The sequence below is a fragment of the Epinephelus lanceolatus genome, chromosome 16 (genome assembly GCF_041903045.1).
Source record: "Epinephelus lanceolatus isolate andai-2023 chromosome 16, ASM4190304v1, whole genome shotgun sequence".
Lineage (NCBI taxonomy): Eukaryota > Metazoa > Chordata > Actinopteri > Perciformes > Serranidae > Epinephelus > Epinephelus lanceolatus.
The window spans coordinates 27015656-27076603 of NC_135749.1; the positions used below are offsets into that span (position 1 = coordinate 27015656).

The 60948-nt window shown below is 41.4% G+C and overlaps 3 protein-coding genes across 3 annotated transcripts; 1 reads left to right on the forward strand and 2 right to left on the reverse strand.

The window, feature by feature from the left end:
* Positions 1-49360: 49360 nt before the first annotated feature.
* cdca8 (cell division cycle associated 8) lies at positions 49361-54443 on the reverse strand. Its single transcript, XM_033636306.2, has 11 exons — positions 54311-54443; positions 53927-54019; positions 52524-52652; positions 52278-52318; positions 52054-52129; positions 51774-51841; positions 51537-51619; positions 51351-51449; positions 50669-50798; positions 50316-50402; positions 49361-50067 (listed from the first exon to the last, which is right to left on the reverse strand). The coding sequence occupies exons 2-11, from the start codon at positions 54015-54017 to the stop codon at positions 50032-50034; spliced, it is 840 nt and encodes a 279-aa protein (XP_033492197.1). The 5' UTR covers positions 54018-54019; positions 54311-54443; the 3' UTR covers positions 49361-50031.
* A 29-nt stretch (positions 54444-54472) lies between these two features.
* On the forward strand, positions 54473-57978 carry airim (AFG2 interacting ribosome maturation factor). The gene is made up of 4 exons (XM_033636307.2): positions 54473-54969; positions 56043-56222; positions 56299-56417; positions 56943-57978. Exons 1-4 carry the CDS (start codon positions 54698-54700, stop codon positions 56981-56983), a joined length of 612 nt encoding a protein of 203 aa, XP_033492198.2. The 5' UTR covers positions 54473-54697; the 3' UTR covers positions 56984-57978.
* A 168-nt stretch (positions 57979-58146) lies between these two features.
* cldn35 (claudin 35) lies at positions 58147-60472 on the reverse strand. The gene has a single exon (XM_033636630.2). The coding sequence runs from the start codon at positions 59265-59267 to the stop codon at positions 58578-58580; it is 690 nt and encodes a 229-aa protein (XP_033492521.1). The 5' UTR covers positions 59268-60472; the 3' UTR covers positions 58147-58577.
* Between the last annotated feature and the right edge of the window lie 476 nt (positions 60473-60948).

Here is a 60948-nt window from a genome sequence, read left to right on the forward strand (position 1 = left end):
CAGGGAGTAGATACAGAGACGGGGCTGTGTCATGTATGCAGCGGAGCACACTGGGGCAACCCATGGGAGCACATACAGAGCCTGCGTACACACTCACATACTATAGGTACCTGTACGAAGAGCATATATCTGCCATTATTGTGTCCTACAGCAGTGGTTCCCAATGACGACCCCTGACTAAGTGATATATTTAATGGATATTTTATATTACTAGTCCATACCCATTGAGTGCACAGTTGCCCACGTACAGTTTCACATGGTGTGTGTTTGGGATACAGGTCATAGGAAATTGCAGATTAAATAGTCAACTGAACCCATTAAGAAGAGCAATGTATTCAGACAGAGTTTTTGAAAAACGTGGGACAGACAGAATGACACACTGACAGTTTCCATGATTATGTACAGCATACCATACCATGACTTAGTCATACCAAAAATTAGGAAAAAAAACAAAAACATTCGGCCACAGGGGGAGCCACAGAGATCGGTCGCATTTTAGCCATTTTTAAGCATTTTTCTGTTGTTAAAGCGCCACCCAGTTGCCGATTAGAGTTAAATTTCTCCAGTCACTTTGAGGCGTCCTGTTTTCAAAAAATTCAAAATGGCGGAAAATCTATATAACTGGAAGTTATGGGTTCTTGAGGCAAATTTGTTCCTCATGAGGAGAGGCATCTCTGTGCAAAGTTTCATGTCTCTACGACATACAGGGCATGAGATATGCCCATTCAAAGTTTGCAATTTGGCCAATTGATGTAATATTGCTTCATTTGCATCCTCCCATGACCCTCTACGACTGTGCCAAATTTCACATGGATTGACCAAGTCAGTGAGAAGAAAAACGTGGAACAGACACACAGACAGAGTTTTCGTCATTATATAGTAAGATAGTTAATAAGGAAATGTTAAAAATTGGTGCCTTTATTCTTCAGGTCAGTGTTCAATTCAAGAATGCTGGCAATAATTTGCTTTCATTTTTTAATTCAACAAGCAACATGTTGTATTTTAGCAGTATACTGGAGACAGCAGAAAGGCAGAACTGAGTACACTTTAATATCTATTTATCTGCATATCTATCCCAAGTATTATTGGGATATTCTACAATAGTGTCACAATATCGTATATTTTCCTCATACTGTGCAGCCCTACATCATAGCTGTCACAACTGAACCTGAATCTGAACCCAAATGCACAACTCAGAGACAGATTAAAGTGCAAATAAACAATCTTTAATTTCAAAGTAACAAAGGAAAATCGCTCATACAGAGGAAAATCTAAAACCAAATCAGAATAACAAAAAATCACTCTTGCGAGGAAAACAACAAGGGTCGAGGAAAAGGCTAGATAAAGTATCAAATTAACATAAAACTAGACAATGGCAAAAGCTGAGCAAAGTATCAAAAGAATACATAACCTGATAAATCATAAATGGGACATGGAGGACCTCAGACTTGACGAGACAAGACGAACTGGCACAGGACAAAGGGAAACACAGACTATATGTACTCACACACACAAGGTAATGGGAAACAGGTGGAAACAATCAGGGCAGGGCAGACAATCAGACCGGTGGGAACACACGAGAGGAAGGGGCAAGTTACCTGAAACGAGAGGAGAGTTGGATGTCAAAATAAAACAGGAAGCCACGAGACAACATAGACACAAGACAGAACTAAAAATAACTAACTTAACTTCTTGGACATGACAATAGCCCTCTTTCTCTCCACATTTCCTGTCTGGTTCTAAAGTTTAATGTGCACATAAATGCAGCACATAAGACAGAAAGTTGTTGAGTTGATCTGCAACAGCAGTGACAGGGCCTTTCCAGGGGGATACTTTGTGTGTTTACCTGCAGTAAAACTCAAGGATAAGTGTTTGGGATTATTTCTGTACAATTTAAGACTTTTGGGAAGCAGTGGAAGGTTCAAGGTTCTTGCTTATAATGAACCTTGTTTGCCAAATCTCTGTAATAGAAATCTATTACAAAAATGAACTGTGTAACTTCCCAGATCCAAAAGTGACATCTTCAAATGGTACACACAGCTGAGATGCAGACGCTGACAGACACTTGTATACCAACAGGAACTCCACAACAACCCACATACACTCACCATGGCCTCACACACACACCAAGGGGACAAGAAAAACAAAAAATATATCACAGAAGAAGTAAAATGTCTCTCCCCTTGGAGGTGGGTTGCTGTTAGATATGATCAAAAGCCCTTTCCTCAGGACTGTACATCCTCGCTTCAAAACTTCCCACTGAAAAAGTGTGGACTTTTTGAACTCTGACCTCCTGTTTCTCTAAGGAAACCATCCAGAACATTCTCTGTGAAATGAAGTTTCTCTTTAGTGCCATTCTCCCCGCAGCAAGAGGAGAAGAGAGGGGTGAGCGGAAGGAGAGGACAGCGCAGCACTTTGTTGGACCCCATGGATGTCGCCTTCAAACGCCTTATACCCATCGAGGCAAAAGTGCCGAGAAACATGAGAGACTTTTATTTTTAACACAGCCTTCCCTAATCTAATTACCTCAGCAATTAGACTGTGCTGTCATGAAAATGAACTTGCAGAAGGCAGTGCGTGAGTTGTGACATGCTCTGTTTGCCTTGGCCAGCCCGAAGACGGAAAAAGCGCTTCTGAGAGTTGGCATAAAATTTCATCAGTTTTTCTGCCTTTGGCAAGTGTGTGGCCAGTGCCTGTGTCCGTGCCAGTGTGTGTGTGTGTTAAGAAAGGATACTGTGCATATACATAAATCTGTGTCTCTGTATGTGTACGTCTTCTCTCTGGCTGTGTATCTCAGCTTCACAGCTAGGCAAAATCTCCATTAGGAGATCATGTGATCTGAAACAAGGCTTTCAGGAACACATCCATACCACCTTGGTGGTGTGAGTCACGTGTTTGGACACCAGCCTGAGCTTGTTGGCAAAAGGTAGAGTCACACACAGACGGCGAGATGAGAGGCAGCACACGGCTTGGTTTAAGTACAGACGGGCATGGACAAACAAGGCAGAGCAGGGTGAGGAGACAGAAGAGGGAAGAGAGAAAAGAGAGAGGCGTGAAGACAAGGGTATATAGTTGGCTGACAGGTGCCAATGAGAGGGAGAGGAAATAATTCATACTTTACATCACTTGTCTGTATTTAGAACTCTGTTTGTGTGCGTGTGTGTGTGTGTGTGTGTGTGTGTGTGTGTGCATCAGCTCATCTCTTTACTGCCCAGTCTCCCGGAACACTCCGTCTCACTACAAAGTCAAACCAAACCTGATTTATTATGTATTTCCCTTGACGGGACATTATGACTGCTGATTAGCATGCACTGGTGGGTGGAGGTCTAGATCACACACATTTATTGTACACACACACACACTCAGATACACAAAGGCATACACACGAGACAGCATGACCAATTTGTTGTTTGGTTGATAATATCATTTTGCCAGCACATTGCTCGGTGTACTCCTTGACAAAGCATTTGTTTATGTCATGCCTTCACACACAAATGGCATCAGAACTACAATACATGTAATAATAATACACAACAATACGCACACATTATGTATTGAAACAAAACATGAGAAATGCACACAATAGGCAAAGACATCACTATTGTCAGTTGCATCTGCGCCAGTTCTTGTACATCTGTTGTTCCTGGTGAATAAAGTGTTCCTGATTCTTATGACTCTCATCACTCACGAATACGCAGGCGCGTCTCTGACATCTAAACCCACTGCCACCGACCACACGCACACACACACGCACACACATACACACACACGTACGCACACACAAAAGTCTGTTTTCTGTCTCCAGTGGTAATTTTCAAGCTGTCAGTCAGAGCAGAGGAACCTTGAGATTAATGGAGACAGAGGAAAAACTGTGTGTGTGTGTGTGTGTGTGTGTGTGTGTGTGTGTGTGTTTGGCCATGGCAGCTTCTAAATTGCAGTTGATTGATCGACTGACTGTAATTGATAAACGTCTGACAGCACATTTGATTGAATGCAATTTCATAGTGATATTATTGACGTTACAAAACGTGAAGTACAACATGCAGTTTCTAGAGCTGTCATGTGTATATCCTAGATTTGAAACGCTAATGATGCTGCCATAGAAATAAATTAAGAGTAGACCAGGCATTGCCATTCAAATCAACATAGCAGGATGGTCAGAGTGGCGGCCATTTTCATGTGTACCGTTGCCATTTCAACCACTGTAGCAGACTAACTTCCACACAAACTTCCATATAAAAAAAACAACTTGTGACAAGTCTTGGACCAATTTGCCATTAAAAACCATAGAAGCAGTGGAGTAACAACATTATGTTTTCAAATAAGCAGTCTTCTACCACTAAAACTTTGCTGTAACTGTTATTTCCCTGATTCTTTTGTTGCCATGAAATTCATGTTTCTCAAAACATTATGCACTGTAGCTACATCCGAAGGAGAATGAGAGCTGCTGCGCAATGGACAGCTGAGAGCCAGAGAGACCACAGGGATAAGCAGTATTTAGAGCCAGTACTTTTACACCTAACTCTGTGAGTTAAGGGTTTATTTGGACCAAACCAGAGATGGTGAGTGCTGGAACAGCAGACTAACTAACTAGATGACTAGCAAGAGACAGTATTGGTGAGTTGTAGTTTGTTTCTGTCAAGTTTGAATGAAGTGTGTTTTATCGTGACTTTACAAGGTAGTTAAGCTAACATAAGTCTTGGTTTGGTGAAAGAGACAAACTTGGCTTGGTGTACGGTTGTATTTTTCTGTTTAAGGAAAATAAGGGACTAGGCCAAAACCGCGTTATGGAACTAGTCAGTGTGACAAGACTGGTCTCACTCCGAAGTCATCAAAATCTGGTGCTTGGGCAGTGACTTCTGGCGTCAGAAACCAATGAAAAAAGGCATCTTTTAACGTCGGCATGATACGTGGCCGGTTGCCGTTATAGTTTAAAGGAACTATATGTAAGAAATCTAAAGCAAATAGTCGTAAAATCCTCCTAATATGTCACAGTGGCTATGGAATAATGTTCATATAACACGCTGATCTCACCGACAACAATAGTACAGCCAGAATATCCGCGTTTAAAAAATAATTTACGGTCTGCAAATCATGTTTATGTTTTGAATTTGTGTTTTGGCCTGTTGCGCCACCCACCGCTGTCTACCAGTCACGCAATCAGTAGAGTCTCAGCATCAGTTACAGTTACGACTGAGCTACAATGGCTGACGTGTGACTAAACCCAAACGACCTCGTTATGATTACCAAAAATGCCAAGACAAAACTCGAGGCAAAGCGAGGGTCTATATAGGAGATGCTTTTGAACGGCAGAGACGGTTGAAAGCGGAGAAGAGTTTGAAATCGGATGTCGAAGTGGCTACTCTTCTCCTCGACAGGTAAGCTTTAGCCAAAGTTGGCTAACTAGCATCATAGCTAGACGGGGATGGACATTTCAAATACTTTCAACTGTTATTCATTTTCGATCATACATTGTAGCACATGTGCAGGTGGGTCATCGACCCGACTGATTTTTTTGAGAAACAAACGTTAGCAGCACGGCAAGCAGCATTAGCAGTGTCCCAGTACATAGCATTAGCAGCCGGCTCCTCCTCCGCTGTATCCCGGCAGCAGCAACAGAGAAGCCGGACTTGCTCGAACGGTCCGCTGGAAAACTGAAGATCAAGGACGCGGCCCTGCCATGGCAGCCGCCCGTGGGCAAACAAATCACCCCCAATTTCCACCAGATGCGTGTTGGTTGCATCTGCGCTCTGGCACGGCAGCGGAGCCGATAGGTTTCAATTCTAGTCAATGTGTGTGTTTCCACTGGCTGCGGCTGTGCTGCGTTCCGGCTCCATCTCAGCCGCAGCACTCCGAAGCCCTCCGCAACAGATACGCAGGACTTCTATTTTTGCCGGATGCCGGAGCACAACGCAGCAATTCAGCACAGAGCAGCAACCTCGAATCTGTAGGGGAGGGGGGGCGGACACGACTCGCGGCAGTATTTTGAAATTGAGTGCAGTAATCGTTTTGGCCACACTATTACATACAGCGCCTTTAACGGTGCCCAGCAGTGCCAGGGGGACGGAGAGGGATGAAAGTTAAGGCGGCAAATGTCCAAGTGGGGCGGGTGGGAGAGGTGGTAGATGGGTCAAAAGAAACACTGTTTTTCACCCAAGAGAGCAGTGTTCGTGTCCAGTAAGATTCTGAAGTCAAACCCTGTTCTTTTTCCTAAACCCAACCATGTGTGTTTGTTGCTGAAGGAAAAAACGTCAATTTGCAGTGTTGTACCGACAGTGCATTTATTTTGAAAGAGACGTTATGGAAAAGTAAAATTTCCTGTAAAAACGGAAGTGTATCGTGAAAGAAGACAATCCATGTAACAGGCAGAACTTGACACAGCATCCCAGAACGTCAAACACCAACGCACTCAGGGTACCTTTCACATCGTATGTAGACATGGAAAGTCCATGACCAAGCACGTCAATATGTGACTAGGTCGGAGTGAGAATGTGTTGGTGTGACACACTTTAAAGACCCACTGATTTGTGTTTGCACTCTAAAAACTTAATAGTCAATTAACAAAACAATAGTCGCCATTTTCTTTTGTGTCAAATGACCACAGCAAATGGTTCAGTGTCCTTTCTACTCATTTCATTTCTATGGATGCCACAGAGACATTATTGTAAATAAGATAAGCAAAGCACACCACTGTTGCAAACTGCATGCAGACACATGAAGAATGCATCCATAAGTTATCTTTCTCTGACACTGGCAGAGTACTGTAAAGCAAAATTCTCCAAAATCTGAACAATCTCTTTCATTCTAGCAACTGTCCAATCTCGTTCTAATGTTGGGGTAATTTTTTCATCAGCACTGAAGTCAATACATCCGGCCTGACTGTGCAGCAGTAAAAGGATGTTAAACTTGGATTCTCCTTTGGTCTCCATCATCAAACATGAGCAGACAAAAGATTAGACAACAAAACTTACATCAGGGCAATGAATCAATGGGGAAACTCCTTTTCCTGCCCTCTCTTAGCCTGAGGAACAAAAGTCCTCTGAAAACAACACTGTTGGCCTTGAATGCATTGTGATTTCTCTCGACATGTTGCTGCACCACAGCCCTGCGTGTAGTGGCTGTTTCATATTCAATGAGTCTGTTGTCAGTGGTGTATGACATGAGAAATAGAGGCATAGCGCAGAGACTTTTCTGAAATGTATTCCTTCACCTCATTCACTGCTTCCTCCATCTCTTAATTAAATCAATTTCACCCTCCCTCTCTTTACCTTTGTCTTTCTTCTCCTCTTTCCCGCTCATTCTTTCCATCTCGCTCTCTCTCTCTCTCTCTCTCTCTCTCTCTCACACCCTCAATCTCTCTTGCCCGCTCTCTGCCCTGTGTGACTCCCCTGCTGCAGTTGATTGATGATGAGAGAAATCTCCCAAGGACAGGCGCCTTGTTAAAGACAGGCCAGTATGTTCTGTCGGTGGGAGCAAACGGGAATGGAGGGGGTGATTTGGGGGGATTACAAAGAAAGGAGCACCCTGATATCCCCCTGCTCCACTTCTGCTATTTTATCTGTTTTTTCTCCCTCCTTATTTCCTCTTCCCTTGCTCTTCTTGTCTCCTTATACTCCTGCTTCCTACTTTGCTTACCCTTTTCTCTTTTGTATTTCGTTCACCCTTTCTTCCTGTTTTCCTGCTCCCCAGCCTCACTACCGGGCCCTTTTTTAGCATCTCCTCCGAGGGAGAACCTCGTCACCAGAGGGACTACAGGAAGGGGGTGATAGCTGTCAGGTGGCGGAGGGTAGAAGAGGAGGGAGATAAGAGGGAGCTCTGCGGTCTCTGCTGAGCCCCCTCCGAGGCCCCTCCAGGGGGGGCTGGGGTGTTTTGGACAGGGGGCCATCCTAGAGAGAGACAAGCTGCGGTCTGATTAATGACAGGGAAGCCATCGTATTCATCACTGCCCCACATCAGCCTGGAGAGAAACGCTGTTTGTTGCCAAGACTGGTGGTTTTTCTGCCTCTGGATATGTTTTGGGTTTTTTTCCTCTTTGTTTCCCAGCAATTAATTTAGAATAATGACTGATGAGGCAAGCAGAGTCAGAATACATTAAGGTAAATATTAGATAAATTAAGAATGAGAACAAGGTAGATTCAGGAGGAATATTTTGTAGTGGCTGGGTATAAAAGAATTTGCTGCTTTTCTTTGTCTCTTGTGATAGAAAACTGAAAATCATTGTGTTGGTTGACACATTGGATTTCCAACAGTTTATCCAGAAATTAATTTGCAGATTGATCGATAATGAAGATAGTCAATAGTTGCAGCCCTAGATGAGAGAATAAGCGTGGAAAGGATTACATTTGAAGCATGGGAGCAGGCAACGAGATGTTATTTCTGTCAAGACTTTGCTGGATTCCCAAAAAATATTCCACAATTTGCAAGCAGGTCTTCGTCCAAACACATTTCGGGGATTCTCCAAATATGTTACACTTGCAAGAAGAATAAAAACGACCACTCAGTACCGGGCTCTGAGCACCTGAACAAATTGTGATAAATTGATGCCCTCTATGGTTAAATCAGACAGCTTGTTGTGAAATCCATGAGCTGCTAGGAATTGTAAATGAATGTAAATAGCATTGTTTTAATTTACAAGCAGAACTTATTGAGCCTCTGAGTGCCTGATTAAACCTACAGCATGCAGTATACATGGCCATGCAAGGCAGATCATTACTTTGATGTCCTTTTTCACAACCATACACACACACACACACACACACACACACACACACTCTCTCTCACATGTACACACACAGAGTGAGCAAGGTTTCTTAATCTCAAACGCTCATTACAGCACTCCGAAGCTGATCAAAACGAAAATCCCTTTGATTCTGGGGGAGACACACTGTGACTCTCTCTCATCTCTGAGATGTTGCTAAACATTTCATTAATTTCTGAACTGGGGCCAAGATCACATCTTTTAATCCCAAAACAACACACACCACTGAAGTTACGGTATAGCAAACTCATGTACGCACATAAAAACTGCCTTATTAAAGATATTAAAGGAACACTGCATTCAGTCAAGCGTACTTCCTGGCCTTGAATCGGTCCAACAGAGTCTCTTCCCCTCTACTGCAGCCACCACTGACTAGTCACTCTTGTTCCCTCTCGCTTCCTCTTCCTTTTCTTCTCTTTCCTTCTCCTATGCTGTCTTCCTTTTCTCTACTCCCTTTCCTCCTCTCCCCAGGCCCTCCGCAGACTCATACAATATTTATGACTGTCTGGAACATACGCTTGCAGCAGGAAACTGAAGGGCATATCTTCGTATCCTAAAACCAATACTAACAGTGTCTAACAGCTCAGCTGATATCTGACAGGGAGAATCCCTGGTTTGTTTCTTTTTTACACTGGACACCACTACAGCAATTCTCTTGTGGCATTGCCCTCCTTAAAACTTCTGCTGGGGCACGTAGTCTGGAGTCTGAGATGAACTCCCCCACAGGGGCATCAAACTAATCTAGTCCATCTTAGCTCCCATGTGAATGTAAAACAGAATACCCCTTGTCTGCTGTGTATCACAGATGCAGCACAGAGTCCGTGATGGAGGGTGGAGCAACAGTGCAGCAGCAGCAGCAGTGCGATAAGCTTGTAAAAAGTGGGACCTCTGGGACAGCTTCATCTGTACAGATAAATACACTTCACTTTTTATTTGTTTTCTCCATTGGCTTTTGTCTTGTGTGAGGCTTCCCAGCGTCACATTCACAAACTTTTACACCTGAGATCTGTCTAATATAATCACAGCGGTCCACGGAGCAGTTTCACCGCTTTGCTCAAAGGCACCCTGATGGTAGCTGCTGAGTCATTTCAGATTGAGATTTGCACCAGCAACTTTCCCGTCACAAGCCATTTCTCTGTCCTTTTTCTGCTCCACTTGCACCTCTCTCATTAGCAGCATGTTGCCTTGCTCTATGGCAACATTTCTACACCGATCAACCAAAATATTAAAACCACTGACAGGTGAAGTGAATAACATTGATCATCTCATTACAATGCAATGTTCTGCTTGGAAACCTTGGATGTGGATGCCACTTGACACACACCGCTCTCCCAAACACCACTGCAGACCAAGTACACCCCCTCATGTTAAGTAGTGGTTCTCCCAGCAGGACAATGCGCCATGTCACACCACAAAAACTGCTCAGGAATGATCTGAGGAACGTGACAAAGAGCTCAAGGCGTCAACCTCACCTCCAAGCATCCCTGGGACTTGCCGGTACACCACCTTGCAAACCACAGTACTAAAAGGATTTGTTACCAACGCCCTGGTGCCAGACGCCACAAGACATTCCCAGAGGTCCTGTGTCCATGCCTCAACAGGTCAGAGCCAAGTCTGATCCAAGCAGGCCCCGTCGTGGATCAGGTGTATCGGCACATCCCATGAATGCTCAACAGGACTGGGATATAGGGAATTTGGTGGATGCCTTGAGGGTCTCTGTCACGTTCCTCGAGCCATTTCTGAGCAGTTTTTGCAGTGTGGCACAGTGCGCTGCAGGAGAGCCACTACCATTGGGGAGTGCTGTTGCCATGAGGGGGTATACTCGGTCCGAAACAGTGTGTGGGTGGGTGATGTCAAGTGGGATCCACATGAATGCCAGAACCCAAGCTTTCCAGGCAATACACTGCATTGTACTGAGATGATCAGTGAGTCACCTGTTAGAGATTTTCACGTTTTGGCTGGTCAGTGTGTATCCGATCAGTGAGTGTAAATGTTACTTTGTAAGGTGTAGCACTGAGGGGTTATTTTAATCTAATGAATATTTTGCTTTAGGTTGAAAAAGATTAAGAGCAAACTTTAGTGAAGAGCTTTGGATTTTGGTGGTTAGAGGATATAACTGAGAATTTATAGGGTTTTGAGGTACTGTGGAACTACTTATTTCAATATAAGCTACGGTAAGTGTATGTAGATTTTAGGTGAACAAAGGACGGCCTGTGGGCTAAAAGCAGAAAATGGTAACTTTAAAAGTTATAGGCCTAATCCTAAATTTCCATTCTGGTTGGTCTTGTAACACCTATGGTTACTTGTGACCTTCACCAGCAACTCTGTCAAAAATGAAACACAAGAAGAGCAATATTCAGTATCAGTTTACAGCACAGTCAAACAAGCCATAGTCTGAGAGGATACATTGCGTCATCTTGTTTTAATAAAAGAAGACTGAGACAGCCAACAACAACTTTCTTTTCCAAATACCCAGTACGGGTTTTTGCCATTTGCATCACGTCCAGAACATGCATGTATTGCTCCCTGTCAATTCTAAATCTAAATCCCACACGGGAAAGGCAGACTATGTTTGTGACAAGGAAAATTACTGCACAGAGAGGCAATTATAGAATGCAAATACATCGAATGGCTGCTCCTAAGTGTCGTCTACAGTATCAAAAATGGGGTTTGCAAGAATAAAAATCATAAGAAATATCACTGCAAAGAACACAGAGCTACTGTACCTTTGAGGGACCATAATGAGCAATAATGACCCAAAATAATCACCTCATGAGCATCAGGTTGTGCGAGAGCACGTACGGTGCTGCTTCAGAGCTCAGTGCAGCAGTGTGGAAAGATTGAAGCAAGTAACTACAATGGGCGATTTTTACAACGGCCATTTTATTAGACCTCACCCTCTTTTTATGTGGTGCAGAGCAATAATAGACCGTCATTGAAGTCCTAAGCGGGCCCACTTTAAGGAGATTCCACCAGTTCATATTTCAGAGGTTCTTTGATTTCATGCCTTTACCCATTACTTTCAATCATCTGCGTTAATAATAAAATAGGTGGTTTTCTTTTGTTGCTAATCTATCTTATTTGCTATTCAGCCACTTAAGGCCATTTCACTAGAACTCATATTAGAATACTGGGCCCAGTGGGCATTAATATTGAATGAAGTGGGAATATAATAATGTGAGTTCCCCTAACTGGAGGCAAACCACTCTCAGTGCCTTTCTTTCTGGCTCTGCAGCAATATGTATGGTGGAATATTAATTACTGTCAAGGCATTATGGTTATTATCATGATTTCACATTATGCAGCTTCGAGGGGCAATCGGTGGTGGGATGCTAAATAGATAGGAGCCACTTAAGATGATGAGGAGAAGGGGAAGAGGGTAAAATAAGGAGTGAAGCTTTCAAGGACCAGTAAAACATCTTTTTAAAAAATAAAGTTGGATTTAAGTTTGATATTTCTTGGTTGTATTTCTTTCTGTTTTCTCCTCCCATCCATTTGCTCCACTTGCTCTCCTCCATCTCTTTTTTCGCTCTCTATCCTGCTTTTTGGTAACTTTCCTCTTTCCTTCTCAACCTCTGCCCGCCTCCCACTCTCTGTCTACCACTCTCCCCCTCCCTCTCTCCCTCCCTCCCACAGGCACAGTGGATCAGAGGGTTTTAGGTGATAAATACCCTGGACCAAGGGCTCACCAGCCACCGATTCCTGCCACTTTACTGTGTCACATTGTGGCCGAGGCCTCATTAAAAAGGCATTAGCCTCCTCTTGGTCCCATGATGGAGACCGTGTGTGGCTCAGTCACTGCCGCAGGGATCTATTTAAAAGTGGCGGCAGGAATGGATAAGGAAGAGAGAGATAGGGGAAACAGAGAGAGACACGGACAGAAAGAGATGGCCATGTAATGGAAGGGAAGATTTGGCCGGAGAGAGAGAGAGAGAGAGAGAGAGAGAGGCATCAATTCCATGTCTGAGGATGAACCGAGGTCCTGGAGTCCAAGGAGGCGCAGGAGGAGGAAGCAGAGATAACTAGCTGGAGCGAAGACCACTTACTTGTCCCCCGTGAGTTCATGTGCTCTCGGAATTTAATTGATACCGGCCAATTAAAGCCACTCAGGTTTCACCTTGAGGGGGTCAGGAGAGGTGGAGTCAGGGGTTGGGAACGGGATGAGGGGGCTGCTGGGGGATGAGGAAATGAAGCAAGGTGAAGAGGGGAGGTGGAGAGTGCAGCGTGAAAACACGAGAGTAAGCGTTTGCAGCACATCATTAGTAAATAAGTAGCCTAGAGGTGATGAGTAAAAAGTGGGGGAAGGAAGGAGGAAGGAGAGAGGAGGAGGAAGGGCTTGACAGATAACAGGAATGTTTGGAGGCTGGGATAAAGGATGTAGAAAGAGTACTGTTACAGCAACATTTGACATCTTATAAGACAAATGATTAGTAGAGTGTGTGGGTTGAATCTGGAAGACTTTCTAAATCCGAACAAAAGACTGCTACAGGAAAGATATTATTGAAGAACAGATCAATATTGGGGCAATTTGTCAGTGCTCTTTAGTGTCAAAGAAAATTGACTGTGCATCAAAAAATAGGTACACAGAGCAATATTCTAATGTTCCAACTAAAGGTCAATAAACCACCAGAGGCACTGTGTTACATGGTGTATACAACGTTTCAAGAAAACTGTGGACCTACTTTGTTCACCATGACTAGCAGACCATAACTACAACAATGGCCAAACCCATAGACTGTATAAAGAGAATGGATATCGCCCCCTTAACATCACCCATTGGTTTATAGACTCCCGTTTTTGACTGTGTTGGACATTTGGAGCCAGAAGTGACCATATTATGATGAGAGGGTCGAGCTGGGGACAAGCGAGGGGTGGATCTGACTGAGAGCCAGAGGACACGTAACACACATAACTTTAAGCGTTGATAAAATTTAAAGGCCCAGTGTGTAAAATGGGTTGAAAACAGTGACATCAGTGGTCAAATTCTAGATTGCAGGGCTCACTCGCTCACACCTCCCGTCGGGTAAATGACGGTGGCCTCGTAGGGACAAAAAGCCTTGCGCACGACTTTTTCAGGAGTAGGTCTATCTAGCGACGAGGTGAATGTTTATTTAGAAATCTAAGCCATGTTACGATATTGTAATGAATCCCTCACGAGCAGGAGACCAGAGGAGCCTTCGGGAAAAAGGCCCGTTTATTTGAGCACTCCAGAAACTCCGGTAACACTCCACTCCGTCCCAAACTCTGACTCTTCTAGCGTAACAGACACACTTCATAACTTTACACACATACTCGTTTGCCATACCGAGTGGGGACCCCCCTCCCCTCTCTGCTCCGCCAATCTCCAGCCCGCACACTGACTGACAGCATAGCTGGTAACAGAGCTCAGCTGTTTATTTAGCCTAGCAATATCTCCGGACTATAGTAGCTGCAATGGACGACTTTGAACGCGATTTTGAATAGTTTCTTGTAGCGGACACAGACCCAGAGCCATACCTGTTTGAGCCGGAGCACACAGATGAGGAACTCCATGTGTTTGATGCTGAGCGTGCGAGAAGAGAGTCTGAATGCACAGAATGGGATTCGGTGCTACTGCTACCATCGTTGGGAGATATATCACCAGGAGGAAAAGCGCCGCAGAGAGTGCATCACAAGGACTGAAGCTGTGTCTTCTTTTCCTCGCAGATGACGGTTCGGGTTCATTCTCTCCTGTTGCGTGGTAAGTGTGGTCCATTCGCAAACTTTATAACTAAAAAAACTTTTCACTACTCTCTATCGACGAACTACTAACACTCTCTGCTGTTTATTCCTCCTTCTTCCTTCCTTCCGCTGTCTTCATTGGTTCATTTATACACGCGAAACGCATTCTCTGGCTGGCTGGATTGTCCACTCGGTCTGCCATACATACATGGCGGCGCAAGATGGCGACCTCTCTAAAGCAAGGCCCTTGATATATATATAAAAGCATAATTATAAGGCTATGAAAACCAAATGAATTTTATTTTATAGCGATCATACACTTGTATAAACATATTAATGGGTACAATATTCAGATTCAGATTCAGATTGACAATAAACCATGCCAAATATTACACACTGGCCCTTTAATTGGGTTAGTTATATAAAAATTCACCCACCGTACTGTGGTCATGAACGTTGAAATTAGCTGAAATTGAAATCAGACCAAAACCATTTTTTTGGACCAACTTTTTCACACTTTTGCCCTGGATTAATTTTTCAGTCTCGGCAGTTGTCGCTTGCCCCAACCTCAACTTTAAACCTGCAATAATTGATTTTTTTTTTTTTTTTTTTTTTTGGTCACTTGGAGGCAGCAGAAACAAAGCGCGAACACAGCATTGACATATCATCACTTTTTAAGTTTATTTGCAAGACTTCTTAGCAAACAGTTGTGGCTTTATGTCCAACTGGACAAACAATATCAGTTACTACAAATTTAAGGAGGCTGTAAGCATGTCACTACAAACTGGAGTTTACATCTAATCTCTTACTAGTAGTCATAATGTTTTTTCACCAGGAAAATGTTTTTCTCTTGCCAGGAACAAGTAGTTTGACTTGCCTAAACCTGACCATAGGTTTCAGAAGTGTTCCACTGCTGAAAAGGATGTTGTTTAGTAAAACTTGACTCTCTATGTAGTTAAAAAGATGCAAATACTTTTGAAATTGGTGCTACATGACCAGAGAGATCTGAGAAAAAGGGCTGTGGCATTTGCTTTTACTCAAGAGGTAAAAAACCTACAACTAGCACAATGCACTGTGTCGCACCAAATCAACAAATACTCCCAAACAATACAATAAAGCGTCCAGCTGGTTACAAATTATCTTGCATGACAGGTAAATTGTAACAGACTCTTGGTTCATATTTGATCAGCACTGCTTTCTGAAAATGCACCAGATGATAGGAGCAGGTGGATCTTGGTACTGGTAAGATGGTGGGAAGTAGAGCTGGGCATTTTAAGTAGCTTCAGTATTTGAGTACTTGTATCAAATTATTCTGGAGTATTTGCAAAAGAAAAATCTAAGAATAAAAATGTATGTTGGCCATCGAGGGGAGACAAGCGCAATCTGGCATCAATAAGCCTGTTAAACCACATAGTATAGAGGTTTATCTTTTTTTCAGACAAAGAGATTAGGAGATGTTGCTTTAGCAAAACATCTCCTAATTTTAGCCGAAGCTGGTTAAAACTGGCAAAGTATCTCCTTCACCTCACAAAGGTACAAAGACAAACTACTGACTGTAAAAGCAGCATCTAACAGTTCAGATACAGAAATAGAGACAAAGGAAAGACAGAGCTGCATAAATGCTGTGTCTGAGAGATGAACTGATAAAGTCAAGAAAAGCATGAAATATCTTGACAGGCAGATAAGTAGATACATATGTCCTCAGGTGGGCTCCGAGAGAGACAGAAAGACAAGCTGACAAGCTGCCTCCTTATTTATCAACAGTGCAGATTCCAATGCAGCTGCCCTCTACCCTCTTTACTGTGATGGAAGGATGAAGAATAAACGAGCAGGTAGCTGTCACCTCCACCGCCTGTGTGTTCGTCCATCCTCTGACAGGCTGAAGAAGTGAGATGGCGAGAGTGTAGGCAGCTCAATGAAAGTGGATGGGGGTCAAGCAGGCAAGTGTTACACAGGTGCAGAGGAATGTATTAGCTAATAAGGATACCTGGGTAAAAGAGCCGCAGACAGACGGGAGATTTTTCAGTGGTAAATCAAGGGGCTAGAGAGAAGTTTGTCTAGTAGCCAGACAAACAGACAGAGCTCAGGGAGAGAAGACCAACACTGCTGAGGAAGGGGGAAGCTCTTGCACCGATGCTGATCAAAAGGCCGAGGTCAGACAAGCAGGCAGGACTCAGGTGGAAGGAAGTGGATTAGCTCTAGTGATTTTTTTTTTAGTACAGTTCTCTTTTTTGGTACAGTAACAGACAGACAGCCGGCTGTCAGAGGTTATTTCACAGGAAATAAAGTCTTTGTTCAGGTGAAGACGGAGAGAATCTGAAGCGAGACGGGCTGTGCAGACTGCAGTTCGACCGGTGAGCGGTATGCTGTGAATGATTTAGAGGACAGACAGGCAGCAAAGTGAAAGGAATGATGCAACACTGCAGTCAGACAGACAGACAGAGAGACAGGGAGCTAGTTTGCAATGATGCAAATCAATACAATGAGGAGACAAAACTTTATCTTTTCGTTTTTTTTCCCCTCTAAGGTCTTTCTGCTCTGTTAGGCAGTTTGTTTAGCTTGTTCCTATTGTAGTGTGTATTATCTTGTTTTGTTTTTGGGGCACATTAATGAGACTTCAAACATTTGTTGTCTATTGTTTTTCCTGATATGGTCATAAAAGAGGCAAAATCAAAGATGCGACAGTTTATTCTTCTGTATCTGTGAACAGGGGAAACCCCTTGAGAAGACTACTTTCAACAAATCACATCTGTTGTTTACAGAGCCACATTAGTATAATGAAGTGAAAGTTCTATTATTGTAAAACAAAAATGTAACTGTAGCTTTGAATCTTCACACTTTAGCTGCAAATTTCCACACAACTCCCACAATTTGCCATGGCTTCTGAAAGCAACTCATCCTCCCTGCACTTTACGCTTATATATTGTGTCTCTAACTGACTCATACTTTTGTTTCTGACTCACAGTTTGATCTAACAATATCATGTTTTTCTTTGGGCTGAAGATGTTTATCAAGCCTGTTAATGCCAAGCAGTGCAACTGAACTCTGGGAGGATGCTGTTTACAAAATAGAAGATTTAGACTTATGTGCAAAATTATAAGATGAAAAGAGGGGTGAAACAGCTGTGAGCCTGTTGCATTTAAAGCTTGGGTACCAGACTAGGGCTAGTTAATTTAACACTTGCGCTTTTTATGATCATTTCACCGTGGGTCAGTAAAAGATTCTGTGCCATTAAGCGTCAGTCCTTACCATAGTGGCCAGGTGGGATTCAATATATTGCCCAGCCTTACTTGAAATCCACATATCTTTAGCAAGTATAATGTTATACAAAATATCAATTTATCAATATCTATTCTGAATATTTGAGATGGTGTCTTTACTCATTTTCTGCAGTACTGATATCAGCTGCACTTTCTCACTCTCTCTTATTGTTAATGTTTACTACAGCCATTCTGCTGTTGTGATCTTTGAATAAAATATATATATTCTTATATAATATAGCAATTCCAGTATTGTGACAACACTAAGATATTAAAACCCAAACTGCTCACAAGGAACTACAAAGAGACACAAAATAACTACAAAAACAGGCAAAACAACCACAAAGAGACACAAAATGACAACAAAGTGACACAGAACAACCAAAAAAAGACAAAAATGTATCTCTAACAGACACAGAATTACCTCTAAGAAGCCCAAATGATCACAAAGAGACACAAAACAACCACAAAGAGACACAAAATGACCACAAAATCACAAAAAGATGTGAAACCACAGACAATGAAGAGACACAAAACCACCACAAAGTCTTTGCATCTTGCCCCCATTGTGGGCCTTTTTGCATCTCTGTGCCCAAGGGCCCATTGTCCCATAATCTCCCCATGGCCAGTTACATTCCACTGCTGTTTGCAGAGGTGTTGATTCAGCTTTACAATAATTATGAAAGCTGCATTTTGTGGTGCAACTGAACAGTGTTGTGCATTTTTTATGATTGCTCTATATGTTGACCGCCACATTTATTAAACTATACAGCAGAAGGCTTATTAAGGTTATCACAAGACACCAGTGTATGTTTTAATCAGCCAGGCCCCTCAGGAACTTTGAATGTAAATTGACTAAAAAAAAAAGTCAAGAAAGATCTTCAAAACTTTCATATAACTTTTCTTGTTTAGGTGAAACATCCTTTTTACCTCAGCCAGTAAACTTCGGACAGTAGAGTACAGGACAGAAACTTCCAGCATCTGGAGGAAGTTGCTGAAATAGCTGGACGGTAATGAGACGACAGGAACGCAGACATTTTGCTGATGCCTGTAAAATTCTGCAATCCAATTAATAATAAAATTCCCCCACATCCCTCCATATATCCCCTCTCCTCCTTCCTATAGTGAAACTGCATTTAATTCATGCTCGGAGGGCGTTGAGTTCCCATGAGGATGCCTTTAAAACAACCCGCCCAAAAGAAAAGGTCACAGAAAGTTGAAAGGCCATCACTCCCCAACCTTATTCACTCACAGATGATTTACTCCCTGTGTTTCTGTGTAGGCACCACTCCAGGGATGTTTGTGAGGTGAACTGGGACGGGGGAAAGGATCGTGACAGCAGGGTCAGGTTGGTTGTTTATTAAAATAATAGATGGCCTGGGTCTGAGAGGGACCCTCATATTGTCATATTGGGGTTAATGATATGATGCACTTGACTTGACTCTCTGTGTGGTTTTATTGGATTTAGTTTTCATTTTAAGGAAATTTGAGATTACATATTTGTAACATTTTGTGTAATATTACCAGTCTTCATATATATATATACAGTACAGGCCAAAAGTTTGGACACACCTTCTCATTCAATGCGTTTTCTTTATTTTCATGACTATTTACATTGTAGATTCTCACTGAAGGCATCAAAACTATGAATGAACACATGTGGAGTTATGTACTTAACAAAAAAGGTGAAATAACTGAAAACATGTTTTATATTCTAGTTTCTTCAAAATAGCCACCCTTTGCTCTGATTACTGCTTTGCACACTCTTGGCATTCTCTCCATGAGCTTCAAGAGGTAGTCACCTGAAATGGTTTCCACTTCACAGGTGTGCCTTATCAGGGTTAATTAGTGGAATTTCTTGCTTTATCAATGGGGTTGGGACCATCAGTTGTGTTGTGCAGAAGTCAGGTTAATACACAGCCGACAGCCCTATTGGACAACTGTTAAAATTCATATTATGGCAAGAACCAATCAGCTAACTAAAGAAAAACCAGTGGCCATCATTACTTTAAGAAATGAAGGTCAGTCGGTCCGGAAAATTGCAAAAACTTTAAATGTGTCCCCAAGTGGAGTCGCAAAAACCATCAAGCGCTACAACGAAACTGGCACACATGAGGACCGACCCAGGAAAGGAAGACCAAGAGTCACCTCTGCTTCTGAGGATAAGTTCATCCGAGTCACCAGCCTCAGAAATCGCAAGTTAACAGCAGCTCAGATCAGAGACCAGATGAATGCCACACAGAGTTCTAGCAGCAGACCCATCTCTAGAACAACTGTTAAGAGGAGACTGCGCCAATCAGGCCTTCATGGTCAAATAGCTGCTAGGAAACCACTGCTAAGGAGAGGCAAGAAGCAGAAGAGATTTGTTTGGGCCAAGAAACACAAGGAATGGACATTAGACCAGTGGAAATCTGTGCTTTGGTCTGATGAGTCCAAATTTGAGATCTTTGGTTCCAACCGCCGTGTCTTTGTGAGACGCAGAAAAGGTGAACGGATGGATTCCACATGCCTGGTTCCCACTGTGAAGCATGGAGGAGGAGGTGTGATGGTGTGGGGGTGTTTTGCTGGTGACACTGTTGGGGATTTATTCAAAATTGAAGGCACACTGAACCAGCATGGCTACCACAGCATCCTGCAGCGACATGCCATCCCATCCGGTTTGCGTTTAGTTGGACGATCATTTATTTTTCAACAGGACAATGACCCCAAACACACCTCCAGGCTGTGTAAGGGCTATTTGACCAAGAAGGAGAGTGATGGAGTGCTGCGGCAGATGACCTGGCCTCCACAGTCACCGGACCTGAACCCAATCGAGATGGTTTGGGGTGAGCTGGACCGCAGAGTGAAGGCAAAGGGGCCAACAAGTGCTAAACACCTCTGGGAACTCCTTCAAGACTGTTGGAAAACCATTTCAGGTGACTACCTCTTGAAGCTCATGGAGAGAATGCCAAGAGTGTGCAAAGCAGTAATCAGAGCAAAGGGTGGCTATTTTGAAGAAACTAGAATATAAAACATGTTTTCAGTTATTTCACCTTTTTTTGTTAAGTACATAACTCCACATGTGTTCATTCATAGTTTTGATGCCTTCAGTGAGAATCTACAATGTAAATAGTCATGAAAATAAAGAAAACGCATTGAATGAGAAAGTGTGTCCAAACTTTTGGCCTGTACTGTATATATACATACATATATATATCTATATAGATGTATACATATATATATATATACATATATATATATGTATACACACACAAGGAAACAAATGCACACAAAGATGTCTGCAGGGTGCAAAAAAAAACCAGTAGAACTTCCATCTGTCTTCATTCATGTATGCCACTTATCCATTTGTATAATTACAAAGCTACATTACAAAGTTATAGCTTTGTAATGTAGCTTACTAATTTAAATACTTCATAAAGGATTTGTAGGTTGTCACTAATGGCTGTATTAATTGTTAGACATGATTTATTTAAGCTGTATACATCAGTCAGCCATTGATAAGAATAACTTTTGGGTTGCCAGGTTTCAAGGTTGGGAAGTAACGAAGTACAAGTAAGAACGTTAGCTATGTGTCTTATTTAAAATATAAAATATGAGTAACTGTGGTCCGTTACAATTACAGTTTAATTGGTGGTATTCTAAATACAGTAACTGTCTTTAAATTGAAGGGATTACTTTATTTGTTTTTGTTTTACTAGCTCTAAAATTGGTTTTTTTTTGTGAACAATTTATTAAAAATCAAAGGCATTTTCCATAAATTGCATTTTTTCCATTTTTTGCATCAATTCCATTTTTTTTAATGTGCAACAATTTGTGCGCATACAGTGCACCTGCCACACGACAATGGCAGAGGAGATGCACAGCCAGGACCTCTGTCAGAAATGTGTTTTTGACATGGAAATATAAGACCCAGACAAATGAGCTCAGCAAGATTTGAGTATTCCAAAAGTAATCCAAAGTAAATTAGTAATCTAATGGAATACACAACATGTAACAAATACTTTGTCAGTGGACCTACTCGACAAAATTTGATGCACCTGGTACCCTCATGTGTCAGTTTTGGTCATTCAGGTACTGCATGTCAAATTACGCTTGTTATTTGCATGGTGTCTTTTCAAAGTTAATTTACATTTTCACAGGACATGTACAGTTTCTGCTCATTACGTTCAAACTTACTATGTACAAGAAACACTTTTCTTTCCTTTTATAGTTTATTTCCTTACATTTAGGCAACAAACTCCCGCCAATTCACGTGGTTAGGTTTGGAAAGAAATCATGGTTTGGCTTAAATAAGCTCTAATGTGGTTTCTAATGTCATGTAACATCATGTGAAAAACGTCACTACTGTTGCATGCTACACATACTAGCACACTACGTTGTAGCAACTCAATTGACTTTTGGTGTCACAATGGAAACAAACAGTGGGTTTCTGGGTGAAAGTCCAGAGTTTGTTTGACCTATCCATCTCCCCTCTCACTCTCTCTCATACAGTGGTTACTACTGATATCTGAACAGCATTGTCAATGAAGCTTAGCACCAACACTCCAACTCTCCCCTGGCTGGTTAACACTGTTAGCTCTGTCAGCACTGTTGCCCTTGTTTAGCACTGTTTATGGAGTTAGCGCAGTTAGCCGCCATCTCAGCCACCTCCATGCTGAAAACCGTGTCTAGACAACTCATACGCTCTGAATTTCACATAGAACCCCTTTAAATATCCATTCGGTTGATGCATGTACTCCTCCACCAAAGACATATTAAAAGAGCCATATGATGCAGAAAAGTGAGGACATTTCATTGTGTTAATGTTCTGTGGTTGTTTAATTCACACGATGCCGCCAAAGGACAGTTACGAGCACCTAGCTTTTGGCAAAGAGCAGCAGGCCAAAATCCATTTTTAAAAACGTATTGTTAAATGATTTATAAAGATGTTTGTCGCAACTTTTCAGCTGTACTAGAAAGTGTTACCCAAAACTATTATTTGCTCTTATCCTATACGGTCTCAACAGCTGAAACTGGCATAAAAGGTGCACCAGAAAATCTTTATATGCAGATTAGAAGGCAGCTTAAAAATAAAAAGTGTGTATCTTCCTCTTTGTTTGAACATCTTACTTTGCCAGCAATTTGTACTACGCTATTTGTTATTACTAATGCTACAGACTGTCTGTAATATGTTATGTTGTAACTCACCGTCAGTGCCACACTTTGTGGGAAGAATAAGCAGTGTGTGTGAGTGTGTATGCACAGTATGTGTGTGTGTAGAGGGTTTAGTGTGCAGGCATTTAGAAGGGCAGATAGAAATTGCTGAGGGGGTTGTAACATCAGGAGGTGAGGAGAGGTTACACAGCGAAGTGAGCAGTAGTTTTGAGTAATGGACAGTGAACTGGGTTAGGTCAAAGGTTACGAGCTGTAGGCAGAGTAACCTCTAACCTGTTCTCTGGCAGATTTGTGGGTTTGCAGAGCAGTAAAAGGCTCACCCCGACAAACCTTTAACACCTTCTGCCTCATAGAATCAGACGCATGATGGATTGGGACAGCGCTGAGGTGGTGGCTGCCATCTGGGAGAGTGTGATACAGAGGCGAGTGATTGACTGGGATTTAGTGGAAACGGGCCTGACTGTGTGGCCTGACAGGGACTGATAGCCTCACCATCATCATTCTGGGTCACAGCAGGGGCGGTCTGCACGCTGTCTAGGGGGTCAAGAGGGAAGGACGGTAGCATACATCCAAAGGTATCGACAGCTATACTGAGTGCATATAGGACTTTTTATGAACTGTGTTTTATCAGTTTGCTCATATTGAGAGAGGGAAAGCAAATAAACTCACAGTTACAGCTGAAATCACAGCTCAATTTAATTTGATTGATGAAAGAGATTACATTCTATCCCTTCCTTAAGTGACTCTGTACAAATGGTGTTAATATTAAGAACAACTCTTTACATGAAACTGTCACATGAAGCTGTTAAATCTTACATATCTTTTACTTCACTCATAAAACTGAAGGAGAGAGTTTTAATAAAGGAAAAATTCCCTGTGTGGTAATAGAGCTGGCAGTAGAAAGTTCGCACATGAAACTGCTCACAACAAGGTCTGTGGATCATCTTAAATAACCAGGTCATGATTTCTGGAACGAGACATTGCTGTTGAGTTTTTCAAATGTATTTGTGGCACTTTCAGCACCACAAGCTGAGTGCCATCTTATTCCATTATATTCTACAGAATGCAGACATCTCTACAGGTGATATCTCCAACACTCTGCAACTCACACCAAATCTATCTAGATTGATTAATGGCAGGTAAGAGGGAAAATTTGGATTTTTTTTATTTTGGGGTGAGCTGTACCTTTAAGGCAGCTCTCAAAGCAAAAGGTGGTCAAACCTGATGCTATCAAGGTGTACCATATAAATTCACAATCGCAACAGTTCAACCAGTCTCCCTAAATTCTGTGCTACCTCACAATTTTGTCAGATAACCGCAACTTTTCTGCCACTTTGGCCAATCATCATAGTTTGAAAGTGTCAGAGTGCCCCCTGGCCTTCACTTGCCACTCAAATTAACACATACCAACCAGGAAGAGACTCAAAATGACCACAAAGAGATGCAAAGGAACTGCAAAGAGACACAAAATATCTACAAAAATGGGCAAAATAACCATAAAGAGACACAAAATATCTACAAAAATGGGCAAAATAACCATAAAGAGACGCAAAACAACAACCAAAACCAATCAAAATGACCTCAGACACTAAAAAACCACAAGGAGACATAAAATGACCACAAAGAGACACAAAAAGATAGGTAACAAAACCACCACTAAGTCTCTGTGTCTTGCTCCTATGTAGGAGAGGAGACAAGGCCCTTTGCATATCTTTACCCAGGGGCCCACTGTCTCATATTCCCCCCATGCCTGTTAGCAGACATAAAAATAACCTCTCTCCCAAAAAACCAACTTGAAATGCAAAAGGTAACAGCCCTTCTCATTAACTCCTTATCACTGACCATGCACATCATGTCTAAATGAACAACACAGACAGATAATGTTATTCATTATAACCCCATTAGTGCATTTATCCTGATGTGCAATTAAAACTGCAACTGTTGTTGTAATATAATAAAACTAATCAACCCACCATCACCAATTAAACTTTGTGAATATGATGCCCATATGGCGTTTCACCCACAGCAACATTAATTTACAGTTATGCCTTTTCCTTCAGTCTAAGATGTTGATCCATTTGTAATAAAGCTCGTCATCAGCAACACAATAATGTATGAGTGTTTGCTGTAGCCTCTGCCAGCGTGGGGATAAAGACTTTTCATTATTACTTCGACACTATGCATCTCTGTCTCTGTGTTTAATTTTACTCTACCCTTTTTATTTTTCATCGCCATCTTTCTCTTTTAGTCTTTTCCCACTTCTTCTGCCTCCATTCCTACTCACACTCCTTCACTTTCTCTCTCTCCACCTCTTGTACACCCCCACTCCGTAAAGCCTATAAATCACATGGTGATAGATTGGCCCCATTGGGAATGTCTCAACCCGAGGCTCGGAGCAAGGGTAGCTCACCAGATATGGCTCCTCTTTGTTCTGAAACCACGTCACGGGGGGATATTTACATGAAGGGCGCAGATCCCAGTCATCCTGGCTTGAAGGAGGGGAAGAAAGGGCTATATTCACAGAAACAGTCCAAGGACAATAAGAGGCTACAATAACAGATATTTTCAAGGGACCAAATTGCAGGTTATATTCGGACCTCTGCTGGGACTGAATACTACGATCCTCTCTATTTATATAGCAGCTTTGTGACTTCAAAGAGAATGGGCCAGCAAGGTAAAGTGTGTGTTTGAGTTCAAGAGGCGTAACCCAGAAAGTGCAGCATGTTGCAGCTGTGAGGAAGGCACGCTGCATGGATGAACATCAGCCTGGGGTGCTGTTCGCTTCCTGCAGCCTGAATCTTTGATAAGGGGTTTATACCACGGGCCACGGCGCTCTGAGCACTTTTACATCATCATTGCCATGTTGACAAGAGTTCAGTTTACCTCGTCGTCTTTCACACAGTAAATTAGACACTTCAGTTTCAAATGACCTTCATCCCAACATGCTGCCTCACCGTATCTCCTCGCCAGCGAGCTGCCATGGAAAGCTTGCGAAAAAGACACGCTGCGAGGGGCTCGCACCATCCATCACACCTTGCAGGAAACGCAGAGGTGGCTGTCACACATGTCTAGTGGCTTTTTCACTTTTAATGTATTTATCTCTGTACAGGAATGCCAAAAGCAACAAGGTCACCCCGCCTCATCACAATTTGCCAAAAGCTCCTTCTGCCGTAAATCACTCATCCCAGAATTTTAACCCCGGGCGTCTCTCATGGTAGGATTAAATATTTATGCAATGCAGTGAGAGCTCACAGTTATAACAGCAGGAGTGGCACAGTTTAACACAATGCCAGGTGGAGTTATCACTTTATTGTTAATGACTATAGACATTATATACTCCAGGCTGTGGACAGGTGCTGCACACAGGCCACCCAGGGGACCCGAGGGTACTGCCCACTTTTCTTTGCAAAGCTGCCAGTCTGATCTTTCTGTAGTGGCCAGTAGCATCCTCACAGCTCACTGCGGGTATTTGGAAACTCAACTGTGCACTGTGTTCACAGAGATGTGGACTTGAGTCATTGTGACTTATACTCAAGTCGACTCAAGTTACAGTTTTGATGACATGACTTGGACCCGACTTGGATTTAGAGACTTTTGATTTGACTAGAGACATCATGACTCTGTTCTAAAATCAGTGAGTAGACTTTTAAAGCCACTAGGCACAGTTTGAAGAGTTGGCTTCCTCCAGTGACAGTAATCAAAAATGCAACACACTGCGTGCTAGCCATGCAAGCTGCGGGGCTCTGTGGATGGTAATGTCGGTCAGTCAGTAGGTTCACCACTTTGGCACAGACTGAAATATTGAATGGATTGCCATAAAATTTAAATACAGACATTTGTGTTCTCTAGAGGATGGAGCCCACTGACTTTGGAGATTCCATTACATGTCTCAGGATGAACTATATTCGCTTTTGTGATCACCTCGCTTTTCATCTAGCGGCATCATCATCAGGTCATATTTTTTATCTGTCCAATACTTTGGTTTGATGACACTCCCATCAGCCTCAGATACACTGTTTTGTGCTAATTATCAACTGCTAGCAGGCTAACATTGTAAACTTAGATCTGGCTTCACGTTGACAATGAGAGTAAAAGCATCAGATGACTAAAAGACTTCAGTCATATTAGCAGCCCTCTGAGGCTCGACCTGCAACCATTTCCTTTGCACGTTTAGCATGTATTATGTTAAAGAGACATTTTGCCCCTACATCAGAACCACATATTTCTCTCTTACCTGTAGTGCTATTTATCAGTCTGGATTGTTTTGGTGTGAGTTGCAGAGTGTTGGAGATATCGGCCATAGACATGTCTGCCTTCTCTCCAATATAATGGAACTAAATGGCACTCAGCTTGTGGTGCTCAAAGCACTGAAAATACATTTGAAAAATTCAGCATCAATGTCTCTTTCCAGGAATCATGACCGGGTTACTCAAAATATTCCACAGAAGTTGTTGTGAGCAGTTTCATGTAGGAACTACTTTCTGTCTGCCAAACTACACCCATCAACCGTGTCACCTTGCAGAAAGAAGCGTGCGTCTACTGCTTGTGACAGCCCAAGATGTAAACATTAATGGTGTCCTCCTTGGCTGAGCTGTAGCCTCAGCTAGCTCAGTGATGCTAGGTGAGCTAACAGTAAATGTACCGCATCACTGCGCACAACGAAGCATGCATCACACCTAGATGGTCGTTCCATTATATTTGAGAAAAGGCGGACATCTCTGCACACTCTGGAAGTCACATCAAAACATTCTAGACTGATGAATAGCACAGCAAGTAAAAGGAAAAATACGCTAAATATGCAAAGGAAAAGGTTGCAAGTCCAGCCTCAGAGAGCTGCTAGCACAGCTGTAGACTCATCATCTCCTGAAATCAGAATGTTATTACTCTCATTGCTGAAATGATGAAAGATAGAAACACACATATTTTGTTAACAGACTAGTCAAACTAATCTCTGAGCCAAATATTGCAGCCTATAAACCAGACTGTGAATATGAATGTCCTTTTGAACTTTTTTTCAGTTTCTCAGTGAGCAGATCTCTGGCTCACAACAGAGGAAACATCATCACTGCAGAAAGATACTTTGAAGAGGCCTATGAAACCTGACACTGAAGTCACTGAAACTACAAAACAGAAAACAATGCTCAAAACTATTCTTGACAACGTGCATTAGTCATCCAGGACAACCGGGGTTCTTTGATAAATAAAAAAGAAAAGAAAACAAACTCCACTGCTCAGCCTGCCTGTAATTGGTTTTCATTATTAAGTGGTCGAAGGCAAGACCTGATTTAGCAACCTGAAGTTCCATTCCTCCTCTCCTCAATGCCTCCCCTCCATTAGCTCCACCAGCTCATGGGAGATGATTCCCTCCAAGAAATCTGCGCGCAATAATGTACAATGCACAGTGACAAGAAATAACACTTTTTAATAAACGAAAATAAGAAGAAAATCCTGCCAGGAGACAGGACCAGGAAGCTTTTGTGGGCTGCCTGTTCAAAGTGTCTCGGTCTGTATTATACTGTGCAGTTTTTTGGGGGGTCTGCTCCAGATAAGGGTAAATAAAGCCTTTTATTGCCTTGATTCCTTCAAAGATAGACTCAGCTGTGTAATATAGCCACCAAGATATCAGGGGATTGGAGACAAATAAGGATCGGAGCAAGGTAAGGAATATAGCATATGAAAGATTCTTTAATTTAATATTATCTGCAGTATATTTTTAATTATCCTAAGGCCATAAGGCATCAGTCTTGTTAAGTGATCTGTAATTAAGAAATTCAAGATACACTAACCCCATTTGTCTTCCTGTGTGAAGATGATGTATTATCAGAACATTAAAAATGCATTTAATTTCCTAATAAAGGTGTATTTTGTGTAGTAATGGTGTTTATCCCCTGCGGGCTGTGCTATAGTTAATGATTACACCTTAACTCATAACCTGCGGACATGTTGACCTATCTAAAGTGGGCCTGGTAATAAGGTCATATCTGACAGCAAACAGTTTCCTTTCATTACCTCTATCTGACACTTAATGTTGCCCATTCGCGTACAGTAGCCCTGACACATATCGATTGAGTATTAAAACTGCCATCGGGCTCAGCCTCAAATCAATACACAAATACTTTACCAGCTCTCAGAAAATTCCTTTTCTGTAACATCAAGTCCTCAAGTGGTTTAAATAATTTCTGTCGGCACACATGGATGCCCCCCGAAATTACTTTTTTATTTGTGTCTTATTAGCAGTTATATGATAATATGGCAGTGATTTATTTCTCGACTTGGCCTTTATACTTGTTCACATTTTTTTTCTCTGACGCAGTGCTTTCATGCAGCAAGTGAAACGACCTGTCATTCACGAGCAAAGTCACTGAAAAGTCAAACTCGTCAGAGATTTTACTACTTTCTTTCCATCTCAGGGTGTGAGTCAGTCACATTCACTGAAGTCAATCCACACAAACATGCCAGTATCTCTCTCTCACTCTCCAGGTTTAATTTCACTTTTGCATTTTTTTGTTTTTCATTCTTATTAGATTCTGAGTGGATGATCTATCCATATATCCATGTGTCTGATCTGTCTGTGTCATTGTTTCAGTAACACTGAAGTCATACTGTTTCCTGCTTTTTGGCTCAGGAGTAAAAATAGATGTTCTTTGCTTTTTCAACTCAAACCTTTGCAACCTTTGTCTGTGGGGCAACAGCAAGGGGTGAGACTATGGGGGCAGCAGGTGTGAGGTCAAGTTAATTTTACTTGTACAACACCACAGTTTTTTAAAAAATAATTGGGGTTATACCTGTACAGCAAAGAACACCCTGTAACCATGGGCATAAATTTAGGGGGTGATGCAGGGAACATCCATCCATCCATTTTTCGTAACCACTTAAAGTCTTGAGGGTCACTGGGGGGCTGGAGCCTATCCCAGCTGACACTGGGCAAGAGGTGGGGTACACCCTGGACAGGTTCACTAATTAACCTATCTCCAACCTGCATGTCTTTAGACTGTGGGAGGAAGCCGGAGTACCCGGAGAAAACCCCCGCTGACACTGGGAGAACATGTCCCCCTCAATTTTTTGAACATGTGCATGTGGACAACAAAACAAAACCTTCACCCTTGTCTGTATCATTAGTACCCTTACACACCAAGCAGACAGTCAGTTGTTGGTCAATGTCAGGCCATCAGTGAGCATCTGTCGCCATACTTTGTCTGCATTTTTTGGACTGATTCAGCATGTTGAATCACCATTAAAGACAGTGGAGCCTATTGGTGAATGAAATCACTCTGACTGGCAGTTTAGCTCAGTGCACAAGAAGAGAAACCAAAGTGAGGAAAGTAAACAAATGACCAAAGTCAAGAAGGCATGAGATCTAAGCAAATTTGTTATATCAGGTAAGTTTGTTTTTTTTTTGCCACTGAGCTCTTTAGCAGAAACACATTGTAATTGTTTGTGCAGGGTTCCCATGGTCATGGAAAACCTGGAAAAGTCATGGAATTTCACAGTGTTGTTTTCCAGGCCTGGAGACTTCATGAAATTAGTAAAATCCTCGAAAGTTTTGGCTAGGTCATGAAATGTTGCGTGTAATGAAACTATTTAAGTAGGGCCTAATCTTCTGTGGATAACCTTCTACGTGTAACATAACGGTGAGTTTATTTTCTGTAGGTGTTCACGTAATGCAGCTCTAATATGTGCTGATATGTGACAACATTTAGTTTACCGTCGCGTACGTTTCCTTATTTTCTCCATGCATTCCATCTCTCCCTCTATGTATGACGGCTAGCTGGAATTATAGTGTCACGTAGCAGTTCAAGGAGGACCCAAATGCAGACTAACAGGCAGGTTTAGGTTTTAACAAAAAGCGAGCTTTAAGAAAGCCAACATAGAACATACAGATACAGCAGACAACCGAAGGTCCAAATGAAAGCAGAACAAAAAATCAAACTGAAAACCAACCAGGAAAAACACGATGAACTCAGAACACAAGATGTCAGGCAGGATATGGAGCATGGACCACATCAAGAACACAGGGTTGAGCACAGGAATAATGCGGGGATGAATGCAGGAGGAACACAGACAAATTGACAAAGAACAAAGGGAAACACACTGGTATATATCCACAAAAAAATTATCACAAGTATGAGACACAGCTGGAGAAGGAAGACATGGGCAAAGTAGGAGCTGGAGATTGGCTAATGACAAGGGTGGAGTACTAATACAGAACAGGTGTGAAGGGAAGACTCTGGGAACAGGGAACGAGACAAATATGACAGAAAACAGGCGGGAAAACACACAAAGACAGGAAGTAAAACCAGATACAACACCTGAGTAGAGAAACTACAAAATAAAACAGGAAGCAGATTAAACAGGAATGAATAACATGAAACAAGGGGTACAACCACTGTTGTACTGTATTTTTGAGATGGAGCAATTAACATAGGTAGCCAAGGGTGCTCAATTGTCATTTGGTGCACCGATTGGCATTTTAGTTTTGTTTTAACTGCTCTAAAAAGGAGAGCATGGAAGTTTGAAGGTACAGAACATTCTTTTTTTCTCAAATAAATTAACCAACAGGCAAAGTGCATTAGTTATTTGATGGTGGTTTGGTGTGTTTGGGCCTTTAGACCCTCGGTTTGAATGAGTAAAAACTTCACCAACAAATCTCTAATGAGGAGCTAAAAGGAAGAATCCTAATAGAGCAACAAAGGAGTGATCCCTCTTCTACAATACTGGCAGGACCCTGACCACACAAGCAATACAGGGATGTTAAACTATAAGCCTTTGGTTTTCCAGGTTGAATCTAATTTCACGGCACATTTTGTTTGAGCATGTGACAGATAAAACTTCTCAATCTTTTCATCTTCAATCCTCAACTCATCCGAGAAAAGAAAGCAAGCAAGACTAACAGTCAAGGCAGTGAGTCGCAGCTTTAATTACTGCAAAAAGCAGCTGTCCAATAAAAAAACCCAACATGTTTCAGAGAAGGACAGACAGACAGAGAGGCGGGATGTTGCACTGAGACTTCTTTATTGGATAATATATTTGCAGACGGCCATATGACACTGCATATGGCAGCATGCCTCTCATTTAAAATCGCAGAAACAAGGAACTGTGAGGAAGCTTTTTTCTTAAGGTTTTCACCGTGGTGAGTGTCTTCTATAAGATTTGAGAGCATATGTACACTATAAATATGGACAGAGACACACAATGTGTTTTAAAATGGTTTCAGCTGTAGTATCACAGTTTTTTCTTGATTGCAAAGACATGCTTAATAAAACAGGAATCCACTTGATCTTCATCAGCAGCAGTAGTCTTCACCTGCAAGCGTGTTAAGATTCAAAATTCAATCATTTATTGCCAAATCAACCTTTAAAGTTGATTTCGGAATTTGTTTCGGTGCACTCTACAACAAGACATACAACCATATGGCACCTGCTGCAAGGAGTGTCCACAAAAACACACTGCCACAACTACAATACAGCAACAATACAACAGCGCAACCATAAAGCGCCTGCCCTCAAAGTGACAACCTAAAATGCACGTGCTTGTTTATACGACCAGTGAAGCGTTTAGGATACAGATAAATGAAAGGAAAACATGTATTCACAGTTAATAGAAATTATTTGCATAGTTATGAATCTCTGGTGCACCTGTGTGAAACTCACTTGTACAACACTTAAATCAGCAAGCAGTCCTTATTCATCTAATAGGGAATTTATACTTCTATAAGTATAAATTCGACATCTTGTGTGTTATTTATCCTTCAGGGATTTATAACTCAAGATTTATCCTGGCTTCATATAAGAAGAGGAAATCTCTGCTCGTCGCTAGGCTAATTTATACAATGTAAAATGCCATAGGCTGGCGCTAATGATGTTAGCATTTTGTATTTATTTGGAAAACATGTTTAGTATAAGACAGTTGTTTTCTCTGTGAATCTTGTGAGTTGTAATGGAGCCAAATTGTGTGCCGTTACCTTTGTTAAATGTTGCTGTTGTCCCTGGTTTTATATGAGAAGAGGAAAAGATCGCTGGCTGCTCAGTTAATTTATACAATGTAAAATGCCATAGGCTTGTGCTAATAATGTTAGCATGTTGTATTTGTGGGCAAAATGTGTCCAGATAAAGACAAATGTTTGTCTGTGAATGCTGTAAGTTATAGTGAAGCTGATTTGTGTACTTGTGTTTGAAATTGTCTCTATTAAGCCATGTTTAATGTGTGTTTAATGTGTGTTTTGAATCAACTAAACTTTACAGCACTTCACAGAAATCTTCGCCGCCAACTAGTGTTTTGGAGGTGTAACTGCAGAGTGACACAGACACACCACCGCACAAGTAAAAATAATCACAATGGCGTAAGCGACATGTGTAGGTCGGGGTCATCCCTATGTTCCACGGGTTCTATTTTCCCCATTTAACCCTGCAAAAAAGGTTCTATATTCCCCGCTTACACAAAAAAGGTTCTATGTTTCCCTCTTACTAAAAAAAGGTTCTATGTTCCCTGCTTATCCAAAAAAGGCAGGAAACAAAGCAGTTGCATTAATATGTTGTTTTAACATCTCTAAACACACACAACGGAACATAATGGGGAGAAATTACAATAAGCTGTTAAGTGCAGCTCTGTTCAGTAAATCCACCATGATTATTTATTAGTTTTGTGATAAAAATAAATGCGTCTATGTTGTTGATCAAGGATGTTGATATCAACTGTTCAGTTCGGCCCTTCGACCAATCAGATACTCAGATTTCTTCCTCTCTTGTTTTTATGACGGTAGTTTCAGGAGCAGCCAAAGACCACCTGTGGCAAGATAGTTATCTACCAGTGTTCATAAACAAAAGAATATTGATCATGGCCGAAATAAAGATAAATAATTGTGTACAGTTAATGCGTTTCCCCGTTTGCTTATGGGTACAGGGAAACGTATGAAACATGAAACTGAACAGTTGATATCAACATCCGTGATCAACAACATAGACGCATTTATTTTTATCACAAAACGAATAAATAATCATGGTGGATTTACTGAACAGAGTTCCTGAAAAAATGCTGCACTTAACAGCTTATTTATCTTTATTTCGGCCATGATAATTATTCTTTTCTTACCAGTTGGTCTGGTTACCAATCTGCACTGACTGAAACATTGCATTTAACGGCTGGATTAAAAAACTTTCTGTAAAGGATATAATTGCCCAGATTGCCCACCATAGATCGCCCAAAGGGTTAGTTTCTGATTGTAATTTCTCTCCATTATGTTCCGTTGTGTGTGTTTAGAGATGTTAAAACAACATATTAATGCAACTGCTATGTTTCCTGCCTTTTTTTGAATAAGCGGGGAACATAGAACCTTTTTTGTGTAAGCAGGGAACATAGAACCTTTTTTGCAGGGTTAAATGGGGAACATAGAACCCGGGGAACATACGTAGATACGCTCCCGCGTAGGTCAATGCGTAGTCTGTGCACAACTATAAGATGCCACCTCTGTGTTGCTATTTGCAAGCATGGATCAAACCGGCCAAAGACACGTAAGAATGAATAATCGATGAAATAAAATGAAACTTTCTTGGAAAATTTCTCTCTTGTTCCTTCTATATTTAAAGGGCATCTCAAAAATGTGTAAGAAGCGCAGAGTGCAGCAGGGTTCGCTACCTCTATAAAATCATCTTTAAAGTCAAGAATATTATTCATGCTGTGATATACTATTACTACTGGTATGTTACGTATCAACAAATGCACGGGCACATAGCACAAATTATGTAAAGTTTAACTGGCTCACATTGAAAGCTATATGTTGTATTTTGTTGACCATTGTGTAATGATTGATTGAAAGAACATAGTTATGCTTTTGTTGCACGTTTTTAATGTTTTGTGAGTGTAGGAGCATTTTGCAAACAAAATGTGTCATTTCCATTTAGGCCTGTGTGTGAACCTAGGCCATAATTATGATATAAACTGGGGGAGACACTTCCACCCCAGTGTACAAACATGTTCAAAATCTCCCTCCCATACAGTATATTGGTAAAAAATGTAAAGAAAAAAATTGCTATGCTACAAAAGACAACTATGCACTGCTGTCTGAAATAATAATTAGCAAATGTAGTCATAACTATAAATAAACGTAACGAAATTGCCATTATTATTAACACTGGTTCTAGTGTTACGATGTACTGCATCTGGTTTGTGTAAGTGGTGCTGCCATACTCCAGCAGAAGCTGTTGCTCAAAAGCTGCGGGTGGAATTAATGGTAAACACTTCATTGTCTCTCTACATCATTACTTTCAAATGTATTAAAAAGTGGAAAACTAGACTGTAAACTTCAGAATGGGCAAATATGTTCAAGCAAATAAGAAAAACTTTAATTCACAGAGCCGAGGCAGACGGATGAGCAGCTTCAGAGCAGGAGACACTTGAGACTCAACACTATCCTCCGTCAATTTAAATCACATCAGTGTTCTACACAGCCCAGCTAAATTGAAATGAAAAAAAAAAATTAAACTTTTTCCACAATGTTTTTATTCTTTTGGGCTCTGCTGCAGGAATATAAAGCTTGTTTTACATGTAGCAGACCATGTCAACTGTCGGTTCTTGTAAAAAGAGAACAAGGAAAAAAGAGAGAGGGTCTTTCAGCAGGATACCAACAATAATCTGTGTTAAACCTGCTGAGCTGCTGTATTACTGAAGCTCTTGGCAGGTGCAACCACACCGCAGCCTCGCTCAGTCAGTTTGAATAAACCCTGCATGGCTATGATCACCATGAAACTTCAGATAAGCACAACTCGCAGTCAGAAATGCCAGGGGAACGCTGAATCTGCTCTCTTGCTGCTGTAATGTCAAAAGAAAACCAATCATGATGCAAATAATAACCATGTTTTTGCAGCACCAGAATCTGTAGATGTATTGTTTGTGAAAGAACAGCAGGCACATGTGGGAGTTGGGAATCATCTGAAGACACAAACAAGAGTAAAGCATGACTACAAATGTCATGCAAATGTTAAAATATCGTCTTGAAGCTGGTTTTAAATTCTTTGTTTAATTCGCTCAACTGGGATTCCAGTAAATTGTTCCATCAGCAGTGGCTGTCCTTCTTCTTAGAGGCCACAAAGACGAAAATACGCACATTAATGCATTCAACCCATCACTGTTAATGCGATGTACTGATTATGCAGAAAGGGGAGAAAGCCGCAACTCAGCAACTTATTGTTACAGGCATGATGTGCTTCTCGGGGACTGTGAGCAGTTGTGTGTGTGTATATGTTTTTTCCAGGAAAACAGGCAAGGAAAATTGGCACCTGCTACTAGAGACTTGAGGGCCAAGCACTTAAAAACACTTTGCACGTTTTTGCGACTGAGCGGACAGACACGGGGGTCTGGAGGTCGACAGCTCTGTGATGCATGACAGAGGAACAGGGTTTTCTGCTAACAGCACGCCGGTGTTGCTTACAGCGAGGTCAGCATTTTACTCACTTCTCTCTACACGCACTCCTCTACTCTGGATTTTTTTCTCGGAGACCGCAGACACATCAGGAGTGATGGGCCAGAAGCCTGTCTTCACTTGTGTGTCCGTGTGGGTCTGCAGGACGGTTATCTTACTTGAGGCACCAAGTGTAAAGACTCAGATATGTTAAAGCTGCATTAATCAATATTTTTATATTACCAGCATCCCATGACTAAGGTGTCTCTTTTAGTGATGCACCCACAGACAATTATCACTCAACTCTGCAGCTCCCCTCAGCTCTATAAACAGTTGTAGCATCTTTCAGCTCATTGTCTTGGGTTTCCAGCCTTCAACTCCACTCCCTTGCTTTGATAGACCTGCTGTGCGCTACCTGTCCAACACTAGATAGCGCACAGCAGAGCAGGCCCAACGCATCATCAACCTAAGCGGCTATGGGCGTGGGGAGGTGGGCGCTGAGGGTGCTGCATTACCCCCTATAGACACAGAGTGGAATATCAGAACATTTGTTTTAAACATATGATGTCTGTCAGAAAATATATGAAAAAAAAAGATGTTAAAAAAATGTGAAAAATGAATTCCTCCGATCTGATGTGGCATCACTACGTCAGGTCAAAGTGCAAGGGTCAGGGTCAGCTGTTAAGTCAGATAAACTTAGGGAGAGATTTGCAGTAGCCTGAGTTAATCAATAGCACAGACAGACTGAAAAGGTTGAGATAGATGCAGTATCTTTGATGCATGGGTATTACACTGCGGGGGCATATCCATCAGGATGGGATTTATGGCAGCTATTGATGAAGCAGCACATGAGCGGAAATAACGTTATGATCTGATCAGAAATTTTGAAGGAGAGAAATTGTGTCTGAGGCAAGGGGGCACACATTTCTTTGGACTAATGGAACCACTAATGAGCAATATTCCTATGACTCTTCAACCCATTTGCCAGAATAAATCTTTGAATTGTATGACAAATATGTAAAATTTATAGGTTATTATGAAGCAGATATGTTAAAATGTTATGTTTCCTTATGTTTCAACAATACAATGGTTAACGTATGGTTATGTTTAGGAACCAAACTACTTGGTTATGGTTGGAAAAATATTTTATTCTGGCTTAAATACCCTCTTTTGCAGGCATAATATTGGTGTATACTGTGCAATGGGCTGCACACTGCACAAGCAGGCTGTCAGCTATCTTGCCTAAGCATGTGCACATACATAATCATGTGTGCACATTCATGGCAGCACCCCTCAGCAAAAACATTCTCACACACGTACGCGGCTGCTTAGGGCCGTTGTGGTCATAGAGCCACCAAAAGTCGAGGGCCGGCAATGACAGAAAGACAGAGTACGCTACAAGCTGGTAAACAAAGCATACCATTTAGCTCCCTCTTCCCTCATTTCCCGTCATTTCTCTCCTGTCCACTCTTTAAATGCATGAAATACTCTAAAAATAGTGAAAATTTTCAGCTTGCTTCAGTAGCAAAAAAGAAAAAAAAATGTTGGTACCACTTTAAAATGTCACCTCACTCAAATTCCAAAAACCTGTGGAGAATTTTAGTTTTATTTTGCCAGTTTTTGAGATATCTGTTTCTTATAATGTAAACTGACCCTTCAAGGGCCGCAGTGATTTGTTGTGTATTAAAATTCTGTCTCCTTCTCTCTCTTTCCCTCTCAGTGAAGCAACACCCGTTACGAAGGAAGAGACTGAATCAATAAGTGCACAATGTTCGGCTGAAAACTCCCAAAGTTAAAAAAGTCAAACATCTCCTTCGTTCATGGGGAGAGATTTATTTATTGACGGGTGACTCATAGCACAAAACTACTTTCTGAAGGATGTTAATGGAGTTTTCAAAGTTGCCTGATGCAGTCCTTCAGCAGACACCCCTCCATCTTTGGCTCCATTTTGATCTCTTTCTCTGGAGTGTGATTGTTAAATGAAAAGACTCTGATGTTCCCTGTCTGTTACAAACACCATGTACTCCATCAGCACACCATTCAAAAGCAACGAATTATTAGAAATACTCACTGCACATTAAAATAATTATGGAGCCGAAGATTAATTACTAACATTATGTCCTATTCTCTTCTGTAAAAAGAGAGACTTTTGTTTCCTGTGTTAAGATTTGTTGTGTGTGAGAGTGTGTGTGTGTGTTATGTGAAGTGCCCATTGTGCAACAGCTCTTGAATCAGACCCCTCTAATCATATCACTCTCCACTGCATCTAATAAAAAGAGAGGCTGGAAATGAAGACAAATTGATCCCCAAACTTATTTTATCATGTAGGTCTACTGCCGTGAATCCAAGAGAGACAGGTGTTTCTCAAATGATCCAAGAGCCACTGTGTGTGTGCGTGCGTGTGTGTGTGTGTGTGTGTGTGTGTGTGTGTGTGTGCGTGTAATCGGTGTCTCACAGCTCCAATATAATCACCGCTAACTTCATATCTGCATTGTTTTGTGCCCAGAATCTCAAGTACACACCTGGACAGGCGCGGCTGCCACACCACGTCGGCACTCAGCGAGCAAACAGTTTAGAGAGGAAGCTTTCCTTTTAAACTGACCACAGTGACAGCAGGTAGTTTAAAAAGCAGGTGTCTTTGGAGAGTGTTAAAGAAAAAAATATATACACAACATGTGGGTTATATAGATGAGGCATATGGGCTGTAAGCACATCTTATAAAGTCACACATGAGGGAGCGGTGAAAGGAATACCAGCTGAACGGCAGTATCAAGGTCCACACTTTGAGTTAACTTTTAGATATTACGTGTAATAATAACAGCAATGAAATCTGTGAACTCATTCCTGCAGCAAAGTGGAAAAAAACATCCTAACAGAGTGTCAGCTCAGTTCCTGTTGCTGGTCTGTTGCTGAAAATACCACCAAATGCTCAGTGACAAACTGTCAGCCTGGCTTTCACACTGACTGAAACACTTTTTCAACTGTTTCTCAAACTCAGAAAGTGAGCTAAGGTGGAGAAAGGTGGGACAACAACTTGACTACCGACTAAAGATGCAGCATGTTGTAGAGCCTGTACATTTAATTCCTTGTGTGTTTCAAAGAAAACCAGACTACAAAGTTTACAGTCATGTTAACAGCACAGAGGTGCCTTGAGGTTAATGGTTACATCACCATGCTAACATGCTCACAATAACATTTTTCCATGTTCACAAACATTTAAGAGAGTAACATACTAACACTCGGCACATGGGTGCAGTGATTAGCAGTGTCACCTCACAGCGAGAGGGTTCTTGGGTCGAATCCTCGGACAAATGAGCCCTTCTGTGTGGAGTTTGCATGTTCACCCTGTTCAGCGTAGGTGTGTCAGAGCAGGTTTTCTCCAGGCACTCCGGCTTCCTTCTACAGTCCAAAGACATGCAGCCTAATTGGTGGTAGGTGTGAATGTGAGTGTGAATGGTTGTCTGTCTCTATGTGTCAGCCCTGTGATAGTCTGGCAACCTGTCCAGGGTGTACCCTGCCTCTCGCCCAATGTCAATCAGGCTCCAGCACCTCCGCGACCCCCAATAGGATAAGTATGGGGTGCCGTTTGTAAAGTGGCTCATGCTGAAAATAACATCAACATTTTGCCACATTCAGCTTCAAACAATGTTTAAAAAAGTGTTGCGAATTTTTTAACATCACCTTTTACCACATTTACAGCAATATTTGTTAACTTAGAAATATATTAAATAGTTAAATCTAAATATTAAATGTGGCACCTAAATGTTAAATGTTAAATCTAAATATTAAATTTAAATCTGAATGTTAAATCTAAATGCTAAATCTAAATGCTAAATGTTAAATCTAAATGTGAAATCTAAATCTAAATCTAAATGTTAAATCTAAATGCTAAATCTAAATGTTAAGTGTTAAATCTAAATGTTCTGGGTGAAACTAAATATTTAGCTAATATGCAAATTCACACTGCCGGTCACCAGAAGTACCAAAATAAAAGCTTGAGATGGTCAGACTGTGTTTATAGAATCAAATAACGAATTAAAACCAACTTATCGGGGGAAATGAACACTTGAACATACATTAGCGTGATAATAACTACCTAAAATAACAAAAAATATGTTTGGAGAAATTTTATTTGACGTGTACTTTGAGTTGTTAGTGTCCCTTCGGAGGGAATTGCCTTGTTGTTAACGAATACTTCCGGGTAGAAAACCAGCAGAGTTTAGCTACATTTAGATTTAACATTTAGATTTAGCATTTAGATTTAACATTTAGATTTAGATTTAGCATTTAGACTTAACATTTAGATTTAATATTTAGATTTAACATTTAGATTTAGCATTTAGATTTAACATTTAGATTTAGATTTAGATTTAATATTTAGATTTAACATTTAGATTTAGAATTTAGATTTAATATTTAGATTTAACATTTAACATTTAGGTGCCGCATTTAATATTTAGATTTAACTATTTAATATATTTCTAAGTTAACAAATATTGCTGTAAATGTGGTAAAAGGTGATGTTAAAAAATTCACAACACTTTTTTAAACATTGTTTGAAGCTAAATGTGGCAAAATGTTGATGTTATTTTCAGCATGAGCCACTTTACAAACGGCACCCCATAGATAAGCGTTTACAGAAAATGAATGAATGAATGAACATATTAATATTTGCTAATGAGCACTAAATACAAGCTCATGTCATCACTACAATTCAGTCTCTGGGGACCATGAATATCTGTACCAAATTACATGACACTCATCCCATAGTTGTCCAGACATTTTACTCTGAATCAAATATTTAAACCTGCTGGTGGCGCTGGAGGGAAAGTCAGAGGGTCACCAAAGCTGTTTCAATGTATCCTCTGGAGACCTGGAAAATCTACCACAAATTCAACCCAAAGTCACGTGTGCATGTTATTGTGTAGCGGATATGTTGAAACTTTACGTTTCAACAACACTGTCCTGAAGGTGTGGTTAGGTTTATGCACACTTGGTTATGGTAAGGACTTTGGCTCAAAATACCTGGTTTGGGGGCACAAAAACAGCAATGTCTTAATAAAAAAAACAACCACTTTTGGTGCCACTGTCCCTGCCAAAAAAACAGCCATGAGCTGCTACAAAATGCCTGCATTTGGTGCCTGAAAAGCAGCTGGAAACACAGCAATGACTCACTAAATCACCACCAGTTTTGGCCATCCACCAACCGCTCCACCTCCAGATGACAAAGTCAGCTCATATGCTACATCACTTTAGAAAAGTTGATGTGATATATATGAAATGTGCACTTGTAAAGTAACCCTTTCCATAATTGCCAAAATATGTCACTCTGACCACATATGTCAACCTCGTGGTGGTATTATAGTAAATGTCAGGGATCCCCAAAGACATTAGGGTTCATCCTCTTGGGGCCATGAAAATATGTTCAGTCTAGTTTTAGTACTTTTGTTGTGCACAGGTTACTGTGACTTTGAATAACTTTTAAGTCCTAACCTCTGAGCTGCTTATGAATATTTCACATTGTACTAATGTGGTAATTTAGTGAGCCTTCTGAGCTGTCCTCTCAGCAAGGCAATAAAAGGATACTTAAGCAAAGCGGAGACTCGCCAGTGTGGTGAACTTAACCCTGGTCATCCAGCCACCCAGCCATCCATACTGTCTCAGCTGTCAGCAACATGTGCAGCACATTGCTCGTCATCACTGTCCTGTGATGACCTGTACTTCTTTTTTAGAGAAAAACACATTATGTGAAATGCTACAGACTGCATGAGCTGTTCATAACTGGGGGATGTTATCCTCGCCTGTGATTAAGATTTGTCTGATTGGAAATTATAAAGCTTTAATAAGTGAGACTCCTGCTGTCCTCTTCACACATCACCCATTATTGCAACCTGTAATTCAACACATTATGTATCACATATGAGTCATGCTACGTGATAAGATCAGGCTCCAAACACAGCTTGTGGCAAGGTGAACAGTCAGGCATCAAAACTTATAGTGGGATTTTCTGGTGGAGGACAGAAATGGACCCTTTGTCTCCTTCCTGGTCTCCTAATGAATTGGTTTTAGCCTGTTTTGGAGCAAATTATCCTTCCCTCTCCTCCTAATTTTCCAATTTGCTGTGTCATTTATACCTAATTGAGGACCGCACTGGGCTGTATTACTCTCACAAATAGGGTGATATAGTTTATTGAAGGTCTGCTTTATACAGAGGGGCTGGTAAACCAAACATCAATTGTAGACCATACAGAAGATGGGGATTTTTCCCAGAGGCTGGGGAGCATTGCAAAGAGGCTTTAATTATTTCTCAAAGGCAATCCCGGCCATTGCTCCAGCACTCATTTTATGGTCACTTTCCTTTTCTGTCTTTGATGGAGGTAATGAATGGGGTGAGAATTCACTTTATTTTATCCCTGCTCTGTCGCCCTTCCTGATATTTGCATCTCATATTCGTCTAACCAAATAAGAAAAGCTTGTTTTCAACCTGCCCAGGCCAGGTTCAGCATAGGAATGAATGACAGCACAAAGCTCAGGTTTGTGCCTCCACTATTTGTGCTTTCCACATTAAAACCCTCTGCATGCAGGCTTTGGTTCGCCCTGTTAGGAAAGTGTATGTTTGTGCCCTTGACTCACAAACTGTCTATGGCCTGAAAATGGCTCACAAACAAAGTTCTATTGATTTATAAAATCAAAAACGTTGCTTGTTGGTGTGCACAGAGGCAGGGACAGATAATAAACTATACTGCCTCAATGTCCAATTAGATTTAGGAAAACAATAAATAAAAATGTGCTGTTAAATTCCTAAAAACTGACAATTTAACCGCTTAACCTTCAACCACAATTTAACCTGCTGTCACATGTCAGAAACAGTACCAACTGGCGCATTTAGAGTGCACGTAATTTCTGTTGCACTTCAACTGTAATCAAATGACAGTTTAGCTTTTTTCATCTGTGATGCTTATACTGATTTATATACACTTTTTTTTTTTTTTTTTACTGTTTTTAGTTCTTACGAGCAATTTGGTTGTTTTCATGGTATTGACACTGACTGACATTTTAGCAGCTTTTATCTTACTTACTTCAGCTGTCACTTCAACTGCTTTCAGCTCTTTCTCTTCAACTACTGATTCAACTACATGCAAGCTAGTCTTCATTGGATGTAGACTGTGGCTATTAGCATGTCACTGGCCTGTTTTTAGGCTGGCGTGCAAATGTTTCACTAAAACAAGTTCCCCCGACACTATTTTACAAGGGCACCATCGCTGAATCCTGGGCTTAGCTCTACTCAAGATGATTGTGATTGGTTTAAAGAAATACAAACAAGCCAGAACATTTTCCCCCTGTAGCAGAATGGTAATAGTTGCCTCCAGACCTGTCTGTATGGCTGACACAGTGCTGTGGTGATAGGCATGGCTACGCAACACTATGCACTACACTGACATCTCAGCTTCCTACAGGGCTGAAACTGCAATTTTTACTTGTATTGAGTAAGTACACTCCATTCATTCATTCATTCATGTTCTGTAACCATTTATCCTGTTAGGGGTGGCGGAGGGGTCTGGAGCCTATCTCAGCTAACATTGGGCAAAAGGCGAGGTACGCCCAACACTTTAAGTTGTGTTCGTTGACGCCTACACTCCTTTCAGTGTCCACATGTCAGCCCTGTCTACTTCTTTATTTTTCATATCCTTTCGGGTTTAAATAAAGTATACCCTCTTCTTCTTAGTAATTTGCATGCAAAGAGTTTTCTTTTTTAAAATTAACCCTTTTCTTAGCGCTTCTGCCTTTTTCAGCATAAGCCTGTGCCTTTCGTTTTTGGTTGGTTTCCCATAAACACACTGCACCACACTATCTGCACAAACCTGACAAAAGCACAAATCAAGAAATGCACACATGTTCTATAAAGTACTCTCTTGGATTACAGAACTGGTTTGATGTCTGTAACTTATTTTGATACCTCAGTCCAAACAAATGCTGCTGGGTATCTCTCTCACACAAATGTCTAAATTTCAGAGTCACCAAGGGGCCTCTCAAGCAAAAGTTTGTGTCTGCGCAATCAGCAAATGTCAGCATTAAATCAGCATTAATCTCCTGCATCTCCTAAGAGTAGCCCAGTATTTTCAGAGCCTAATTTCCACAGGATTTTTTTTTGGCAGCAGATGTTCCTCTCTGCCCCGCCCATCGTCAGGGGTGCCTGAGCGACAGAGGGGCCGCCCATCAAAACGCCATCAGGACCCTGCTGGCCACCAGACGAACACATGCCCAGAATGCATCATGTGGGGGCCGTTCAGTCCCATTTAACTCTTCCTCCCGTCTGCCACTTTGCTTTACCATCAGCCTGTGCCCTCCTCACTCTCCATCACCAAAGCAGACAGAACAAAGCATTCAGTGACATTTTTCTCTTTTTGAATTTGTGCTGACAAACCAACTTAGCTAAAGATGAGTCTCGACCCCTGGCTGGCTCGGTATGAATGAGAGTGAGAGACAGTGGCAGACGGAGGTGTGGGCACGTAAATAAATCGATTAGTGGGGCACTTGACGGATGGGATTCATAGGAGGCCTCGACGCACCAGAGAATTAATTTCACTACCAGAACATGCTTCTGCCAGGTTCATTCGTCTTGGCAGCAAATTTGGCAGTTTCCCCAGGTCTGGGGGCTCAATTAACCAATGGCTCCAGCAGTTAGGGGAGGGAACAGCTTTGTTGAGAAATACGCCACATTCATATGTCAGACACATGTGATAATGATAACAGATTTCAGGAATACAAAATGAGACTGTGAGTGAGGGAGGGTGAGGTTAGGTGGTTAAAGGGTGGGGTTGTGAGCTGAGAGGTAGGACTGGTGAGGGGTGGGGCTTTTTGCGGAACAAATGGACAAAAGGACAGATAAAGAAAAGGTCCATGGAACACTAATGCTGCTTAACACAGTATAAATAGACTTTTTTGGCCACTTGGAACAATCTGTGAGCACAAGTTTGAAATATTATTGCTGCTTCACAGCCTGGTATCACTCTCAGGGTGTCAAAATACACCACATGGACAGTGCTCAAGCATCCTTTACCATCTGTTTAAGATGCAGCAGGCTTTCAGTTCACTCCAATGTAAAACCATCTACGTCACTGTTAACCTCTATGAGCAACAGACATAGTATAACCCACAAAGGGGGGCGGGAGGAATAAAGGATGGGAGAGACGGTGGATGTGGATGTGTCCAACAAGCACAGGACTTTGACCCAGGAGACTAGTGTACAAGTCCCATGTAAAACTAAGTCACATGAGTGCATTGACTTAACTAACATCAACCACGACCTTTTTCTAACCCCCCCCCCCCCAAGTAGTTTTTTGCCTAAACCTAATCACCAACCCCTTGTTAGTCACCTGAGTCTACTCATGTGACATATCACTGTCCCCTTCTGCATCTAGATACAACACAAAATGCTGCCCCTGCATCATTATAATACCACTGGGGGCTTCTGCCCTAGCATCAAAATATGACGATTAGGGATGAGATCCTTTTATGTATGAAGTTCACACTGTCAGCACAATAGGAGGAACAGGAAAACCTCCTATTAATCCCACTAGGCACTGTTTCACCAACACACTCTCACTCTGACTTCATTGCATATTGACATCTTGGTCATGGACTTTCCATGTCTACATACGACAGGCAAGGTACCCTGCATCAGTTGGTTGTTGACGTTCTGGGACCATGTCAAGTTCTGCCTGTTACATGCATTGTCTTCTTTCAAGATGCACTTCCATTTTCACAGGAAATTTAACGTTTTTATACAGCCTCTTTCAAAATAAACGCACTACGTCATACACCACAAATTTACTTTTTTTTTCCTTCAACAACAAACACGCATGGTTAGGTTTAGGCAACACATACAAAAGGTTAGGTTTAGGAGAAAAGAACAGGGTTTGGCTTTAGAATCTTACGGCATGAGAACACCACTCTCTGGGGTAAAGGTCTGTGTTCGTTGGACCCATCCACCATCCATCCCACTCGGACTTTCGCCGCCTTAACTTTCGTTGTTGTCCCGCCGTGTTTCCCCCTGACGTCACCGGGCGCCGTTAACCTCGGAGTGAGACCAGGCCTATTTCACGCATAATTCCAAGATGGTTAAGGACTTTGCACACCAAGTCTGTATTTTTCGTCCAGAACTGTCAAATGTTTAAAAATATGACATCACGTGTCATCCACATTTACACACAAACTTTCGTTAATGTTTCGAAAAAAAAAAACATTAACATGTTCAAATTTCTGTTTTGGTTTTTTTTGCATCTGTCAAAAGAGTTGTTTGACCAGAAGCAGTGAAGATAATATGGCATAACCTGCAGGACACACACATCTTTAACAAGAGAGAGGAACAAGGCAGAAGTGGGCAGAGGACCAACAACAAAAAAAGAAGTGGAAATATTATGTAAGCTAAGTCCCTTATATCTTCCACGTCAAGAGAAGAGAAGGTAATGTTAGCCTTTCCAGAATTGCACAACAACAATGATGAAGCTTACAGCAGAGTGCAATTTAATAGTAGCACAGTATCATTTCATATCTCAGGTAGCTGCAGTGCCAAATACAAGACACCAGCGGAGAGTGGTAAGAGCCAGGGAGGTACATCCAGTGGAAAGAAGCAAGGGAGGAAATGTGTCCTTACAATATGTATCGTATTGCAAATTTTTGGAAGGGAAAAAACAATTTAAAAAAAGCATCTGACTCAGTGTGCAAGCTTTCTGTGTGTAACAATGCTTATCAGATGACAGATCAAGAAAGCACATACCAAAAAATGGACTCAGTGTGCAAAGGCCTTTACCCCAACTCCTGGATATATAAATAACCCAAACTGGAAGCAATTTGTTACCAAGTGACACAGGATACCCACAGTTTCTAGCTTCCTTTATATTTGCTTAATTAATTGCTTTATTAGATTTTACTTAAGTGTAACTGCCAATTATGGTTGACCCTTACAGTTCATTTGCCAAGTGGGAGATATCGTAGCAGTCAGAAATACAAAAATCTTGATTCATGGAGCTTTAAAGAGTGCTTAATTAACTAATTTTGCATAAATGTGTTTAAATCTTTAATCGTCTTTAAATTCCACTAAAACTGCACAGAATGGACGGTACTACAGCGTCGCTTGTGTTGAAACATCTCTGTACTGTGTGTCTCCCTTCCACCATCTCAGCTTCCGGTCCCTCATCCCGAAGATCTCAGCGGATGATTTATGTAGCAGTGTTGCTCTGTGACCTCAAAATCCGCCCCATCCATACCGCACCTGTCACTGCGCCACTGCCTGCGTGCTTACTGAAAACCAAGCCATCCGTGCAAAATGGCAATTTTCCACCCACCTAGAGAATGAAAAAAAAAAGGACCCAATCCATTCAGAGGCAAAAGTAGGAAATTCTATGATATGTAGAGCAGGTGTGCGAGGGCTCGGTGCTCCACTAACGAGGGAGCTGAACTGCACGCACCGCTGACCACAACATCTGTCGTTTGTAGGGATGCAGAGTTTGGTTTTTACCTCTGCAACACAGTTTGCACAGCAAGAGACAGCAGATGATAAAGCGCTTAAGATGGATACAGATGGAAGGGACCAGGCCCGGTTTCAGCTGGGGGGCAAAGAGTTCCCATGCTGTGGCTTGGTAGCATATGATGCATGAGAATCCAGCAGGGAATAGCAAAAGAGTTATGCTTGTCTGTCTGGACCCAAGGTGAGGCCCGGTCTGACCCACTTCACCATCCCAGGTGGAAACCCTAACGAGCTCATCAGGCCTAACGAAGCTTAACAAGCTTCTAATTGGCAGCGTTATGATGTCCCCGAAGGTCAGAGTGCAGGTTTCTTTGCCAGCAGCAGGACAGGCTGCCACTTCCTGCCAACAGCACGTCACGTGATCCACTAATGTCCCTCTGTGTAAACAAAGTCGTGAAAGGACAAGAGGAAGTTCTTACATAAGCAGAAGCAAGAGTTTGTTAAGCTAAAGAGGAAAATTACGCACAAATGCAGCAGAACCAACTCTGTAGAGATACTTTAATTTATCAACCTGTCTGCCAGAACTAAAAGCTCAGCAGTGTAGCACAAGAAAGCAGTGATTTTGTTTATCTGTAAACATGTGATGATGTGCATCGGACTATTCAAATACAAGAACTACAATATAGGACTGCAGGTTGTTAAAGTGAAAACAAAGGTTGTGAATGATGCAGAGGAGGCAAAGTAATAAGACAGGTTTTACATCAGCTTTTGATGTTATACCCACAGCTTTAATACTGAGGACAGGTTATAACTGGAAAAAGATAGCTCACGCTGAAGAGAGGTGCTCTGACTACACTGAAAAGAAAAGATTCTCTGGTGTAATGCTGACACCTAGTGGTCACAGTGAAAAGGTACAGCTCTAAAAGCAAAACTTAAGCAATAAATTCTACTAACACGTATTTATAGGATGATTTTGAATCATCACCTGGATTGATTTCTTGTGATCAGGCAGGATGTCCACAGGTATCAGACACTTTAATTTTGATTTAATACTTCTTATGACATTTTCAAGATGTTTTTAAGACAAATTAAGACTGACTTTTGGACAAATCATCTTTCTTATTCAAGCATTTGCAGGCAAGTAAAAGCAGTCCCATGCAGAGGAAGGTTTTATGTGGGAATATTATTAGACAATGGTAGGTTTAAAAATTTGAATCAGAAATGTGGACGTTAATGCAAAAGAGCTTGACACATTTTGTCATAAATAAGGTAAAAGATGGATCAATTAGATAAAAGATTTGTGGCAATTATTAAGACCTCAAAACTTGGGAGGGTTGATGGTTCACCTTTGAGGGGAAACAATGTGAATTTAAACCGTGAAGATGGAGGGTGGATGAGTAGGTTTATAATGTATTTTGTCTGCGGTGTGATTTTCTGTCATGATGCTCCTTTAAGTCATTGTGCTTTTAAAATTCCCAATAAAAATCAAAAGGCCTCATATTTATGAAACTGAATTTTTTTAGACTTTTTAAAGGACCTGCAGACCCTTACCAACCTACCCATCCACACCCTTATCAACCAACATATAGAAATTCCATATAAACCATATCAGACAAATTAAGAGCTGTGGTAGAAATCCTTTATCAGTCTTGCAGACAAAGAGTGACCTATGTACATGGAGGACTGTTGATTCAACAAGGACAAAGTGAAAGACACAAAAATGTAAGGTTAGAGTGTACTTACAAATCAAAGAATGAACAGTAAAATCATATTTGCACAGTACAGATCTGTCAAGTAACTGTCTTACAAGGCTTATAGGACAACTTTACAAGTTTGACTCAACAACAGGAATAAATGCCCGGAAAAGCACTTGAATGAGACAAACATTAGGCAGAATTCCCACAAAGATTAAGCCTAATGCTCCAAAAGCAGGAGGTAATACCCACATAAAAGAAAAAGGTGAAGTAAGTAAGGCAGTTAACTAGACTCTCTCACAAAGATTAATGAATTAAGTAGTAGTAAATGGTATAAAAGCACATTTTAACCAACATTTATACCTCTGACAGCTTCATTTACTGACTGAATTCAAGCGAATGTGTTGGATTTAAAGAAAACTATGATCTACTATGTAAAACAAAGTACTGACAAAACCCGTGTATGCCACACCTTTGAAAATCTCTCCTTTCAGCAAAAAAAGAAAAAAAAATCAAACCATGCCAGAGGAGAGGACGCAAAGCTTTGAAATAAAGATAAATGTTCTTAAAAGTAATTTACAAGTGAACAGCAGGCGGTCAGGTCACTCTGATGTTGCACACAGGGTTGTAAGGCGATTCTGTCAAGAAGAAGGGAAAAAAAAACCCACACAATTAAAAGAGTAAAAGCACATGCAAATATTTCACACCTAAAGAAATGAATCAACTTTTCAAAATTTTTTCTGTTTTCATCTGATTATTTTATAACAGAACTTGTGTAGACAGGAAGTTTTGTGAGAATGAAAGAGAGAAAACCCGTTATCAAAAATATTCATTTATGTGAAAGCAAAACAGATCCACAGTGACACTCCAGCAGTGAGTAATATACCTGCAGCAGCCGAATGCTCTTCAGAGCGGTGTCATCCAGTAGAGACAGGTCCACTGAGTCCATCTGACTGGCCAGTAGCTGAATGCTCTGGATCAAAACATTAGAAGACATTTGTTTGGTTAATTACCCACAGGTCAGAGGTCATATAATAACTTATTCACAGTGGTGTTAAAATAAATATAGGTCTAACAAACAGAGACGAGACAGAAATACTTGAAGATCCTTAGTACTATCATTTCATGGAGTAATATTACAGTAAGAATTAAGATTCTTACTGTAATAGATTTTGTTATTTGAATAAAACGCTGTCCTGTAGGCTCCAGAAGTCTGAGCCCAGCGGACCGAACACTCACCTCTCCATTTCCGATGGGGACGTTGATGACAATATCCTCATTCCCTGCTGCAATGGGAGAGCCGTTGACTGAAATGCTATAAACCCTCTCTTTGTGGCGGGGAATCCTCACGGCGGGGGTCTTGGGAAGCCTGAGGAAATTTAGATTGAATGGTGAGTATTATGAACCCCCCACTGTGTGCAATGTCTTCTGATTTAAAAGAGGATCCAAGAGAGTAAAAACTGCACTAGGTGCTCCATTACAGCAGCGTTTCAAATGAGCAAGATAGCTGTGAGAACAAGTCTCCAGTGCCCACATAATGTGTAACACATAACGATGCTAAATCCACTTGCAGATCAGATCTATAAAAGCAAAGGAGCAAGTGCTTTAAAGATCAATCTGAGATTTAATGTAATAACAGTACAGGAATTTCTGCCTCAGTGTTAAATACTGAATATAGCACATAAAGGCACACGCAGATGTACGTAGTACACTGCTGGGTTAAACATTCTCTTGCTTGCAATTTAACAGTTTCACATGTTGCTGCCAGGTTCTTATTCACTCTATTTGGGTGGTGTAGTTTAACCTCAACAACTAGGCAACCCTTCTCCAGCCATCCTTTGTTCCACAAACAGGGAGAATGGTGGCTATAATTTAACAGAATAACTAGCATAGTGCCGCAGTGACTATAATGGCTACTCACCTTGGGTCAAAACGCGGAGTGATGAGGGGAGTGGGGCCCATCATCAAAGAAGAATCCAGCATACTCCTGGCAGGAGTGACCAGTGGCTTTCTGGTCGATCTGAATCCAGATAGAGACATGTTAGTACGACATTACTGGGCTACTGAACTTAAGGTGTACAAAACGCTAAAGAAACAAAGGTCGCACCGTCTGATGGAGGTGTTCTGCTTGTTGACTGCCAGCGCCTTTGCTCTTTTTGATGTAGTCGGGGGCTTCCTTGTTGCTTTCCCCTGAATTAGGAACAAGCAGTTAAACACCATAAAGTGAAAGTACATTAATGACATTACATAGCAGTCATCTTCTCTGTTCATTCAATAATGCTCTCAAACTCTTCAGCCATGTTTTCTTCCTCTAATGCATGTGTGAATTAAAATCAGACATTACCTTCCTTGTTGTGCTCGGGGTGTTTTCATCCTCTGGACCGGATTTGGCTTCACCTTTTTTCTTTGTTGCTATGAGAGACAAAATAAACAGGGATGAAATCCACTTCAAAAGTTGATTAATTTTGATAAATTTTAGCTTTTTAAAGCTAAAATTTTTGTCCAAATTGAAAAAATTTGTTCAGCCGATGCCACGTAGAATCGGCATTAGTGCTTCAATATACTTGTTTGGTTAAAAAATAAGAAAATACAAAAAGAAAATACAAAAAGTAGTTTTAACATACTTTTCTTGACTGATTTCAGAAGGACTGCGTGGTCCTCAGCCACAACGCTGTCAACGATAGCAGCTTCCTCTTGTCTCTGTTAACAGACACGTCGATCGAGAACTTAATGAGTGTTTAGTACAGCACAGTATGTGTGCCTGCACAAGCCAAGAGATTCTGACACTTGTGACACACTGTGAATCATGACAGACAACATGACATTATGAGAAAGATAATCAACTCACCTTTATATTATCCACCTCTGGTGACTTTGGTTTCTCACACTCTACAGAAAAAGAGGGGGGATTTGATGGTGTTTAAAAGGGATAAACAATACGCATAGTGCCAGTGCAGATCAACTGTTTTACAAGTAACAGACTCTGTGTAACAAGGAACAAGTCTCTGTGGCCCAGTTGCAACATTTCTTCAAACAACCTTCACAGAATTGGGATTTGGGTTTCATTATTCTGAGAACGTTTGTGTTCACTCACTTAAATGTTCCAACCAGGCCATTTGCCTGACAGCCTTGGGGAGCTTAATTACTGCCATGTTGTAGCTGTTGTCAACATCTTTCAGCAACTGGTTGATCCTCTCTTTCAGCTGTCCAACTCTGGTCTTCACTGTCAAAACAGAGCAAGAGTTTTAGATCACACTACCCAGTAGTTTATGGCCCTTTCATGATGATGCATTACTGGCAAGACTGGACAATATATTGATATTATGATATGAGACTAGATATTGTCTCAGATTTAAGTGTTGCCTTTTCCTGGCAGCATTACAGTAACGTGATGTAATTTTCTGAACTTACCAAACTGTTCCAGCTGTTCTATTGTTATTTGTCTTTACTCACTTAGGTATTATATCCACAGTACTTATGATTATCTATAAAAAAAAATCTCATTGTGTGAAGTTTTTGTAAAAGCAGCAATATTTAACCCTACATTGTCACGCAATATCAATATGTATCAAGGCATCTAGTCAAAAATATTGCAATATTTGATTTTATCCATGTTGCCCAGTCTTAATTAGTAATAATAATCCAATAAAAAATTAACTTGATACTATAACCTGATTTCTGCTGATTACAGATTTATCAGTTTGAGCATATGTTGACCAGTAAATTACAAAAAAAATTGCAGTACAAAAGGTCAGTGGAGACACTATTGCTATTACAGTTTGTTGAACAGAGGATACTGCTTTATTTGTCCGGCTCAGTACATATCTTGTCACAATTCATTGCTAACAATGTTATAATGGTATATTGTGTTTGTGTATGTTCAACCAGTGTCTAGTGTCCAGTGTCAATATCTGTATCGCCCCATAAATTCTGTCTGTAACATTATGTAATCTGCATACCAAACCATGGTATGGTCCTAAGGGTAGTGTACACAGCAATATACAGTAAGCCTGCCTGGGATTGATGGTCATTTCTACTCAAGTCAAACAAGCCATTTATGGATGGTCTTTCTTCTACTTCTATATCTGATCTCAGAGGTTTTGACTCAGATGAAAGTAGGACACTTGATCTTTTTCTCCAGAAATTGAAGGTTGGAATCTCTGGGAGCTAAATATAGTATGGATTTAATAATAACTGTGAACAACTGGGGATACTGGGCATGAATTGGATCAATGTATATAAGAAGTATCTTTTAATTTCATTATGATGTGTCTCTCATTGTGTAAGTGCAGTGCCTTATTTCATTTTGGTCATTTTTTTTATCCTTTAAGGGCCTGTCCATTATGGTTTGTGTGGTTGCTTCTTCAGAAAAATGAATAAAATGAAACAAGAATAAAACAACAACAAACATCTGTATACAGCACACTTTACTGGGCACTTCTTCACAAAGTGTAACCAGAGGGCACTGTAGCGAAAAAATAGGTGAACTCTATTCACCTTCGCTGTCGAAATCCTCCAGAAAAGCTTCCAGCTTGGCCGTCTTTGGATTGTTTTTCCGTTGTTTCGTCGTCCTCTTCCTGGGAGCCATGTCTGCATGGATGGGCAGCGAGAAATAAGTCAGTTTATCCACATCTGAACATACGAGACAGTTTGTTTTGTGTAGGATATAACTGCGTCCGACATTTTAAAAAGAAACTGCCGACATGCGATAAGCTAACTAACGTTAGCAGCTAGCAGCAGTTAATGCTAACGTCATTTGTTCGGTCGCAATTTGGCTGACGTGCTTCATTGTCAGTCTCCTTCACATGCACACACATTTAATAAAACAAAAAATAATTCGTTTGTACCACGGTGACACGTATTTTATAAACAGTTACTTACCTAATTACGTTTTTCTTCGTCGGAGAGTCGACACTATCTCCCGTCTTCACAAAGCCGTTTTCAAATATCCGCGCGGGGAGGGACCAGACGTTGACTCGACCAATTAGAACGCGCATTTGCTCTGCATCATAAAAAATAGTTCTCGACCAATCGTAGCACCAAACGTCAGTGTTTACATCAGGAGGACGGAAGTACGTTCAGGCAACATGGTAGAAATGTGATGTTGTTAGCACATGAAATTACTACATTGTAAAGGCTGACAGACATCGCATTGAAGGAGTCCGTTACACCAAAACGGATCGAAATAGTTTTACCTTAAAGATCCGTTTATCACACACATGCGGCTTTGAGTTCGTGGTCAACTAATGTCTAAAATCAACACCTGAAATGTCCAAACCTGCACCGCTTCTCTCACTTCACCAAGCCCTGAGGAAAAGCTTCCAGAGTCTTGAGAACAATCAGAAAGTATGGACGAGTGTGTTGGCCGAGTGCAGCCCTCTCATGGTGTCTCTCGGGAACTTGGCGGAGCAGTCACGAGCGCTTTCCAACGTCCAAATCTCCAACACACCGCTCAGAGACTTCCCTGACCTGGAGGAGCGGCTGCGTTTCAAGCTCTCGCAAGCTACGGATACAGTGCTTGGCAAACTCAATGAGAAGATGTAAGTAGCTGGGTGAAGAGTTGCAACACAAAATAAGAATGCAGGGATGGAGCACAGGGAGTTAGACTTTTTTTTGCATGTAGCTGATATGGTAGGTTAATAATCAGTTATTATAACAGCAGCAGTGCAGGGCCAGCTCCACCTGTTAGAGGGGCTCAGGGCAAATATGAGCTATGGGCCTCAACTGATCCCCAGCATAATCCATGTGACCAAGATTGAAACATGCCTCTCTTTTATTGCTTTTCTCAAAACTTAAATTAGTTTAATTTGATGAGTTTTAAATACTTAACATTTGATTTAATGCAAGAAAGTAAAGGGTACAAAGTCAGACATCCTCTCACATATGCATGCCACTCTTTTCAGTGGTATATGCTGACTCTGACTGATTATTCATATGCTGCTGCCATTTTACTGGTTTACAGCATTCACAAAAAACCTGTCACTCATGTTTTACATGCAGGTACCACTCCTCTGAAATTGTAAAAGTAGCAACCTGTCATGACCTTATGTAGTTTGTGTCAGTAAGAGTAAGTATATGCAAGGGTGTGGGTGTTTTCTGCACTAATTTGTGCCTTTCTTGGTCAAAATAAAAGTCCTCTGCTACTTTCATTTTTTTATTCTGGGGGTAAGTGTACGTTTTAAATAGAAATGAGAATGCATCCGCAGCATCCCCCCTGAATTCTACACCTATGCCAGTGGGAGGTTGTATCTATGACACAAAACATGAACGACATAGCATTTGTAAGTGCCTCTGAATCGGCATATGCCACTGAAACAAGAGTGGCATACCATCAGTCACTTTTAGATATCTGCACTGCTGCTTATTCTCTACACTCTTTTTGACCTGTGACCAATCTTGTTGCCTTTCATTACCATGCCATGTGCAAGTTCAGTGCACGTGATGGACAAGGGTCTTCATGGCAACCTCTTTATATTCTGCCCAGAGCCCCATAAAAAACAGCACCCCTATGTGCCAGTTTTTTAAATTATTTTTATTAGATACATTTATTTGGAGTGAATTTACAACTAGATTTTGGATTTTGACAGTGGCGCCTATACTATCTATCTTTCAGGTGTTCTCTCCAGTCTGTCAGAGATTCTATCAGTAACCAGGTCTCTGGGGTCTTCCAGCTGTACGAGCAGAACGCAGACAGTCTGGATCTGCTCACTGTCACCGAGCGCTCGGCCACCACCCCCTCAGTCTCCGACATGCTGGAGTGGCTGCAGGATGCTGAGCGTCACTATCGACAACAGTATCTTTTCTGTACATGTGTGCATTGGGTTATATTATGTTCTGGGGCTTTTTTTCCCTTTAACTCACGTGTTCAGATTTCTGAGGAGGAAGACTCTGCTGCAGACTCTGAGACCAGATCATCTCTCTCTTTTAGAATCTGCTCCCAAAAGATGGAAATCCTTGGAGTCTCCCAGTACAGAAGACCACATCACAGGTAAAGTGTCTTAATGTTGATGATGTCAGTGTAGTCTGCTCTGTGCATATAATAACTAATTAATCATATATAGATGATTCTCTTGTAAAAGTTGTAAAGTGTATAGATATTTTTTAAGCCGCAACATGAAGTTTGACAGCAACATCCTTTTGTTTAGAATCATAAATCTTTTTTAGAAATGCCCAAAATAGCAGTTTTTGACATGTAAATATGAAGTCATGACTTTTAGGTAAGGTTTTCAGATTTTTTTTTTTTAATATAACTTTTAATGACCGATAAGAGGACTCTGGGATCAGTAAATGTAAAAAATGTTTTAAAAAGAACAGGAAAACTTTTAACCTACCCTGTGAAAGCCATTTGATTTGGTCTAATGTCAGTATACATAATTTATGCTTTAGTACAAGCTGACTCGAGACCAGCACTCAGCCAAATCTCTAATAGCTGTTGTTTTATTTACGGTCAGTGATAGTAGTGGGGGTGATGAAGATTTGCAGGTCAACTAATTATGTCTCTGTCTGCTTTCAGATATACTTTGCAAAGTGTCCTTCTTTATTGAGTGCCAATGATGAGAGCAGAAGCAACATGAAGGGACTCTGACCACCCTCTGAATCAGACGGTTTCCCAAACAGGCTGGAAGACAAGATTGGGATTGTGAAACGAGTACTGAGAAAACATACATATATACCTCAGATAGACGGTAATGGACTGGATCATATAAATGTACCTGGACATGTTCTTGCAGGCTAAAAAGTTTTTTTTTTCAGTGCACTGATGTGTGTAACTTTTAAAATTACATGCACCAATTTTTTTTTTTACCGGCACCCAATTTTTTCTTACTGGACCACTGGGTGTATTAATCTTCTTTCCCAACACGTCTGCCATGGCAACTGCTGGATCCATAGAAAGAAATCCATTGTGGACTGCTGCAGCATTTTCTTTTTTGTGACAGTTCAAGTATGACGATGTTTTATAATGTAATTTGAGCTGACTTAACCTTTTAATTTTTTCAAAAAATGTACCGTAAAATAACTAACTATAAAATAAATACAATTTATACATGGTCATAGTCAGGGTCATCCTGAATAGGACTGCACTGACAATTTCAGCAAACCTCTGAAGGAAGATTTATTCATTTAATTTATGAGAGTTTTAAAATTCAAAGAAATCCAAGCAGCAGTAGGTTTGACTGCAGTGTTTTATATGCTGCTGTTGCACTGCAGCTCTTTCTTGTCTGTCCATGTGCTGTCAGTGTCCTTTTTTTTGCGTCACAGTATTGTCAGTTATAAATATGTTTTTCATTGCATGAGAAAATGAACGTGTGGCATGACAGCTCGTGAAAAGTGTCAGTTGCAAGAGTTTTACAGTGAGTGCCCTGTGCAACGTATTTTCTAAACCATGGTATGTGTACCAGTGCATGTACAGCTGAAAATTACGTACACAGCTCACATTTGACATGCACTAATGTCCATATGCACGTGGTGTTTTGAGCCCTGTCTCGGATGAGAAGTGTGTGCATGGACCAGACTTTGTATGGTAATTAAAGATGAAGAGGAAATTACAACATTGACTTTTTTTCCACAAAAGGACCCTGTAGTGTCATATTATACTTGACTGACAGTATTGCTGTCTGTGGTGTGAAAATGGCTCGAACAAATTGTATTTTTCAGAAACAAACCTGCACTCACACAAGGATGAAGACCACTGCAAAACATAGTTAGAGAAGCACGCTGTAAGAAGCTTGTTTTATTTCACACTTCCAGTGTAGGCACACTCAGAGGCTTTATGTGACAAATGGAGAGGTAATGACACTGTCAGAGAATAACTGCTTAAGAAATCACCGCAATCTTCACAACATGAGCCATCATTAAAGCCATCATAACAGTCATCCTTTTTGATTTGACAATATAGGCAATGGGCTTTTTTCAGGCACTACCATGAATCACAGTGCAATAAAACTTCAAACAAAAGTCAAAGTACCAAAGACAAGTTAAACATTACAAAGAGATATACAAAAAATATATAAGGTGAATATATTAATAAATATATATTTAAATTTATAGCTTAAAATTCACAGACTTAAACCTTGAGAAGGTAAATGTAGGAAAGAACCAGAGTTTAACCTCCTTCGTCTCCACCTGCTGCTGTTCCTTCCTCCACTTCCTACACATACTCCTTTAATGGTACACTGTTAGACGTGATAGGTTTTGGGGGATCTGGCGCTGAAGCGGGTGAATTAGCAAAGCTTCGGCCTATGTAGCCCCTGCGGTACCTGCCGCCCCTCTCCATGAGGGGGCAGGTGCTGCTCAACACAGCTCCGCTGATCATGAGAATAACCGCAGAAGCCCAGCCCAGATAAATAGCCTGCCCCAGCTCTCTTTTGTGCATCAGCGGCACATTGGGGTTGTAGAAATCCTGGACCACGGTGTTGGCAGTCCAGGAAACTGGAATCAGCACACACAGACCTGTCAGAATGAAGAGAACCCCGCCTGAGAGTGCGATGCCCGCCTTGGCCCGGCGGTCGTCGCCGGCACAGGTGGTGCACTTCATGCCGCAGCAGGACACGGTGCAGGACAGCCAGCCCATGAAGATGGCCAGACACATGAGGGCGCGGGCCGCCTGGATGTCTGGAGGCAAGGCCAGCATGGAGTCGTATGTCTTACACTGCATGTGGCCAGTGGTCTGGTAGATACAGTTCATCCAGATGCCTTCCCACTTGATCTCTGAGGTCAGAATGTTGCTGCCGATGAAGGCTGAGACCTTCCACTGAGGCAAGGCCGTGACGGCGATCGCCATGATCCAGCCAGTCACCGCACACGTGAAGCTGATCAGCTGCATGCCAGTGTTCACCATGATGACAGCACTGTTTTAGACCAATGTCTGATGAATTACTGGTTCACCTTTGTCTGTAAAAGTTGCCTCGTTTGTTTTCCTTGTTCGTTGCCTTAAAAGTCCTTCTGTTCACTTGTTCCCTTCCTGTCAGGCTTCCTACGGTCTTTGCCCCAATGCCACTTTATCAGCATCCATTTTCTTCTCTTTTTCTTTTCCTCTTCAACATCTGCTCACTTTTCACTTCCACGTGCCCTCAATTCGCCGTTGCCCAGAAGTAATCACTTGCTTTCCCTCGACAGTCATCCACCTTTTCAGAGGATCAGAGGCACTTTCTCCTTCTTTTCATTCCTCAGTTTGAGTCAATGCATTATTGAGCAGCTGATAGCTGTGCAGCCACCTGTGGCAGCCCGCAGTAGCAGGATCGATCAGGCTCCGCAGTCTCCAGGCCTTGTGGATGAAATGGATCTCAGCCAGGTCTTTTTTTTTCCCTTTTTGGTTGAAGTGTTTCTTTGCCTTCAGCTCTGGTTCAAATCCAGAAAGCCAATTGTTGAGCTGCAGCGTATTTCAGTGTCACACTCCCGGTATGGTGTAGCCTTACCTAGATGGATCAGACTGATATAACCTGATACCCGGATTCAAGGCCACTGATGCTGCTGTGCGTGTATCCTGTCACGACAAGGTTGAAAAGGGTGATGCTTGATTACACAAGAAAAAAATTGGTGTGGCTTTTTACCCTTTCTTGGACAGAAATTCAATGTTCAGTCCTCTTGAAATAAATGGAGCAAACATCCTGTAGAGATGGACACCAAGCTGTTTAAGAGTCAGTCAAAAGAGGTTACTCCAGCCACCTTTTCAAGCAGGTTTTTCCAAGAATCCTCATCAAACTTCGCACAAGACAGGCTTCAAATCTGTTCCTCTAAATCACAAAAAAGCAGCCAGCAAACCTCGTCATCAGACGCTGCTGCTGTTGCCAGCTGAAGTGTCTCCTTGTTGACAATAAACGGCGCCAGGGTCCAAGCCTTGATGAGGCCACTTCAGCTCGGCTTCACCCTGCCCCCAACTGCTTCCTTTGGTAGCAACGTAGCCCAAATGGGTCAATCTGGTTCCAGACAAGGTATAAATAACAAATCAGGGCCGTATAGTGAGACTTCTGGGTAAGTAGAGCATCTGTCCACTGCCTCCCATCTTCAGTACCGCTGTAGACGGTCCAACCTGCGAGAGCAACACTGAACCCTAGGCAGAAAAAAAAAACAGCGATGCAGGAGGGAGGGCGGGAGGGAGAGGGCAAAAGAGGGTGAGACAACAAAAGGAGAGAGGGATGGATGGCCGAGGATGGAGCGCTGGCCATAGGTGGATCAGTTAACACAAAGACAACATGTGGGGGGGCCTCGACAATGAGGATTACACACTTTGTATTGCTTTGTGCAGCACAAACTCGCATGTATTTTAAAGGAGCTTTCACAAAAATTAGCTTTTTGTCTGCAGTGAAAGAGAAAGCTTCACAAAAGGGTTTTTTCTCTAACAGCGACTGAGGTTAAAATGCTGAAAAGCTACAGGAGAAATACACAGGTTTTTTTTTTGTTTTTTTGTTTTTAAAAGAGGTCTGTTGTCTGATTGTGTCATCTGGACAAAGGAAGTTACAAAACCCTGAATTCTGACACCTTTAATCTTTTTTTTTTTCAGTCAAATATCACAAAATTGT

What these genes read in the sequence shown, in the direction of transcription:
- cldn35 (XM_033636630.2), bottom strand. Translation starts at nt 59,267, where the DNA reads ATGGTGAACACTGGCATGCAGCTGATCAGCTTCACGTGTGCGGTGACT.
- airim (XM_033636307.2), top strand. Translation starts at nt 54,698, where the DNA reads ATGTCCAAACCTGCACCGCTTCTCTCACTTCACCAAGCCCTGAGGAAA. An exon ending in GGCAAACTCAATGAGAAGAT is followed by an intron (nt 54,970 to 56,042) that starts GTAAGTAGCTGG and finishes TCTATCTTTCAG; the next exon opens with GTGTTCTCTCCAGTCTGTCA. An exon ending in TACAGAAGACCACATCACAG is followed by an intron (nt 56,418 to 56,942) that starts GTAAAGTGTCTT and finishes GTCTGCTTTCAG; the next exon opens with ATATACTTTGCAAAGTGTCC.
- cdca8 (XM_033636306.2), bottom strand. Translation starts at nt 54,017, where the DNA reads ATGGCTCCCAGGAAGAGGACGACGAAACAACGGAAAAACAATCCAAAG. An exon ending in CCCCGAGCACAACAAGGAAG is followed by an intron (nt 51,620 to 51,773) that starts GTAATGTCTGAT and finishes TTCCTAATTCAG; the next exon opens with GGGAAAGCAACAAGGAAGCC. An exon ending in AGAGCATTCGGCTGCTGCAG is followed by an intron (nt 50,068 to 50,315) that starts GTATATTACTCA and finishes TCTTCTTGACAG; the next exon opens with AATCGCCTTACAACCCTGTG.